Here is a 61,932-nt window from a genome sequence, read left to right on the forward strand (position 1 = left end):
ACAAGATCCTTAGCCTTTGTTGGTCTTTAAGAAATCCAAAACTTCACTTATATATCGGACATAAGCATACATATGTCATTCTTCCAGTATTTTCCTACATATCTTGCAAGGCCAATAATTATGTTCCCATCTCCTTGTCTAGCCATTAAACTTGAAACAAGAAATAGAGCTAGGTTTAATTGTCTAAATGGGAAAAAGTTAAATACTAACGCTTCAAAGATATCTAAATGTAAAGTTCGTCAACTAAAATAGAAAGGGTAACTAAAAACCACCGAATTGTGGTCCTTATCTACATCAGATGCATTATTTACTTTTCAAATAACCCATGTTTTTATGAATATCCACTAATAACAATTGCTCAACTTCTCTTACATAACTTCCACCCCATGGCATGAAGAAGAAAAGTATACAAACAGAGATTCCTTTTATTAAAACAAAATGACAGCAGGAAGAGTTTGAAAAAAAAAAAAAAAAACTTCCATGTCATTCAATGACCAAAAGATCAGACCAAGATCTATTGAAATTTTTTTTATGGTTTACAGCTACTACATATGAAGTTTATGATGCAGTCCTGGACAAAAGGACAAAGCTCCTAATTTCTATTCCTCTTATGCTGATTTCAATCCTAACATTCATACGATATAATTAAGCTTGTAATGTCAGTGTTCTCATGCCGCCACGAAAGTACCACGCACGCACACATACAAGAGAAATAAAAGAAAGGGATATTGTGGGTATTAATGCCATTATTTGCCCAAACAGCAAAAGATATCAGAAATGTGAACAGGGCCTCATTCATAATAAATAATATCCAAGCAGAAAACCTCCTACTATGGAAGAAAGCGGCATTGTTGGCGAAAGATCAGTCAACAATTAAAAAGTAATGAAAATGAAATTGGGACAGAAGGTAAAAAAGGAACCCATTTTCAACTGAAGGAAAAAGTACCCGGAATCACATGTATAATGAAAGAAATAGATAAATAGGAAGGGAAAGGAAAGAAATAATGAGAGACCAAGATAGAATACCGGCTGACATAGTACTGTGTAATAGCAATGGAGTCTTCAAGATTGATCACTAGAGACCACCACCCATTGCGCGACCTCTCTAGCCTTACGTACAGGCTTCTTCTCCACTGCTTGGTCTGGTCGTAGAAATCCATAAACATATTCAGTGATTGGAACGGAACATGCCACCTCAACACATTCTGTTCAAGGAGGATTGGGAGAGAAGGAGGTTCCGCAATGGCTGAACTCCATGGTTGCAGGAGGTAGCGGCGCCTTGCCAGCAAAAAACAGTTTCAAGAACCGCTTTGTGCTTTCTCCTTCCCTTCTTGCTGGGCTTGCTACTATGGATTCTGCACATTGTCCCTCTTTGCCATGGTTGGAGATACTCTCGGCTGCAGGGGTTTTAGGAGCGATGGTGGCGGCAGGTTTCCCTTCCGTTCCTTGGGGCTTTTCAATGTTGTCATACAAACGCCTCCGGCTTTTCCATGGTAAACCAATCTTAACCGTCCATCTCGACTTAAAGTTATTCCAGTCTCAACTGGGATTTAGGGCCAATCTCGACTTAAAGTTATTCCAGTCCCAACTGGGATTTAGGGCCTGTTTGGTAAGGGATAGAAAGGGAAGGGAAGGGAAAAGAATGAAATGGAATGGAAAGGAAAGAGTTGATTAAAAAGCTTGTTTGGATACAAAAGAAAGGAAAGAAAAGGAAATGTTAATACTTTACAATAATACCCCTAACAGTCAAAATGTTTAAAAAATTAAGAACGTGAAGGGAGGGGTATTGTGGGCAGTCAACACTTTTGCTCCTCTTTTCCTTTCATTTTCTTCCCAATCTGTCCGATTTGGGAGGGATTGCATTTACACTATACAATCATTTCCTTTCCCTCTCTTCCCTTTCCCTCCCCTCCCAACCAAACACACTTTACCCCTTTCCCTCTCTTTCCCTCCTTTTTAGTTAGCCAACCAAACAAATGAGGGATTGCTCAATCCCTCCCTTTTCTTCCCTTTCCCTCCAACCAAACTGGCCCGTATGGATCCATCACCTATGCGGTAACAGACTCTTCGATCGACTGGATAAGGAACCTTGAGTCTGTCTGTTCAAAGCTCACACTAGTTTGTTCTTGGTCTGCTCATTCATGTAAAATTTCCAAAACTTGAAGTTTTCTCCTATCTTTTTTTTTCTTGATTCCACAATGAATGTGATCAAATTATGGTGGTAAAGATCATGAGATGATCTAGTTTAGGGACGGTTAAAGATAATGCACAAACTAAGAGATTATTGTGCTGTTAATGTGGATAACAGAGGTCATATATATAACTAGGTTGTCCACCACCAATTTCAACGTCGATGGTGGCCTTCCATGGAGTAGGATCAGTAGGACTGATTCCAGCCATGTTAAATTGTTTGTTCTTCTTGCTGTAGTTTATTGTTACTTTTGAACAGAATGTATCGTAAAGAAAAAAAAATTGTAACGGCAGAGATAATTCCTCTGTTTCTCACCCTTTATTGCTGTGTGCTCATGTATCTTATATACATACAGATTACATTTGCTTAAGGTTAATAACTACCCACGACCATAACTGCGCTTGGTAGTTCTGGAAACTCCGGCGTCCACACGTTCACTTAAGGTTAATAACTGCCCACGACCATAACTGCGCTTGGTAGTTCTGAAAACTCCCGCGTCCACACGTTCAGCATGATCAACATTATGCGCTTGATAGTTTTGGAAACTGATCATCTTCCAGCAGCACTTGCACTTCACGTTTGGTGGTTTCTAGAACTAACCATGATGTCATGCTTGGTGGTTCCAGCCTCACACGATCAACACATGTCATGCTTGGTAGTCTAGAAATGTCTATCTTAATATCCCCCTTCAAATTGGACTGGTGTTGTGGTCCAAACAGAGTTTGTTTCTTAATAAAAGGAACTGTGCTCTTTCCAATGGCTTCGTGAAGATATCAGCGATCTGATCGGTGGAAAGAATATATCTGGTTTCAAGGAGCTTGGCAGCCACTCTTTCTCGAACATAATGATAGTCTAATTCAATATGCTTGAATCGACTATGTTCCATCGGATTGATGGTCATGTGTAAGGTTGATAGATTATTGCAAAACACAATAGGTGTTTTGTGTGTGGGCTAGCAGACTAAGAAATGCAATTAGGCCCAAGGTATATGCTATAGTTTGTTGTTGAATGCCAAGTGATTGGGCATCTTGCCCAGCCAGCATTTGAGTATTTCTTACCTAAGGATTTTCTTCACCGGTTGGAAATGAAATTGTGATGGTAACTGCATATACTCAAACACAAAATTCACGCTATAGACCAAATCTGAACGTGTAAAAGTTAAGTATTGTAAGCTAACAACCAAGCTCCTGAAAAGGGTAGCATCTTAGAAATTTGATGTGGACTGATTACAATAGGGAGATTCTCCCATGGGTGTGCTACTAGGCTTACAATGTAGCATGTTAGACTGCTTGAGGATCTCCTTGGCATATCTAGTCTGCTTTAGAAACATACCTACTTCATTTTGTTGGACCTATACACCAAAGAAACAATGAATGCTTCCTAGATCTTTCATAGCAAAGGTATGGTTGATGTCTGAAATGAATGCTTTTAATGTGTTAGGCTTGTCACCAGTTATGAGTATATCATCAACATACAGGAGTAACCATATGACTGAATCCATAGTTTAATAGGAAATCACTGAATTTATTAAACCACATCCTAGCATATTGGTGCAGCCCATATATGGTTTTGTTCAACCTACAGGCACGATTGGGCTTATATGGTTCCTTGAATCCTGGTGGTTGATCCATATACACAGGTTTTTCCAACTCGTCACAGAGGAATGCATTCTTTATATAAATTTGACGTATCATCCATCCTCTAGAGAAAGCAATAGTGAAGATAATTCTGATTGTTGTAGGTTTAATAACTAGCGAAAAATTTTCCACAAAATCTATACCTGGAAGTTGGTTGTATCCCTTAGCCACAACTCTAGCCTTCAATCGTCCTAAGCGGCCATCTGCCTTTACTTTGGTTTTAAACACCCACTTGCAGCCGATAATGTGAATAAATTGTTTTTTGGGAACCAAATCTCATGTTTTTATTCATTTGAGTGCATCTATTTCCTCCTTTAGTGAAATTGTCCAACTTGTATCTCACAAAAATTCTTTAATGGAGCTTGGTTCCTTAGGTAATTTTTCGCAAGTGAACGAATACCGAGGATTCGGTTTCATTATTCCATGCAATGAGCGAGTTATCATTTGCCTTACCGAAACAAGTGCTGCCTCTGTACAGTTAGTTCCAAGCTATTCATCAGAGGAAGTATGATTTTCCTCCATGTCACCATGCTCTTCTCGTTGTTCGTCGTTGTCATCTTGTGAATAAGTGCGTTGCTCTTGACTTACTTTATTGATTTCATGCATTTTTGTGAGATCACTAGCAGTTTTGTCTTCGCAAACGTTTTGTTTTTGCTCTCCACTAAGTTGGCCTTTGTTCCCCTCTTCATCAGCAGGAGACCATGCTTCATATCCGACACCAGAAATTTGAGTTCTTGCATCGCCTATACTTTTAAATGGAAACACATTCTCATCAAAAATACAATCATAAAAAATACAGTGCCTTGAAATATATACATGCCCTATTTTAACATGTAGGAACCTATAGCCTTTATGCATTGCACTAGGGCAATGATCTTGGATCGAGTTTATGTTTGACATAATCTCTTAGGTATGGGAAGCATAAATATCCAAAAATTCTATATAACTGTAGTCAAGCTTAGTTTTGAATAAACTTTCATATCGAGAGCCTAGGTGAAGGAACTCTATTATGAACCCAAACTGCAGTATTGAATGCCTCAACCCAATGTTTGGGAGGCAAACCAGCATGAAACATCATAGCTAACCCAAGTTCTATAACAACCCTGTGTTTTATCTCTGCCTGTCCACTTTGTTGTGGTGTATACGGGCCGGACATCATACGTTGAATTCCGTTTTCTTGAAAAAAAAATTTCATCCTGAAATTATCAAATTTCGTTCCACCATATAAGTGAAATGCTTTGATCATTTTATTAAACTGGTTCTTCACATATATAATGAATCTTTCAAAACAATGCACAAATTCTGAATTTTCTTTTAAAGGAAAAAGTCAGCTGAATTTGGTTGAATCATCGACAAATAATGCATAATACCTCATGCCTTAAACTGAATTGACTGGTGGTTGACCCCACAAGTCACAATGTAATATGTCAAAAGGTTGTGAATCTCTATTAAAGAAAAGAAAGGGAGACAAGAAGATTTTGTCATAAAACAACCTGCACATAGATTTCATTCTATAATGTTCGAACTACAAATCTGGTTTTGTTTATTCAGGAACTTCAAAACTCCAAAAATAACATGAGCTGATCTTTTATGCCATGTTTCTAAACTGGCCACCTTTTGACGATTGGAGAAGCATGCTGCCTTTGTCTTGCTGCAAAAACGTAAAGATCACCCTACTGGTGGCCTTCAGCAATCACTCGTCCTGATTCTCTGTTCTTGATTTCGAAGCGATCATGTGAAAAACAAAAATCGACATGTAAATCCTTTGTCAGCTGACTTACTAAAATCAAATTCCTCTTAATTTCAGGAACAACTAACACATTTCTCAACTTTAGTTCATCATTCTTTGGACTAATTTTAGCATCACCAATATGAGTGATCTTAAGAGCATTTCCATTACCAATGATTACTCTATCTTTTCCTTTATATATAGACCGGTTGTCAAGCATACTTGTGTTTGAGGTAACGTGCGATGTTGCTCCAGAGTTTGAAAACCAAGCTTGATCTTGGTTGTCAGCCATAGTTACTACTGTCAATGCCTCAGTAGCATTTTCTGCCTTTGTTGTCTGATGATTTTTGTTGTACACCTATTTGGTTTGATGATACATGGTTTGGGTGTCCTAGTTTCTCTTGTTGTCCTCGGTTGTATGGATAGAACCTCCTTCCACAAGAAGAGAATGTCGGTTTTCCTCTTCCTCGACGATTGCTATTGAAGTTAGATCGTTGAGTATAGAAAACATATTGGTGTTGGACATTTTCTTCATGTTCATTGAGCAGCTTCATTGTTTCATGACTTTGGAGCAGCGGAACAACTCCTTATAGTAATTTATCTACGCAAGAGTCGATCCGACTTCTTCCATTGCAGGTAGAGTGGATTGATTTCTTGCTTGTTACCATTGATGATAAATTGGTCTGGTGCAGTGACATCTTCGTTGATGAATCCTTGCAAGTCTTGACTTTCAATGAGGCCAAGCACTTACGTTTTTAATAAAGAAAGTTTGTTTGAAAAAGTTTTATGGAAAAGAAATTGGCCACATTCAATGTGGATGGGTAAGGAAACTTTTGATTTGATGTGATGGAAGCAAGGAGAGAAGTCATGGTTGAGACTTTCCTTTACGTGGCTGTGATACCATAAAGGAAAAAAAATTGTAACGGCAGAGATAATTCCTCTATTTCTCACCCTTTATTGTTGTGTGCTCATGTATCTTATATACATACGGATTACATTTGCGGTTTACAACCATAACTGCCCTTGGTAGTTCTGGAAACTCCGGCCTCCACACGTTCAGCATAATCAACATTATGCGCTTGATAGTTTTGGAAACTGATCATCTTAGGACGATTAGCACATTCAGCACTTACAGTTCACGTACGTTTGGTGGTTTCTAAAATTGACCATGATGTCATGCTTGGTGGTTCCAACCTCACACGATCAGCACATGTCATGCTTGGTAGTTTAAAAACGTCTATTTTAATAACCCAGTGAAACTAAAAAAAATTAAAGCATAAAGTTGCCGAAGGCTGCCTGCCGGTAAAATGGTGGTGATCAAAATATATATATTGTGGATTGTCGTGGCCGACACAACCGGCGTCATTACTGGAAACTTCGTTCAGCAACGTCAGCTGTTGAGGCCACGCCACGGTCTATCACTTTATCAACGTTTGTCAGAGTGTGGCTGAAAGCCAACCGCGTTTCGTTCCGTAACAGGCTACAACGTTGTTTACGTGTGATTTAATAAAGAGAAATTAAGTAAGTGACTGCAGGCACACAAGCATGCACATGGATAGAAGTCTCAACAAGATCGTCTAGAAGCTAGCAAACAGTTGGGCGGTGTACAGTCTAGAAGAGGAAGGGAATAAGTGCCTTCACTCCGGTAGGGAAATCTTCAAATTTGGTGGCATACCACCTTCTGGTAGCATAGCTTCTTCCCGTCAGATACATGGCGGTACACAGGGCATTAGAGAAGCCGTAGATCGTCTGCGAGATGAATGCAATCCCCACAAACCCCAGGATTTCGAAAAGATAGTGTGGACATACCACCAAAGGGAAGAGGCCTCCGGTTGGAATTTTGTAGCCACCGCCCTCTTTCCTTAACCTTGCAAGAAGGTCATGGTGGTAAAAGTTGCCGGCCACACCCAAAAGGAAAAGAAAGACGCCGTAAAATTTCAAGTCGATCGCCGGATCTGAATGTCCTTGTGCGAAGCTTTGGCAGTAGACCAATGAAAAAGTGGAGGTAGCGTAGCTGAAACTGATACTACTGGCTGCCTTGAGTGCTATTCCTCCACTGTATTTATGGACGAACAACACCTTGGGGGAAAAAGAAAAGCAAAGCAGTTAGCCTAAAAGGGAACACATCAAGATTTTGTTGCTTCATATTGAGAAGAAACTATTATCTCAACCTTCCTTGACGAGGGAAAATACAACAGGCGCCTGTGACTATATGCCTAGCTTACAATTAAGAGCTAGCAGAGGAGGAATTAAAGGTCGGAAGGGGAGATTAATTACCTCAAGAATCCTTTTGAGGAAATGAAGAAGGAGTGCGGAGCTCAGCAGCAGCGACCGCGGATGGTTGCCGGTGAGCGTAAAAGAGGCTGCGGCTATGAGGAAGGCCGGCGTGTAGCAGAGAAGCATCGCTCGTCTGCTGGAGATGTTTACGCCACCAGAGGAGGAGGAGCCGGTGAGACTGTCTTTGACGTTCCAGAACTTGGAGTATTTCATGGGATTGCCTCTCGCCTCCAAGAGGCCGGCGGCGGACGTAGAAACCAGGTGGAAGATGGGCAGCGCCGTCAGAAAGACCGACGGTGGGTTTGGAAACATGAACTCCCGGAAGACGGACATCTCTCTTTCTCTCTCTCAGATCTCGGCGTTTTGGTCTCTAAGTAGTGGAAGTGCTGTTTGGTGGAACGGGTGAACACAGTTTATGGTTCGTGTATTACAAAAATGCCCAAAGTTTTCTTATAATAAGTCTCGCTCTTTTTAATCCAAAACTAAACAAGAACGTGAGCATTAGAGAAAATTTTCCTTACAAACTCACTTTTCGAAAGGGTATCTAGACGGAGCTAGGGCCCAGGTTCATTGGCTTTTTACTAGGGGTGAGGGGTCGTTTGGGAGGAGTAATATAATATTTGGTTACTGTCTCATGCCCGCCCCTAGCCCAAAAGCATATAAAAGATAAAAGAACAGACAAAATGGAAAACTCAAAGTCATCTTCCCACGTTGTCCTGAGGAGGGGGCTACGTGGTGCGTGGTCCAAGGCACGAGCACAAATATAAGTATTTAACCTTGAAGCAGAACAATCTAAAGCAACCTGCCGAGGCAGCGTTCGGATTCTTCATTATTCATAACAGGCACATCAACAGTTCACGGAAAAAAAAAAAAAGTTGATAGAAAGTTATACTAGTTACAATTATCAGCAACGCCTCAAAGTCATCCACGGCAAGTATCACACGTGACTTACAATTCCCGGCCTGGAGAGAGAAGAAAAAAAGACTGAAACATGAATGGGAGCAGCAGTCAATATATAAAGTAATACTTCCCACCAGGTCCTAAGGAGGCAACCTACTTGAACCCACCCCACCCTAGAGGCAAAAGAAAAAGAAAGAAGCAAAAGAAAAAGAAAGAAGGAGCCGAAATGATAAAAACGTTTGGTTGAAAATGGTACGGGAAAGGAAAACTTAACGCGCCGTAAGGACGGACTTTTTACCGGGGAGAATTTACCCTCAACGCTGCCTCTCCTCGCTGCCTTTCCACTCTGCTCTCTCCTTCCTCTCCTCTGTCGCTCTCTCCTTCCTCTTCTACCGCACGCCTGATCATCGCTCGCCGTGCACCGCCACCGCTCTGCCTCCAGCCATCGTCGTGGTTCTTCAAATTAGGGCTTCAAGGACTCATCCTTCGATTCTCTGCCTTCCTCTTCCACCGCTCGCCCCATCCCATCGCTCGCCGTGCACCACCGCCGCCGCTCTGCTTTGGATGATAGTCACAGCTTGCAGGTTCCCTGAGTTCCTCGATGTGAGAGGCTGTTGGGATGTGAAATTGGACGGGGAGGAGTGGCTGGCCAAGAGACAACTGGAGAAGGGCTTGAAGGTTTTGGGTCCAAAGGTGGTCGATCGCTATGATCTCCATTATCTGGGAAGCTGCAGTGATGATGAAGACGATGAGTGGGACTCGATAGGGGATGAAGATTATCATCTGGATTGGGACCTTTATGATGATGCGGATATAATGCTGGAGAACTTTGATTGGGGACCTGGTTCGCCATGAACAGTCTAAGTAAATTGGTTGGGGACCTGGTTCGCCGATCCATCTGCTGTGCTCTCTCCTCTTCATGAGATATCCATCTAAGTAAATTGCTGAATCAATTATGGTAATCACAATACCAGGGGTTTTTATTGCATCAGGATATTGGTTAATATTCCAAAGACACCAAAAACTGCTGGTTCTTTTTCCTTTCTGTCTTTTCTTTCTACTTCTGTTTAGTTTTCTTTTTAATTGGGGAGGGAGGGGGGTATTGGATTATCGTACACATGTATACATTTTTTTTTTGTCAATGGTGCTCAGTGGCTGTTGTCCCTTTCTTGATTTTAGCTGAAGAGGATTGGAAGATTAAACGTGAGTTTTTATTGAAGAAAAATGTTCGTCTTCCCATATCCATCTAATTCCCCTGCCAAATTGGTCTGGGTTGCGGTTTTGTATAATTGGCATACTGATCTTCTATATCATGTGAACAATAAAGTTTCAGATACTGTAGTTATTTTGCCTTTACTTTTTTCCTTTTATTTGACGTGAACTGGGGGTGAATTGTGAAACAATGGTGTCTAGTATAGCAATTGCAGCATAACATGAGATTTTTATCAAGCATTAATCATGCTTCATAATGATGATGGAAAATCTGTATCTACTAGTCCTCTTTAGAATGGATATAGAGAAGATTATCTGTTGTCCGTATACATTCGGTTTTCCAATGTTGGACTGTTGCTAGGAACTCCTACAAATGAGATACCATGTCGAGAAGATGATACAGCTGTCACTAAACAGTTATGTCGTAAGGTTCATGTATAGGCTAACAGAAACGTCTTGTCTGATTATACCCTTCCACAGAATTATCCCAAGACATCAATTTCTAGTGTTCTATCCGAAAAACAGAATAATTGGAACTTGTTGGACTTCCATTTGCTTCAATTTTACAAAGAGAACTGTGTTATGGTTTTATAATTTTAGACTTCCATTTACAATGTAATGGGTATTTCCTGTGTGTGTCGCTATCTGTGTTTTTATGGTGTATGTGCCCAAAAATCAGTTAATTATGATTCATGCTTGACGTTGTATATGTTGACGGATTGCATTTTCAACCACCACAAATGGATATGTTGATCATGAATGCTAAGAAAACTAACACCCTGACATGAAAAAATTGGACTCAAAAGGATCAGATGCAGCTGGTGTGCCAGTTCGTGATTTGTTGTAGTTGGTTCATATCATATTGAGGTTATCAGGATAGGGAACTCAACTGGGTTTTCATGCTTGATTAAAACCACCGTAATCCGTTGGTAAATAAATAGGCCATTCCATTGGTTGTGTGTCTAGAATTTGGTTTTAGATGACCAAAAAAATAGACCATGCTTGTCTGCACGGGTTATATAAACAAAGAGGAAATTGAGAAGGAAAAAGAAAAAAAAAACTACTAGGGTTAATTTTATCACGTTAAATTCTACCCTGTCATTAAACAAAACCTCAGATTGAAAAAGAAAGAAATTTCATCGTATAAATTTTTTTTAAAAAATTTATCATGATAAATTTACCACGTTAAATTCTTAACGTGCATCAAACGGACCCTTAATATCGAGGGTGAAGAGTGCCCAGTTCCCACAGCAAGAGGAGACTTGCAAGGGAGCCCATACCAATCTCATGGCATTCTTTCCTCTAGCAGAGCAAAGCAGAACAAGAAATAATGCGACGTGACCCACTGAGAGACAAAAACTGGCCTTAGCATAAAAGGGTGTTTGACTTTACGAGGATGTTTGACTCTACGAGATGTCTTCCACAAACGGTCGGCCCTGCATTGTGAAGCAAAGAAGAGATGTGTGCTGTAACAGGTGTACTGCTCCGCACATTCAAAACGTTCCCAAAGAGATCGCAATCACATCATGCCACCGAGCAGAGCAGCGCAAAATTTGGCAAGCTTCGACCATGAACAGATAAACAACTTCAATAAAGAGAGAACTAAACAACCAACCTGACAAGAAAAAACACAAACCTTTAACCTTACACTCTGCCATTTCAAGTCAAGGTCAGGGGAAGAAACCAAAGCATGTACCTCCTGAATAAGTTTATTGTTATATATTCATTATATTCGAAATTGTCATCTACTTTTATGATCACGGGGCATTGACGCACCTTACCTTAGCCAATGCATCGACATCAATATGGATACTGCTGCAGACGTTAAGAATAATTTGAGATGCTTCTAAGTGAGTGATATGCAGGGAATAAAGAACCAAAGTCAAGATGGAGAATACTTAGCAACGCATTACCTGCCTCCTTCGAGAGTATAAAAATTTGGATCCAGCGCTGTTTCCTGAAGATGAATACAAAGAAGCAGAGGAAAAAGAATTTTGATGGAATTAGTACCATAACTGCGACAAACCTATTAGAAAAGGCATAAAATGAGCCATGGTTTCTGAGACATAGATCACCGGAAGTCACTCCGTCCACATACGAAGTACAGGTCAAATATGAGACGAGAACATTCATTTTCAGAAATTCCCCATATACATTTCCACCGTAAATCGTTTGACCGAAACATATGAAAATTATATTTTACATGAAGCAGGCACATATTTGTATTCTTGATACACCTATCGAGGTGGTAAAGGAAGGCAAGTGCACATGTGGCACTACCAAATATACACAGACTTGCCGTCAGAGGACATGGAAAAATTCAATGAAAGCGGAAAAATCAATTAAATCAGAATGTAGAAAAAACCAACCACAAGCTTTTGAACTAATGATCAACCACTAACTACAATAAATAGTCACAATGTACAATCTTTTATGTTTTTGTTCTTGTGACGCATCTCCACTGCCTGATCTGCGGGGATTTGTCCAAAAGTAGTAAGAGGCCCACATTGTTTCCTGAATGACCAAAAGGGTACCTGAAAAACACAGAAGCGAAACCCTGTAATGACAAGGGACACATGCATTCGCCAAAATGCAAATAAACACTAATGAATCACTACTTACTTCACCCGCTGAGATTTCTTCCTGTGGAAGATGAAGGACACGATCCACTGTAAGACAAAAAGAATAAGCAAGATACAGAGTTTCAGGAAATATTTTAGACGACAAACACAAAGCCAATACTTAAGCATGGAAAATTTGGAAATGAAAATGAAAGTTTTCAGGTTTCAACTTTGTGAACTGCTCTAAACATAAATAAATGTTAGTATAACAAAGGAAAAAACTGCAAACTTCGGAGAACTATTGACAGAAAAAAAAAAATTAACCAAAACCACAAGTACCTTCAACGTTGATAGAAAGGAAAACCCTCTTTTCAAGGATGGCTTCTTCACAATCCTTTTATCTGGTGTTAACTCTTTGCACAACTGTTGTGCTATCTCTCGTAGCAATATCAACTGAGCTTTATCTGTCTGCATGGAAATAATTGTTTGCTTCAAGGATTCCCTGTCCGCCTCAAGTGCCTGGAGCCTAAAATTAAGCTTTTCGACAACATCCCCATCTGCCACATCAATTCTGTTTGATGAGCCTCTGGGAGTAGTCAAGCACTCATGAGGTTTATCACACTGAGATTTAGAATCAAAAGTACCATCATCAGGTTGGAGAGTTTGAACACTCCCATCAGCAGTGTAACATGTCATACTCTCTACTTTGCTTCTTTGCCGAAGAGGTTCCCCAAGACTACCTCCATTTTCATCCACAAACATCCGTTTAGAGCCATGGGACCCAAGGATAGAATCAATAGTGTATATTCTATCACCGGTACCGTCAGCAAGGCCAAATTCATTGTCCTCTTTTCCGCAGTAATGCCGATCCTCTATTATAGAGAACTGCACTTTTTTGAGTTTGCATTTGGACCAGGAGTAGACACGCTTTCCACTGTACACTCGTGGCCAGCTTCTCTGACCAAACCAGGATAAGCGCTGTCCGTTGAGAGAGCCTTAGGATATTTTGATGTTTGAGAACTGTTCGTTTTGTCAGGAACATTAGTTCCACTAGTGAATTTCCCATCCAAATAATGGCTACGTGTTCTCTCCAATTCACAAATTCTGTACTCTAAATTTTGAAGCTCTCTGCCTTCACGAGGAGTCTCACCTGAAGCATATTTTTCTATATGCAAAGAATCCTCATATTCTGGAGACTCTTGAACCTCCTTCGAACTGCATCTTAGAGGTGGGTATTCAAAAGCATTCGGTTTCTCTGCACGACCTGAAGGAGTATCCCCTGAATACATATACCTATTGAATTCTTCAGACTCCTGCCATTCTGCATTTTCTGATTTCCCCCCGATACTTCTACTGCGGTTGTGCTGGCTTGTAAAAGAGCCTTCGTTTGACAAAGCGTCATCAAAATCAACTTGATGTAACCCCAAACTCATTAGTCTATGCTTGTAAGCCTGTATCTCGCAACTTAGAGATTCTATAACCTGTTCTTTCTTGTATATTAATTCCTCGATTGCGAGCAACTCCTGCTGATCATGAGCCATTTTCTCCTCTGCAAAACGTTTGAACTGCCGAGCTTCCATCTGAATCTCAGCCTTTTCCCTCTGCAGGCGCAAGATCATGGACATGGCCTCATTTGCAGCAGAACAAGATGCATTTCTTTCTTCCTCCAACTCAACGTAGAGTTCCTGAATCGACTGCTGCTGGCTGGTAATTTTCTCCCTCAAAGCCATACACTCATTTTCCATCTCAACTCGAGCTACAGAGAAAAAATTTTGATCATCTCCCCCATAACTTGGTGGCTCCTCAATCTCTTCAAGTTTCCTCTTCGTGAAACGCTGCCATTTACCAATGGAACAACTACAGCTACAACTACAACATTTCTTCAATGTGTTCGTTGAAGGAGAATCCAACTCCATGCTGCAGAATTACCTTTTACAGCTCCTGGTTCTTGAACACCTAATCCCCATACGTGCTATTCAAATATAATGTGCTGAAACAGCAAAAGGAATAACATCACCAGACTTGCAAAAAAGCTTTTCTGCATTCATCAAATACTAACAAAAAAAAAATTTGACAACTCAAGGTCCAGCAGAAGAAATTCAAAAAAATCCGTCATGTATATCATTGATACTGCTAATAAGATTTGTTTATGCAGCTATGCTCCTTCACGAGGTTCCCCAAATCCTAAAAAAAAAAAAGACAAACTCCACAAAGAACCAGCAGAAGCTACAAACTCAGAACCAAAACCCTGAGGTTCTCTTACACTTTTAGTTATAAAGAGCGAAACAAGAATTGATGCGTCGATTTTGTTACCAATAAAAGTCATCCAAAAACCCAGCTCAATATCTGTCCAGAGTGTTCTCAAAAAGCGTCAAAAAGACGAGAATTCACACTATTACCCATATCTACGGCAAATGCTTACCCCAAAAAGGGTTTCAAAATCGAACAAACGAAAAAAAGATGAACTGCAAGCCTCCATGAAGTCTCAGCATCTCCTCGAAATTTCACGAAAGGGAACGTCAAAAAGCATCAAAATCGAATCCTAGAAGCCAAATTTCGAAAATTCTAACTCCAAATTTTTAAATTCGATTGAAAATTAGAGTGAATCTCCAGAACCTCGAATCGTGAAACAGCGAGATCAACGAGAAGACCGAGAATTCCATCTCATTCAAAAGTAGAAGGGTGCAGTCCCCAGAAACGCGTACCTGACAGGGCCAATAAAGACCGTGGTTTCTCAACGCCGTCACCTCCAAGACCGACGACGACAACACGTGCGGGAGACGAGCGTCTCCGCCACATCCACCTTATAGAGCAAGCGAAAAACGGAGAAAGAGCAGAGAATAATGATTCCGGCCTCCGGTTGCATCCCGAAAGAGGGCGCCGGCGGAAATGGAGCCGGACAACTTTGTCTCGCAGCAAAAGTTCAACGCACCGGGAACCCTAAGCCAGGGAAAATGAGGGAGAAATAAAACGGAGGGGAGACACAAGCAAGAGAGAATGTCTCCCGGATTTCGCAGGTCAATTCTGCAAGTACATATTTTTCTATCTTCGTTTTTAACCAAAACTTCAGTCCAGGCCCACCAGGTTGAGAGAAATTTCAGAGGTCCCACTATTTATTCGAAAATTACATATACCCCACCAACATCTTCATTCGTTTTTAGAGGTCAAATATATCTCTAGAACATATTTCCATCACCGATCATCCCACAATTTACAGTTTTTCCGTTTAGGTTCTTCTTGAAATGTTTTAAAAGGAAAAGAAACCTTTCAATAGAGTCATGGATGCTGTGGCGGGAATCGTGACTTTAATGTTTCTAGGCGCACTCATATATACGTATAAACGATCAAACATTTAAAAATTAATAAATTTTGTAAAAATTAATAAATTTTGTGAGGCTGGCATGGGACAAGTTGCCCACACCATCCGGCTCCCTCACGGATTAACTAGCAAATATTGGGCAGTTTGTTTTGACGGGGAATAATTAAATTGAACGGTTCATAATAAAATAAGCTGTTGGATTGTCGAATAAAAGATTCGTTAGAACAAAAGGCGAAAGTTTAACTAAGCTTCAGCTAGGTGGAGATGACCTTGGCTAATCACAAAGAAGAAATTACTAAAGGGGTGCGGGAAAAATTTCTTTAAAGATAGGAGGCGATGAGCGAAATTTGTTATTTTTCTTTTTAAGTAATTTTTATGGAATGGAAAGAAAGAGAAGAGATATGTGTATGCCTTCTCGTGCCGGGAAATTCGAAAAAGGTGGGGTACATCCATGCTGGCTGGCGGTGCGGCGGCGAAAGCATCGCCATGCGCCTGGCTATCCTCTTCTTTTTTGGGCTTTGCTTTGCTTATCATATTCGCCGGTGGGGTGGATGTTAAAAACAGAGAAAAAGGTCGAGAGGTCGTTCGGCCCGGGTTGGCGGTTAATTTGCCGCTGGCTCCAGTGCGCGACCCTTTTCTGGCTGTCACTGGCTTAATTAAATCCGACTCCGGTACTCTACTTCTTCACGTCTTATTTGTCCGACATTGCATTAAATTAATATGAGAGACTGACTGGCCAGCCACCTATCCCGATGGAACGAGTTGTTCTTCAATAATAAGCAGTCGGCTTCCCATTCATTTCTGCAGTCCCAATTCTTGTGAAACCTACTCTCAGGAGAAAAGAGCAAAAGAATTGACGTGATTCTGTAACTGTTGTATTGTCTTTTACATCAAAGCTAAAAGTACTAAAAGTAAAAACGAAAACAAAAGAGAGAGAGAGTACGTATAAATGTAGAACGGCGGCACAGTCAGCAGAATCAGCACAACGCCACTAGAATTTGGAACGTTACGCTTTGGAAAACAGAAAGAAAATGGCCCAACGCATCATCTTCGGTCGGCTGCAGTTCCCGGCCGCTCCCCTATTAGTATGGCCGTTCCTTGATTTTCATCGGCTGCTAATTAAGAGCGACTTTTTTAATATTTATTGGTGTTACAGCTGATGAACTCTCCCATGTCGGGCTAGCTAACTGTGCAGGTTACTCTTTTGGTACAAGTATTTATTATATCTCTCTCGATGTTACATGTTATCTTTATCTGTGGTGCGCATGAGTCGTAACATTTAAGTTTCGGCTTCAACGTACAGTAGTAGTACTAACTACCAACTTCTCATTCTTGAAACAGATTCTTGCATTCTTCCTTGTGAGGAAAGGTAAATCAGGAAAGTGGATCCCCGTATAATGCAAAAGAACTTATTTCCTTTTCTGCGCTTGCTCCAAGTTGCCAAACTATAAAGAAGGAAGGCTTGACTGGCTGCTAATTAAAGAAGGAAGTCAGAAGACGAAGCTGGAGGTAAAGGGAAGAAGGGTGGAGGTCGGATTTCCTAGCTCCCGCATGAAAGGCCCAGCCTTACAAAGCTATATACATACGTTTTCTTTCCTTTTCTTAACATTTACTACGACCTATTCAACTCAAACGTTGCATTCGCTGTTCAAGCACACAAGAATGGTGCACCAACCTTGAACTCTTCAAGCGTGAGTCACCTTGCGGCGTCCTTGAGATAGTTCTATATTTGCTACTGAAATCGATTTAGAAAGCCAAATGCTTTAACCAGTTAGTGGATCAAATTGGAAATGGGATCCTTTGTGAATCAGACTTAATTACTAAGAAAAATGTATTTCAAATTACATAAATATAACTTGCGGAAATCACGAAATTGGGAAAAGTATATAAAAAAAAAATCTAGCATTTAAATCATGTAAGATGAAATAGCAACCCAAATGATACCAAAAAGAAGAAGAAAACGATTGAAACTGAAGCCAATCATATAAGCAACCATCAGTTTGACCCATATGAAGAACAGCAAAATAAACTCAAACGCTCAATTAACTTAGTCCCACCATCCACACCAACTTTATCATATATTTAGTGAGTCAAAAATTTTTTGGAAGTGGTGCTCCTGGCCTGGGCAATGAACTTCCTAGCCTTGCTACTGCTACAGGAGTGCACCCAACTCGACACAGAATCAAGAAAGGAACTGATAAACAGGGGAACAGAGGAGAGTCGAGAAAGGAAAGAAAATAAAGGCCATGGCCATGAGAAAGGTGACTGACTAAAGATGCAGCGGCTGATAGCACCTTACATTCATTCAGTTTCGGCCCCAAACTCTTGGACAAGTCAGCAGAAATATGTTGGGAACGGACGGGACAGTGGCGTTTCAGAAGCACTTAAAAACAACGGACTGCGTGGAATCCTGCTTGAAAAGTTTGCCTGCTTGACGTCGCTTCAATCGCGTCCAGTTCAGTTCTTCGGCCTTTGGTGATTTGTTTGCTGGGAAAGATCCAACGCACGAGACGTTGACGTCCCCACGTAGACTGCGAGGTCGGCCAAAAGTTGCGCATCGATGATCAGCAGTAACGTTCTCGCAGCTGAGCGACATAATGGAACCAGTACGTTACGTACAGCAAGCGAACATGTGCTGCTGGAAATGGAAGGTGATTAAGTACCCGCAGCCCCTGCAACGACAAGTGAAAATTCAAAGTTCTCAACAGTGGTGACGTAGAATCAATCGTGTAGATCAGATTGCCTCTGTGCTCCGCCCGGTCTTTTATATATTGACGAGGTCAGATCAGGTCAGGCCAGGCCCACCCACCCTGTCCAACTGCACATTGAACCCTGCCTCCATCCATTTACTTCCTTCTTCCATCTTCCTCAACCGACTGGAAGTCATCCATCTACGGTGCTGTCATTTTTCCTTGTAAAATTCTGAGCCCACAGCCACAGCCATGCTCTCCCTTTCCCTGCTAAATGCGTCAGCTTCCTCAAATCTTTCAGTAGCAACTCTTTCGTATTGATACTGGTAACAAGCAATCACCCTTTATTGGAATTCCTTTCCGTCTCACCTACCTACCCTCTCATATAATAAATTATTATTCATATTAATAAATATGGCAAATTCAGGCAATCAGCGTCATCCTACCTGTGCCTATGGCTATGGATACATTTACTTGCAATAAGACCTTTTAATTAGTTTCTAATGAGGATTAGATCAACTTTGAATGAACTTGAATTTATATATCTATCAGATCCATATGTGGCGAAATTTTCTCGATTTCCTGCTGATTATTAATCATTCGAAGAATCTTTCTGAAGATCGACGACGGAAACAAGCAATAGTGAGATTCTTAATTAAGTTTTACACAAAATAGTTAGCTTTCAACTACAATCCCTTTGTTTCCGGCAACTCAGTTGCCCTCTTACTCTGCACTTGTGCTATATTCTGAGTACTGATATCGCTGTTCCATCTTTCTTATTTAACATAACGTGCAAGGAACCAAACCGGACGTCATTGATTCACCCGAAACAAAGCGTATTGGGATTTCGTGATGCTTAGATTCGCAAAGGACTTGATCTGCCGCTCAAAAAAATAAAATTTTAAGGAAGAAGTAAGTTCTACACCAAGGGCTGATTAAAACACGTAACCACTATAAAGAACTAAAGACGACTCAACTAATTAAGAATCTGGGTTGGTATAAGTAGATCAGCTGTGTGAGGATCAGTTGTAAGAGAGAAGGGCATGGCTGCGAGAGGGGGGAAAACATTTGTGGAGGAGATGAGGAGCATAGCAATGAAGTTTCATGTTGGGGAGTTCATGGATGGCAAATGGGAGCCAACGCTTGAAGGGTATCTCCAATCTCTGGTGGACAGCCAAATCGTCTTCGCCACTCTTGAAAACATTGTCTTGGAGGCTAAACACCTCGCATGTAAGTTTTTCTCTCTCTCTTGAGGCCATCCATTCCTGCTTTGATCTCCATTTGCCAGGTGCTACATACGTGAAAGCACAAGGCGCTATAATATATTGATCCTTTTATATTTACTCATAAAGTTCTTAATATTAAAATATAACTAAGAAGTTTAGTAAATCGTGGAAACTAACTTGAAGATATGTGTGTCTTTGTCGAACATTTCAATGTCACATAAGATGATTCGCAGGAAATACCTCTATATATATATATATATATATATATATGAAGTGAAGTGTCTTATCAACCCACATAGGCCGATGGGCTTCTTATAAGAGGAGGGCCTTCTGTTTTGGGCCGTCTATTATATCAGGCAGTCTAATCTAATGTTTAACTTTGGTTCTTTGTTAGTCTTGGATAAAAAAAAAAAAAAAAAAAAATCTTTCTTTTTTTTTCGATACGCAATAGTACCATGCTAGATCGTTTTATGAAATTTTCGGGACAAGATGGATAAAAATTAATATTTTCAACATCGCTCGTAATTTAGTTGTCGTGTCCTACTCTTCTTAAAATGATGGGACACTTGTGGAGAGTGCCGCTTGCGCCATCCGGGTCGCATATGTCTGATTGCCTTTTCTCTTATTTTTCTCAGATGTGGAGCTCCGGAACACGGGGCTGGAAAGGAAGGAGAAGATAGAGAAGGACGTGATCTGGTTCCAGGAGCAAGGCTACCCCATCCCTACACCGTCGCCCTCTGGAATCGCCTACTCTTCGTATCTGGAAGGAATTTCGATGGGAGATCCCGCTGCTTTCGTTTGTCACTTCTACAACATATATTTTGCGCACACTGCAGGCGGCCGCATAATTGGAAAGAAGGTTCTGCCGTCAATGAAAGCTCCTTTTTATCAATTTTCGTTGTCGAAAGTACCTTTTCATATGAACGTCTTTTTCCTCAACTGATCGGTTTCTTCTCTCCAATTTTCCTATACAATTTTTTTAATAATGTTCTTTATAACTTCCTTTGATATTCTTTTCTTTTACACAATTCTTTTCCAAATAGTTAACCCTTTCAAGATAAGAATTGATCCAAAAAGTTGCTAAGGGAGCAGTTATTACCGTCTCTCTCCATGATGCAATAGGAATTCCTTTCTGAGGTGACTTTGTCTTCCCAACCCTAATTGGGTCCACAATATAACACGACAACTTTTGCACCTGTCACCCTTCTATTTTTCAATTGGAGAAGGTCCCACCGGAGATGCGAAATTTCCAGCGTCGTGCTTCTAAAACAAGTCTCAGTAACCTGATAGCATTTTGCAGGTTTCTAATAAATTATTGAAGAATCATGAACTGAATTTCTACAAGTGGGACGGGGAACTCGGCCAACTGATGCAGAACGCCAGGGAGAGGCTCAACCAAATTGCTCAAGTAAGCACTGCTCATTAGTCGTTTAGTCCTTGGCTGGCAAATTCCACCTCCCTTCGTTTCCCTTGTGTTCCTGATGGGATGGTACGCATGAAATACGGGTTCAAGTGAGTTCATGGGAGGCCATTGTTTTCTGATGGCGGATTCAACTCTGCCGGATGCCAGATGTGTCGTGTCGTGTCGGGTCGGGTCACTCAAAGTTGAAAACCGATTGGTAGAAAACATGTTACGGGGGCACTATTGCGTGACAGCTGTTACACAGTAAAAGGCATTTTTTCAAAAAAAAAAGAAATAGTTGTTTAAAACTTTTAAAAAAAACATTTTTGAAAAAAAAATGTTAAAAATGAAAAAAATGCGTTTTTAACCCAGTTTTTTTGTATTTTTTCATTTTGAAATTTTTTTTTATTTTCTATTTTTTATTTGTTGCAAATTTAAATTCTTTCACTTATTTTATTTTTTATTTTTTAAAAGTTTTTAAAATGTATTGTATTTTTTTTGTTTTTTTAATTTTTTTCAAACTCGTAGTATTTATTTTATTTTTTTAATTTTTTAAAAGTTTTAAAAATGTATTTTTTTTTTCAAATTCGTAGTATTATATTTGAAAAAAAAAAATTCATTTAAAAGTCAAAGACGTTATTTGTAACTACAACTTTTAGTGACAGATTTTAAATTTTTTATTGATGCTGCAGCATCTGGCAAATTAGAATCCTCCCATTACTGATTTTGATATTTGGACTTAAAAAGGCCTTCGTGTTAAAGGACGCCAATTAAGGGAGGAGGGAGGAGACCAACCGTCACGAGACTATCACCATGCAGCTCTCCCTGAGTCAGGAAGCACACTTAGCTTTGGCTTATGCAAACACCGCCCATGAGATTTCTTGGTTGCCTGTCTAACAGCCGAGGTCCAGCCTATAAACAAACAGTGGATTACGTCAGGCTTACGGATTCAAGGATCTGAGTTCTGAATCTGATGTTTGGGTCCCTTATCGTGCATCTTAAATCTATGCCCGCACATCGTGTTTAAACAGTGAATCCCAAGTAGAATTTACATTTTTATTCTGGCATTTAACAGCAAGAACTTATTGCGTGCACCTCCGTTTTCTCTCTTTTTCTGCAGAACTGGTCCACAGAAGAAAGAAGACATTGTTTGGAAGAGACCAAGACATCATTCCACTACTCACTTCAGATATTAAATTCAATATGGCGCTAAGTATCACGCAATACCGGAGGCAGAAGCTTTTTACTGAAGGGCATAATACGTAATAACTCAAATTTAAACCTTCCAAAAAGTTTTGACCCTTCGAATACATATTAAAATGCTATGAAGCACCAATATGTAATAAACCAATTTATGTTGGTCCGTGTGGGTAACTGCCCTCAGTAGCCCACATGTGGCGTGCCCACTGGTATTGTGTGCTCGTACTGGTGTTAAATACAAGGTTTCCTCCAAGCATCTGGAACTGATGGTGTTGATGGTATAGTGTGAACTCATAAATAAAGTACATTTTTGTTGTTATCTTTCACCAACTCGCACACACCCACACATGAATAATATACTTCACTGTCGGAAAGAATGGGCCGAATGAACATTATCATTCAAGGCCAAAGTAGTACATTAATGTCTTACATTGTTAACTAAAAAAGCTTTAGCTTCAGCTACATATCTCTGCGTATCTCCTAGTGCGTCTAACTTCACGTTGTCCCCCAATAATTGGTTTGTCTTTTTTACGGCAGCTAGTTTTGCTGCTTCTAGTTCCTTTAATCGTCTCACCCCTGCCTCCAGTTCCTCTTCCAGGATCTTTTTCACTTCGACCTTACTGTCTATTTCAAAGGTGATGGTTTGGTAGTTCAGTATTAACAAGTGGAGCTCTTCCAGCGCCTCCTCCCTTAACTGCAGTAGAGATCCTCTTTCTGAAGTAAGATTTTGCAGCTCACAGTTGGCATCCTCTACAGCCCTGTTTGCTGCAGTTACTTCAGCTTCAACGCTTTGACACTCAATATCCAGTGCCTTGTATTGCACCTTCAGTTGTTCTGCCTCTCTTTTAATGAACTTGATCTTCCCTTCTGCTTGCCTTAGCTCAACTGGAAGCTTTGTCCTCTCTTCTTCAGCCTTCAACAATTCAGCAGCTTTACCCAGCTGCAACTGTCTGACGTTCTGTGTCAAAAAGGCTGGCTTGTTAGTGCTATCAACGAATAATGCCTTCTCTGTTTCTTTCCTCCGATTGTCAGCAGCTTCCAGCCTTGATTTTAGGTTGCTAATGATGTTTTGCGTGGTAATTTCTTGTTCTTGAGACTTTAAATGTGCACACTTAACATTCTCCATCCGAGCTTGCAGGTCAGCTAAGCACTTCTTCTTTTGATCCAGAAGACATGAAAACTCGCTCAACTTAGCTCTTGCTTGAGCTTCTTGCTGCTCCAAACGGTGATTTGTTTCATGTAGATTTGACACGTGTGATTTGAAACCGTAGAATCTACTATTGACTCTGGATCTGCTCTCCTCGAATTCAGCATACACGAGTTCAATGAATGCAATCTCCCTTTCCTTCATCCAATTATTATCCTCAGCTATTTCAATTTCTTCATGGAGCTTTTCAATCTCACAGGATGTTTTCTTGATTGTGTCAAAGATACCCACGGCCATCACTACTTCATTGAATTTGTCTTCTGCCAGATGCAACTTCTTCAAAGCCATGTTTAGTTCCTCCTTCGACACTTGAGCTTCAGCCTGTAGTTTACCTGTTTCTTCACATTCATATCCTACTCTTTTTACTTCATCGATGTTGTTCTCCATGGACTGGAGCTTCCTCTTCAGTGCATCTCTTTCCTGCATAGCGTTCTCATATAATCCCATCAGTTTATCATTCTCTTCATGCATTTCGTGCAGCTGCTCTTCCAGCACTTTGACATCCTTCATGTGAAGGAGATTATCGTGATCTTCATCTACCGTTTCTTCATTAAGTATCCCCTTCATATTTGTATCATCAGCTGAAATTTTACCTTCATGCAGCTCAATCAGTCCAGCCTTGTTTTCAATCAGAGATTTCAACTTTTTCCGCAATTCATTATTTTCTTTTTCTAGAAAAATGGCAGTTTCATGAGCTTCAGCTTCCCTCTGGCTAGCAACCGCAATTGCGTCAACCATGGCTTTAAGTTCCATCTGATCAGAGACACTGCTTGCTCCTGGATCGCATGTCCTTGACAAGTTGTGATCATCTGTTTTCTGCTTTATTGATTCTTTTATGTTCTCCGTAATCTTCTTCTCTTCCTCAAGCTGCAATACTAAACCATCAACCCTCCTGTAACATCAGGAGAAAAAATATATATAAACCAGAAGGTATTGAATGAGAAAAAGGAAGATACATGAAGCCAGGATAGAATGAAAATAAGACGGGTTAGTCAAGGTCATTAATCATCAAAGAATAGAAAGTAAATCGTCCAATTTCACACAAAAAAAAAAGAAAATAAAGTTTGATATTTTGGTTACTCAGCCTTACACCACTCTCCAGATTGTGCAATTTTATTCTTTGCTACACCCCGTTAAGGCTTAGATGGAATGTTTTTACTTCAAAAAGCTGTTTGATCTGGTGATGGGAATGTAACTTACTAACTTCACTAGTATTCCAATTTAGTTGGAACACCTTGTTCCTGCTAAGGACCATGTCAATGTTTGGGTTTCATGATAATGGAGTCAATTCAATTAACGAAATAATAAAAATAAGAGCATAAAAGAGTAACCTATAGATACTGTAGCAATTATGTTCAGTGCCAAACCTCTCCAGTTTCTCTTTGGCATCAAGACAAGTCTTCAGATTTTTGCGTAGCGCCTCAACTTCTCTCTGACACTGAATAACCTACAAAGGATAAATTAATTGGTCAGCGATATCTTTGGGCAAGAAAAAAAGTGTTTTTGGTGTTCATTTGCACCATCAGTTTCCACATTATAAAATGCCAAAAAGGTAAAGATTTCCAATGCAAAATTTAGAGAACGATGATGTATGATGGTTGATAAGTATCAGGAAGTGGAAAGGAACTACAGAATCCATTAGAAGGGCTAGATTTTTCCGAGAAAATAAAGTATGCATGTTTTAGCTCCCCTAACATGATGTTACTTCACAGGATGCTTTTATGATGAAGATAAAGCTTTCCAATAAGCAAACCTGCACTTGAAGGACTTCATTCTCTTCACGGATGGAAGAATAGTCCAGATGCGATGATATATCCTGCCAACAAAATTCACAATAGATAAATGAAAAATGTAAGCACATGCAACAAAAGCAGGAAGACGCATCCCAAGCGAACTACATCAAACTTATATATGATCTTAATGATCAAACTTCTATACAATCGTAATGAGATGCATTAGCAGTCTAGCATGTGTATGGATGGGAAAGAAGAATTTAGGACAATATCTAGTCAAAATTATTGATTAATAAATCAAGTGAAGGATTATGAAATCAAATTGAGAATAGCTTTCACAAATTAAATCCAAAGTAAAGCTTTATGAGTAGCCCTAGGACCTATAGTTCCTTAGTTTGCTAAACTTTCTTTTATAACCTAAACACTTCTTGAGAGTAGAAGCCGCTGCAATCTAATTGAGCGCAGATATTTTCAAGATCCCATTTCAATGTCAAAACCCAGATTAATGCTTCTATGAAGAGTTGATGAGATGATGAAGAAAAGTCACAAGACTCTAGTTGTTGACTTATTTCATTATCTCCACAAACTAAACTATTTTCCTGAATAATATCGATCAGCCCAGAGAAGTGTTTCTTTCTTAAGGGAACTAAAGTTGATATAGAACTTGTCGCTTGCCTGGGTAGATGTCAACAAGTTATCATCATTCCCCATCAGGATGCTTGTTGCGATGCTTCCTTTCTGAAGAGAAAAAAAGCCAAGAGAAGTTTACCAAAAGAGGTAATATTTTAAAATAGGAGAATAGAAGGAAAAGGATGTGAACTGTTATTTCTTATTCATTAGTAAATTATGAACCTGAACTCTGTCCATGTCCCTCTCATGCATCAACTTCCAATCCAGTGCTTCAAGCAGCTAAAACAAAATGAGAGACTGCGTCAGCCTTCAAGTAAGTCATAATCCAGTAGAAAGTATCAAGTAAGTTTCCAAGACCTTGTCTTGTAGTATGTCAACTTGCTCAATCAACATCTCTCTTTCGCCATCCTCATAAAATGACTGGAACCTGTCATATGCAGACACCAAAGTTACAAAATATTGCCCAACAATTGCTTATCCAAAGCCAAAACATTTTGTATTTCCATACAATGCTGTAGAAGGCATATATTAGCATTTGATTATGTCTGCCCTAAAAGCAATGTTTACCTTCTAAGTTCTTCCTTCAATTTCAAGTTTTCCATGGCAAACCTAGTTACATCTAGGTTCCTATCCACTTGGCCTCGGAGAATATCTATCTCCTTAATAAGTTCCTTTTTCTCTTGTAGAAGGTGTTCTTCAACAGATATCTTTGAAGAAGTAAGTGCCTCCAATCTCTTTATTCCTGCTTCACGAAACCTAAGTCTCATCTTTAAGCCTTGGATTTCAGCTTCTCGTTGCTTTGCCTGAAATTATATATTCCCCAGGTAAATATAACATTGACATTTTCTGAAGAATACCCAAAAAAAAAAAACCAGAGATCTATGAAATTTCGGTGTATACAATATTGCTCAATTTGGAGTTCCTGTATCTTGAAGAAAAATCAAACCAGCTAGTATGAAATCTTTTGAAGTGCAAGAAAAAGATGCCTAGTGTTTTGCAAGATTCCTGTATTGGATGTCAAAAGGGATTATTGATCATACTTATGTGAAATGTGTGTTCCACTTCTTTGGAAACCCTTTTATCAGAAAAGGATATAAAGGATTTTGTACTTCGACAGAGTAAGAGGGTCAGAAAAGGAATAAACAACAATAATCTGCAACTCAAAAACACAAATTATTTTCACTTTCCCATTAGCTTCTCAATAGATATGCAAATGAGAATACAGAGCAAGGGAACAAACCAGTTGCAGGGTAGCCTGATTTTCGGCAGCTAATGCTTTCAACGATGCTTCTTTATCCTGTTCTCTTCTTATAGCAGCTACAAGAGCAGCCTCAAGATCCCTCTTCTGCAAGTATGCAGGAAAAAAGAAAAAGTATAGATAGTAACATCTAGATGCTTTGCTAAAAATAATTTGTCCAATGTGTCCTGCTAAACTAATCTGGTAAAACTACTTAACCAAGTAACATTACCTTAAAGACCTTTTTGTCAGATGTAAGTGGACTGAGTGATCCTTGCAATGCATCCCATTTGAAAGACCCAGGTGAACCAGGGAAGCTTATGCTCAAACTCTCGTTTTCTGGGTTATCTGGTCCCCCATTGGCTATAGCCCTCAAGCGGTTAACTTCTTTCTGCAAACAAAAGTAGCTGATATGATAAGTGAAGTAAAGAAGACAATTCAATAGTCTCAGAGAAAGGCCTTGTGTCAGTTAACTTGGATGTAAATTAGTATATTCAAATAATTCTGAAGATTCTCATGCGTAGAATGTATAAAAGCAGGGACACATCATACTGTGTTCAATGTTGCCTACTTAATTTACTAACAAGTTTCTCCATGTCTGATAATGCATGACTCAATTCCTGACATGAAGAAGACACATAAGCAAATTGTACACACTAATGGAACTGTTATGAGTAGAGAAAATCCAAGGACAATTCCATTACAAGATCTGATCCAAGAAAGGGCAGTTGTGCACATGGGCCACTTGTAACTGGAAAATGATAATCTGCTTGACACGAATGGCAAGAGACATGCATGCATCCAAAAGACTAAAAATATCTAGTTGATTTGGGCCAAATGTTAGTGATTTGTAGCACAAACATTACCTTGAGCTGTTGAATCTGCATGCGCAAAGCAAGGACATCTCCTGAAGTATCCTCATTTACAATCGCCTGTCAAGTGGTTGATAAGCACTTCTTATATGGCTTAAAGCAAGGCACTGGAAAAGATAACTGAATGTTTGAACAAAAATCAAATTGATAAATTTCAGACCATCATATACATACATTGTTCCTAATAAATTTTGCTCGTTGAGCAAATTTCAAGGTGCTCAGTGTCTCCAGTGAACAGCTGCAGCAAAAGCGTGACATTAAATAGACTAGGCCTAGAACGGAAAAAGCAACAACACAATAAAGATCTAATTATGCATCGGACATTGAAATCACTCACCAACTGGAGGGGCTAATGTTTGCTATAATAGTTGTCTTGGAGTTCCCACCTAATGAATCCTATATACCAAAGAAGTTAATTCAATATATTTCTTGAAAAATAATACGCAGAATTTAGCAGACATGCAGAATAAGTATCCAATAGAACAATTTTAAGAAAAAAACCTGAAGAAGAAAGGTCAATTTTGAATCACGATAAGGAACATGTTGTGCTTTTCCATTAGAGATGTTCACCAGGTTCATGATTACAAGCCTGCAGAAAGAACGTTTTAGCAACATTTAAAGCATCTCTTGGTGTAAACAAAAACAACAAGAGGAAGCAATTCATGATTTTTCAAAAGTGTGAGAAATCTGATATGAGCCACACCTTGGTATCACCACAGTTTAGTTTTTGCAGAAAGTAGAGAATAAGAGAAGAGTGCACGATGAGTTTAGGGCAAAAACGTTAGAGCACGCCTGGCAACCCAGATCCCAAACACGTCCATTTTAACAAGGACATTAAGGAAAATATTGCTTAACAGAAATTTCAAGTACCCCAATGTAGAAAGTGACTTGTTGATGTTTGTAGCTTCCTTCAGCCGGTCACCTTCAGCTCCTGAACTCTTTTGCCTGCAGTGCAGTAATGAGTATTCCCTTTTCACTATGATGATTGGTTAATAGTGTGTTAATAACCACATAGGTTAAAAGGCTATAGCAAGTGGAAAATAGAATAAGCAAGTAACCTAATAAATAATCTATGATCAGCATACAAAGAAAAGTATCTTACCTTTCTGAACCAGCAAGGTCCACAAGATTCAAACGAGCAAACCGGTGGTGACTTACACCTTGTCTCTCCCACTACAGATGAATAATATGCAATATTAATGCAAAAATAATTAGAATCAACTTCGGTATCAAATATGACGAATAACTAAGGAAATCATATTTGAAAAAAGCCTTTGTTAGAAACAAGGATGCCACAGGTCAAATGCATGACTGATGGTTCTTTTAACAATAAATCTGCCATCACTGTAGGTATTGTGTCTTTTACTACTGTAGGAGGTTGATCAAGCATCAAAAAGGAAAATGGATCTGACCTTGCTTTCAATAACACATGTGAAAACACTATGAGACCGACTACTTGCACGGTTCATATTGGTGGCAGCTACTTTTCTATTTGCTGCACCCTGAACAAAAAGGAAAAACGAATAAGAGTTACACGCATTCATGACCAAGTATCAACCCATATGCTTGTGTTTATGCACATGGTAGCCTAATAGACGTGGCATTGAACATATTTGTTCCATGTGATATTTAACTTAACCACACCAAAATATTAATTTTAGTGATTTCACTTGTGTATCACCAACCTGAAGAAGCTGCTCCATTACATCGCGCACACTTGAAACCTCAAATTCTCTCAAATTCTCCACATAAACACCTTTCTTTGCATCTTCTCTTATCTGAAAACAGTAAGATATCACAAAAAATTAGAACAAGCATTTAGCAGTCTCATGCTTATTGTCAACATTTATACACAATATTGTCAAGAAACCAAAACTTCATTCTAATGCTAATTGTGAAGACCCTCCGCATGGTCTAGAAGCAAGAACGACACCCACTTTATTGGCACATAAAATGAAAGCATCTATTAAAAGTATAGAAAAGGCCTATCCTTCTGCAGTATATTTCTAAGTTATGAAAAAATTTGATAAAAAAAGAAACAAAGAGAACAGATTTATTTGAAAAACAGCTTGGTAAAGTCATAGAGCCTTATTCGACATTACTTTTACTAATCCTTTCTAAGGAGCAATGTTATATAAACATGTGTAGAATGCAAATTTGGCATAAATGCATACAACTTAGATAAAGTTTTAGAACAAAAGAATCTAACCCATTGAAAAGATGTTTTCAGCATGACCAGAAACCTACAGAACAACTATCTATTCTCATTATTTGGGCCAAAAACTGGGTTTCTGAGCCTATGTATTTTGATGCATTCTCAGCTATTCATTTTAAGATGAGTATTAAAAACATTGATACACATTTAATTGCAGCAATGCCAAACCTGGTTGACCTCAAATGGAAACCTATAGATCACATCTATAAATTCAATCTGCAGAAAAATGAAAAAGAAAAAATGCAGATCTTAACTAGATTAAATATCAGTGCATATGTATGATGTGCATGCACACTTGTGTGAATCTATGTATGTATGTGTGAATTGTGTGTGCATTCATACAAACAGTGTTTGCCCACACACACACACACAGAGAGAGAGAGAGAGACGTTTTGAGATGTACCTGTAAATTTGAAGAGGAAGGATCTAAAAGATCTAAAATGTGCTCATTATATATTTCAAGGAACGAGCATTTGCAAATGAACTTTAGCTTCTCATCCCTTCGTGCCTCCTTTTCCTGAAGCAAAACCCAAACTACTAGCCTGAGACCAAGTTCACTTGAGAACAAAGAATACAAAACAAACGTTGATAGATTGCTGGCACCCAGGAAATTGGCAAAAAGTCCACTAGATTTAGATGAAGTTCACTCGAGAACAATGGAATATAATTCAGAGTAACATAGAGAATATGAAGCAATTGGCAAAATGATACCTTTGCATTTTGCAAAGTATACACTTTTGTCTCAAACACAAGTCATGTGGACCCACCAAAGTGACTGTGGCACCCAAGTCCATACTCATCTTGGGTGCAGGTCTGCCTTACATGCACCAAAAACAGAAGTGCAAGAAGTCATGTGTAGTCAGCACATCCAGACTATTTTTTTCCAGTTTTGCCCTGGGTGCACACCCAGACTCGAGTCAAAGAAGAATCTAGTATGGTCAACAGTTCACCAGGGTTTCTTCATCTTGGAATAAGTCAACTATGATCATGTTTATTACCAATTCATTAAGAAATAAACTTAAAAAAGAAAGTGAAAACAGAAATGAAGTAGAGATTAACTTCAATGCAAAATGAAGAAATGAACAATTTCGAGCAAAGAACAAAAACTTAACAGGCCTTGATTTTCCCATAAATGCAAATCATAGAGCAAGTGCTGTCTAGTCATTCATCAAAAAGATGGAAACTAGCAAAAAATGCAGCACATAACAAATTCAATTAAACTACAACCTATCACCTGGAAAAAAAAACAAAGAATTTATCACTTCCCAACACATAGTTTTTTTTATAAATAAACAAATGCGTGTTTACCTTTTGAATCCTTGAGAACAAGTAGTCAAATACCCTAGGTGTCATTCCACAGTTCACGCTATGTCTGCCACTTCCTCCCTCAATGTCCCCAAGCATTGTATGAGTCTTTCCGCTTCCAGTCTATGGATAAGAATAAAAAAAACACAAGATGTCATCAGCATGGCAAACAGGGTGGTGGATCATACTGAAAAACATGATATAAGCTCTGCTTTGACAAAAGAAATGTTCTTGGTGCCCAAAAGCATAGACGTGAATATTTTGTGGCTCCAGAACATGGAAACCTAGATCATAGTCCTCTAATTTCTACATACTTGACCATATGCAAACATGCAACTGTTGTATCCTCCCATGCAATTCTCTACCATCGGCAATCCAGCCACTTTGAAAAGCTTCTCCTGTTAATTGACATAAATTAACACCATCGAAAATGTTTACTAACATGGATAGCTTGCAACATTAAGAAACAAAAAAATCAATGAACTTTACCTGGCTAACATTTTCATCTGCGACTATGTCAAATGTGAAACGAGACTGTGGTTGACAAGTCCAAGTGATACTCTGAGGCCCATCTTGCCTAACACATCTTCGATGACCATGAAGAGAAATTTCAGAGCTGTTAAGGGGTCGAATTCTGATGATGACCTGGAAATTGAGGAATGCAAATGAATGTGAAAGTGGAGTCAATTGGAGCCACCATTTTCTTTTTTTATAATGGCAAGTGACTTGAAATGATATAATGCCGCAAATTACTTCAAAATAGAAAAAGTTGTAAACTCAATCTCATTGTGTAGACTTGACCTCAGTATGTGCACCTCCAATAACACTCGACAAACAGTTCTTTTTAAGTGGAAGTCCTTCTTCAGTAGTAGTAGAACCAAACTAAAGCAAAAGATTCAACAGAAAGAAACAAATTTCCAGTCGGTTAACGTTGCCATTCGGACCACACAGACAATTTAGTCTTTAGATACTCATTTTCTTTTCAAAGGATCTCAATTTCCATTAGTATGTGGATTTTAATTCAGCTTTGCGACAATGAAAAAGAACAAAGCTTCCCTCTCTTCCAGAGGGGGCATCCCTAAGCTTCTTGGTAAGGGGAGAAACCCAGAGACTCCTAGAAGGTAGTATCAGTGAAATGGACAAGAATTTTTTCGGATGCACGATAGAAGTCATGATAGAAACCAAGATTTTTAAAATGGTACAGTCAATTTGTGCACAAGACCCTCAAGAATGCGCTACATAAAGCTAAAATACTAAAAGGTCATAATTTCCTTGGTGAAAGACAGCTAACAGCATGCAATCCTGCATCCATGTTTCAAAGAAGACTTTCAACCCAAAAAAAGTAACGGATTTTGAAAGCTAAAAATAGTTTTGTACACGTAAACAATTAAACTAGATCAATAATGTCCTCTAGCAGAAACAACAAAAGCATGAAGCCAGAAGAACAAAGAGGAGAAGCACCTGAACATTGTTGTCTTTCCAGAAGTGAGGGTCTTCATGCAGTTCGAAGGTCCGTGTGAGCGCTGATGCCGTGTCAAACTGTTCGTTGTCTCGTTCCTTATCTTCACCGAGCATGGAAATGCCTTCCTTCGAAGCGGATCTTGATATAGCTGGGGAGAACCTACATGGATCGGTTTCTGGCAGGAAAAACAGTGGTTCTTGAGCAGGACATCGGTTGCGGACGGCACTCCCGGCCTCTGAAACCGGCGGCATTTCTGATTTTCCTTCTTACCTAGACCTAATTTCGGACTTCAAAAGAATGTGACGAAGAGGAAAATGATCAACTAAGATCTCGATGAAGGAAGAAAACCTTCGTCTGAAAAGATCAAGCAGAATAGGGCCGACCGGCTGAGAGAGAGAGAGAGAAAGAGAGGGACGTTAGTGCGACAGTGTGATTTTCAAATTCTGCGCTCCCACGCAGGGCTCGGGTTTCGTATGGAACAAAAAAGGACGGATTCGAAGAATCCGACAGTGTAGAGGGCGTTGAATCGACGGTCAGGATCGCGGCATTCGAAATTTTTGACCGTTTCCGAGATTTGAAACGTTGCTGCCCTTGTAACAAATGACCTCGTCCTTAGTTAGAAATTACAACGAAAGTCGTCAAGTTTGGGTATATCAGTACACCTTATTTCAATCGAAAGTCTGATCGAATCATTCTGACATAAGAAATTAAGAAATAATATCTAATCAAATTCGGATACCATATTTGAAAATCAGCTGGATTTTCCAAATTGGGATTTGAATATAACTTTTCTTTATTTATATTCAAATCTGAATTTGAATCCAAGTATATAAATACTCAAAAAATACAATTAAGAAATCTGGTCCCTACTCAAGGATCGTATGGATTGGTAAATTGTGCGATGCAACATAGTTAGGAGGTTAGGCATAGAGATTAGATTTTATGGAGTATACTCATAGTACGAACAACTGCATCTCGTAGCAGTGGGTAGGGGTGAGCACGAGCCGAGTCGGTCCCGACAGTCAGCTCGAGCTCGGCTCGACTAATGAAACCTCGAGCTCGAGAATAGCTCAACGAAAGCAGCTCAAGCTCGACTCAGCAATTACATGTTAAGCTTGAATTCAACTCAATTAAGGCTTGACAAACTCGTTTGAATAGAATTGATATTCATAGTTACGTATTGAGCTTGAGCTCAACTCGATTAAGGCTCGACAAACTCGTTTGAATAGAATTGATATTCATCGTTACATGTTGAGCTCGAGCTCGACTCGATTAAAGCTCAATAAACTTGTAAACTCGTTTGAATATATCGACTTGATTAAGAGTCGAGCTCGACTCGACAGTTACGTGTTGAGCTCAAACTCAACTCAATTATTTGAACGAGTCAACTCATGAACTCAAGCTGGAAGCGTTAAGCAAATGAGCCGGCTCGAACTCATTCACGAGCTGAGCTTTGTTCACCCTTAGCAGGAGAGCTTATCATAAACCGAGCACCAAGGTGATTTATATCCATCTCTTAGATCCATTTATCCTTATACACTATAGTGTGAGACACCCTCCCATGCCGTCCTCAGTCTTCCTTCTCTCTGATTCAGACCAGATTTTCTACAATGTAAATGAAAAATATGTGGACGTCAATGATTCTTAGTTTGTTAGACCAGCTCTTGGTGAATAGCCCAATTTTATAGGTATGAGATTTCATCTCGTTGCAAAATCCTTTAAAAGGATACATCAGCCTGTTTCAGCCACAGAATTCTAAATTTAAATTTTAAATATTGTTATATTAACATACCAACCAAAGTGGAGCTGCATGGGCTGACACAGGAGATATTTAGACCCCTTCTCGTATCATCTTTCCGTCAACACGACGTTGCCTTGTCTGGAAGGAAATGATACTATTCCAGTTCCATGGGTTAGGACTCAAGGGTCGCTTGAGAGCTATTGAATGTTGCATGTAACTTAAAGCCCTTCAATGATGACTTATTTTGTAAGTCTTAGCCAGCCCAGATGTTTCCATTGTCTACTATGGTTCTTCCTTAGGCCATGTTTGAAAGGGGGGACTTATGCATTTCAGATGAAGTTGGCAGTTTCAGGGTGTACAAGCAGTACGTATCACATGAATACATGATATCTCAGACACTTGCGCCTTGCAATCTCAAAAAGTGGGTTAAAAAACCGCAAACCTGTGCGGCACTGTTCATCGAGTAAGAAGGATCACGGTCCCATGGGGTCAAATATATGCAAACATGATTTCTGAGGAATTTGCGTTATTTTCTGAAATACAAACTTGAGTAAAAATGAAACTGACAACAATCACATGTTCCATGCAAAAGCATGTTGTCTCGGTGGTGCTTTACAGTGGCAAAATACAACACTAGGTGACTCAATAGGAACCTCACACACTGCAGCGAGGAAGCAGCGGAAAAGAGAAGCGGCGGTCGATTAGTCATTAAGAGCAACGAAATGGAATCTCACTTGTGGAGTGTACGCTGAGATAGTTGTACGGGTGCGGCAATCAAACACTTGGCAAGTGATCTATGCCGAACGACGTCTTTGGAGTTCTACTTAGAAAGCCAAAGGCCAATACAATCTCGTGCACATTTTGTTCGCATATTTTGGCAACCTTACAAGAGTAAACCATGACATTCAGCCCATTCAAGTCATAATTCATGAACGATCAGTAACACAGAGCAAACAAGCATGAGCCACGAGAAAAGTTAACGTTGTGCACATTTTTGTTGTTTACATATTTTAGCAATCTTGCAGGAGTAACTCAACTATGACATTCAGCCCATTCAAGAACAGAAGTCAATGATGAGTAATGCCGAGCGGACAAGCATGAGCAACAAAAATTTCACTTCCCTAATTAGGAATATTTAAAAATACATGGGAAGCAAGAGAAAATAGCATTAGATACAATTGACAAAGAAATTAATGGATAAAGAGATTCCCTATTTGAAAGGACTCATAACCTTCTCGAGTACCCAGAACCCCCACACTTCTTGCAAAGTATCAGACCTAAGGAAACCAACCAAATAAGCTTCCTTCCATCAGTAGAAGTTCTAAGAGAAACACTAGTTTAAAAGAAAGAAAAAATAGCAAGCTTTCTTTTCTGAACAGCGTGAGAACCAAAATCTGTTGGAACTCACACATGCAGGTGCTATTCATACAATAGGAACATCTGTGCATAATCTATGTGGAGACTCCCAGACCAGAATCATGCCAAAGTAATTAAACAAAAAATAGATTGACAGAATGAGTTGAGCAAAGAAAAAATACAGTTTTAATGCGTTAAACATACACAGGTGTATCTGCGACAAAAAATTGCTATATTAACTAATGCGCCTTTCAGATTTTGAATGTTTACACACTTCAAGAAAGTAATAACTTTATGGTTTCAAGTTGATGAAAAAAAATGTCGCACCAGACTCCATCATGTCAAGTTGCCCCTTTTGATATTGGAAGATAGCACCATTCATATTGGAGTAGCACTCGTCCATTATACAGTAATCACTTGTATGATGTCAAAAAAGTTTCCAATTTAAGCAAAAATAGAATAGATATGCATGCCTGCATGCAGCTTTTTTAACTGATATTGACATGGATATGAAAGCATGACACATTAAGTCAGTGATGTGAACAAGAATCCATAATGCCACTTCCTTGCCCAAACAATGTCAGGTGACCCTAGCATTTAAGACGGCTTCAACATATAGAAGGTCTGCTACCTTTGAAATGCATAACAAGCCAGTGAAAATTTTCATTTTGTTGGCATTAAGCTACATGATTTCACAAGTCAATGAAGCAAAGGAGATGAAAGAGATGAAAATACCAGCTCCTTTGCAAACTCGACAGTCAACCAAGCCAGTCTCTGTCTTCATCTTACCATCATCACAAAAGACACACTTTGTGCCACCTGATCCACAATTCTACAGATTAATGAAATTCAACATTTGAAACCCTTCGGGAATAAGAAAATAGATATTAGTCTATTACATTTAAACCAATATCAATATCAGCTTTAAGAGAATACCTTAAAATTTCAAATTAATTTTGAATTAATTTTTCCTTAAGTTTCGCTTACATGGCTGTATCAGTCAATATTGGCTGACCTTTTCAAGCGAGACATATCAGCACCCATAGCATTGGCAACCTGCCAATACAATGTGTAGCAGCTGAGACAGGCCGATACCCACTGATATTAACAACAGTGATTTGAACACAATTTGGCCGATATAATCCCTAAACAACCTAAGCATATTTAATCAGACTGGATTGGCACAACGAAATACTAACATGGATTCTTATTTAGCTTAAGGCATACTTTTCGAACATGATGCAAATGTGGATCCATTTCTCCACAACGCCAATAGACATGCCCACATAAAAATTTCTACTGTTAATCAAAAGCCAAAATGAGCTCTACGCAGGCACACAGACCCACAAAAGTTGAATTGCACATAGTGCTTGTCTTTTTTTTTTCCTTTTTCTTTTTTGCTTCTTAAAATCTTATTTTCATGGTGCTTTCCACTACCTGTAGCTTAATACTATCCTTGAGAACAATTAATTTAAGACCAGTCATATTAGGGAGATAGATGAGCCTAAACACAAATCCAAACTTCTAGCTAGGTATGCATTTTAACGGACTAATAGCAACATTTCTGCCTACCAATGAATGCACAAGTTTCTTTAAACCTTTTAGGCAAATTGGTATACATCTTTGCTATTAAAAAACCAACTATCCTTTTCTAGTTAAAGAAGGTCCTGAAGAAAAAGTTGTGAATCTATCTTATGTTCAATGTGAGTAGTTGAGCATTGTGGTAGTTATCATGCAAGAAGAGTATATTCTTTTTGTCGTAGTACTTCCTACTCTGCATTAATGCCTCTTTGAACCTGCATATGAGTTGCAGGATTGTAGCCAGTAATTGTCAACAGGATTTCAATCATACGTTAAACTCGATTATATTTGTAAAGCACAGTGTTTTCAATGGCACCCAATGTCTTCTCCAGAGGGCAGATTTCTGTGTGAACTAAGACTGGTTTGTGAACTCTGAATACTAAGGTCTATATTGAGCACCATGCTTCTCAGCCAAGTAGAAAATGTTTAGAATTAAGATGAGGATAGAGTACTAACAGTAGTAATTAAGTGAACAGGCTGCTGGAAATTAGAGGCTTAGAGCAGGAAAGTAGAAGTTCATCTGGTTAAGTTTGCAAAGAAAGCCCCACTATTACCGTTGGTTTGAAACTGTCACAGTCCAAGGCTAATGGAGCCCTCAAAAATATGGTTACTATGCGTTATTTCATAAGCACAAAATGAGGAATATTCTTCGGAGCTATCGTCATGCCTTGGCATGAACAGCCTCACATTGCAACTCGTTTAAGAGAGGATTGAAGGTTGCTCGACAAGACCATCAGCCCAGGGAAATAGACGTTATTTTGGTAAAGAAAGAAAACTAACATGAAGAAATAAAAGATAACTGTCAAAATTATACTCTCACTGCATGCACATGGTCCGAAGAAACAAACTCAAAATGGAAGTGGTTTTAGACCTCAAATGATTAAAAGAAAATTATCTGCCTTTCGAACAAAGAATGCTTCCAATGCCCCACCAAAGAACTATGCTATAAAGAGGGAACAGAAAGGGGCAAACGTATCTAAGAGGAAAACAATTAGTGATGCCATTCCAATAGCTGACAGCGTGAACTCATGACAACTTCTGCAAGTGGATCAAAAAATCCTCCTGAAATAGCAGAGTTTTACAATCTTGCGCATGAACGCTTTACATTATGCACAAAAAAAGAACATAACAAGATCCAAAGCAATTCAAATGCTGACGAAAAATGCTCAATAGCTTATTGATTGATTTTATAAGGCTATGGTTAAACACACACATACAAATTCCCACAAGAGCTAAGGCAAAATTCAATGGACTTACCGTTGCCAGCACAGCGTTCGCACGGGACAGGATCTCCCTGTAGGATACAGAATTCACGCCACAGCCGTAGAAAGTTACAAACAGTAGACAAGAGTGTGATCAGAATTTGTGGCAACCATAGTTTCAAAAGGAAACGGAAACGAATGATCAATTAGATTTACGGACCCGTTTCCTAAAACAAAAGAGAATCAATCATGATTCCTGCGGTTCTAATCCCCAAGGGATCATCTTGTCAAGACGTGCATGCAGTCAATTACCTTGAAGCCCAGAAACAGGGAGAGAGCAATGGCCACGACGACACTAACGGTGACAATAAAACTCTGCGTGTCAACAGGTCCACCGAGAAGGCCTTTGAGGAAAAGAATCGGGTGGACCAACGTCGTTGGTTGTGATAATCCGCGTCGCCCCCTGTAAAGCTTCAATGCTTTGATCTTCAAATATTGTGGTTGAGGAATTAAGGTCGGCTGGACGGAACAAGAGGAGATCAGAGAAGGAAGTGGAACAACAGAGCCAGGATGAGAAGAGGAAGGAGAAGAGGAAGAAGGAATGGCGTGCAATGGAGATCGAAGCGTTCCCATTGGAATCCTTTTTAGGACTTTAGAGTTCGCGGGAAGAGGAGATGGCTCCCATCGCTATGACTGAGAGAGTGTGTTTTTGAGGTCGGGAAATCGCAGCCTATCTGAAGACCGAAGAGGGGAAGCCCGCCACGCGCGGGCATTCCATTTCACTAATTTTGCAGATGAAGGTTTCGTTTTGCTTATTAATACCTTTTACCGGTTCACGTTTTTATTTTTCTCAGTTGGATGCAAGGTAAGACCAGAACACGTTAGGCCAATTGAGGCTGGAAATGATCAAAATGTTCCGTCTCCCATACAAAGGCAAAAATGAAGTTCGACTTTGTTACTTAAAATAGGTGGAAACACGGGTTCCCATGTTAACAGCCTAACCCGGAAAAGGACGTCAGGCAAAAAAAAAGTCCAATTTTTAACAAATATTACTAAGAGGAAAAAAATTTTAAAAAGAAAAAAATCAGCATAATTGAATTTGAAGATAGAACAGAATTTCCCTGCCAACAAATGAGATTGAAAATGAAATGAATTCAAGAGCAATTTTTGTCACAAGGAAAAGCAGGTTAGGCCAGACTCTTTGCGTGCAAAAGTCATTTTTGCCATAAAAAATAACATTTTGTCAAATAAATATTTCTTACTCACTCCCATATTAATGCGAGGCTTGGGCTATTGATTTGATAGATCCCCACTCACTCTCTCTAGCAGGTTTTGTTCTTGTTCCCTCTTCGAAAAGGATAACAATTATAATCACTTACAATGTTTTTTATAAGTCCTTAAAAATCTCTCGTAATCTTTGATACATAACTAAACTTTTTATAGTAAAATGTCACAATTGACAACCCTTTTTTAATGTTTGGGACCACAACAAGTACTAGTGTTGAACCAGTTTTGATACCATTACAATGACTCGGCCCACTTTCACACTAGGCTCAAGCTCCCATTTCAGTGGATCCCAACATATGATTGTTATACACCTTGTTTGAATGCATTTTAAAATTTTGCCCCTATTTCAATGACAAAATCTGCATTTAAGCCAAAAGGTAAATTGGAATTTGGTTGAGTGTTGCTACGGAGAGAGGGTGTATTGGCTGTCGTAGAGCTAGCTCCACTCCATTTTACACCCTTAAACCAAACCCGGTGGAATGTTTAACCCATTTCAAAGTTACATTGTCTTTACAAGAAGGAAAAGTGAGAGCTAATTTCTGACTTTTTTCTTGAAAGTTTTCACTCTCTTTACATGGAAATGGAAAGGTTTAATCCCCATAATTTTTAAGCCCATCAGATCAGATGCCCCCAGAAAAAACCGTGATGCAGACGACTTGGCTGGGAAATTCTCTATCTACCCAAATTTTTATGTATAATAATAATGCGTAACCGGGAAACTCTAGTTAACAATGGCCTTGCCTTTTGAAAGGGGTGGCTCCCATGAGTTTTGAACTCCCAATGAATAATGAACCCCAGTTTGCAGTCTATAGATACAAACCATTTTGTACTAAAGACGAGTAGACCACTTGCGTTTCATACTTCAAGCTTGAGTTTGGTCAGCTGAGCCACCCACTCCAGTTCAAAAGCTTTATATGGTGGTCAAACAGGCATAGGTGCCACGCAAAATTAGCTACATGGAGTGCCGGGCCTTTTTAAAACTTGGAACCCTCGACCCATATTAATCATTTGCACCCCCCAAGTCAAGCCAACTTATTTTGGAAGGAGAGCGAGTGGGCTGTCGGTCGTCTGTCACAATCACATTCTTAAACGTAAAATCCAGGTATCCTCACCACCAATGAGTCTCCTTCAACGATTTTTGTACAGGTAGTAAGGTCCAACCAAAAGGAAGAAATGGCTGATATGACGAGCAACTATGTCGAGAAGATAGTTCAAGTTGCTTGAAGGACGTGCATTGACGCATGCAAGCCATCCATCCAGGAGACGGCGAGGGAATGCCAAGCATAGCTGCCGCTAAAACTTTATCTCAAAGACGATTACACAACTTCCACATTGATTTTCAGAATAATAAAAGCTAACACATAATCGCAGAATGTCGAAAGCAGGAAAACGTGAATCGTGACTTATTCATTTCAATTCAATGTTTTAGGTCGAGCAGAGGGGGAAAGAGTAATGGCTGCGTATACACTGCAAACATTTGCGGATAAAAACTGATACTACATCGTGAACTTGCTTACACAGCACCACAGATACCGCAAGACTCAATAAAATCCAAGAGCGTGCTTTGTCTGCAGGTCCCAAAATTCCTTCGACTGCTTCACCGCCTGAGCTCGTTCTATGTTTAGCCTCTCCTTCCAGTACTCTTTACATCTGAAATCATAACGAGCTTATTAGTGACCCAGCTACGAATTCTGTAGTTGGTTAAATAGCAAAGTTCCAATGCTGGCACGCTAGAACACCTCAAGTCATCGGATTTTCATTAGGAAACGTGTATTGGTTTGTGAAACAACTGAACAGAGCCATTTATATGAGACGATGAAGATGATGACCATCACCTGTTTTTGAGAAGCAGATCCAGCTCTACCATGTGTACTGAATCCTCGTACACTCCAACCTACAGAAAAGGAAATATAAGCCTCAAATGACAACATGAAGATTCTCAATGAACTTCAGAAGCGCTCCTTAGACTATTAAGATCACAGAGCTCCTTAGGTCCGCTTTAAGCCCACAAGACCCAAGTATAGCTCTTCAACATATTCTCGCTGACAGTCAACACACTTAAACTTGTAAGACAACAAAAGATTTTTCCGGTCAGAAATAACTAACAGTAGTAAACAATGTCCCTAGAGCAAAAATATTCCCAGATTATATGATACTCTGGGGAAAAATCAAGCCGAAAATGGAAAATACAAAGGGAGGAAGAGCGATTATAGGCATCTTGTTTCATATGCGTCTGAGGGAATTCCATCCCTCGCCTTGTCAAACCTTCTTGGCAGAAAGGTTGTAACAGGGATATGTCTCAATCGACTTTGGCTATCGCAGTTATGCACTAACAGACAGATACCAACCGAACTTTCTGAGGGGCAGTAGAACTGATTAAAAGAGGTGAAAATACCGTGAGCCTCTTAAATAGTCTGTTGCTCTTGAATGTTCAACCTGCCGGTAACACCAAGACACCAAAAGCTTGGATCTATCCGATGTCTCAAATAGACAGAAATGATCAACACCTATCCTACTAAAACAACAAATTATCATGATAAATCGTATCCAAGCACTGAATATTTATATGAATCCTATGATCTTTTAGGTTGTTCAGTTTCCTCTAAACATCTTTTACGTGTACTAAGATGAAAGATCAATGTCAATACTGCAAAAACTCACCGTTTCTTTGTCCTAACAACCCTGATTGAAAGATGAGCAAGTTTTTCTTGATCAACCTGCCATCACTATTTACTGCCATGTACACTTTCAAGCATCAGAAATTAGATCATGTGTAACAAGTCAGGATCTAAACATAATATAACGGTCCAGTTCAAAAAATCACGCAAGTACCTAGTTTGGCAGATCTATACCTGTCTCATATCCACTGTTATTTTGTACTGAAAAAAAAACTGCAAAGGACGAACCAATACTATGATGAAAGGGCATATGAGCCTCCAAAGATGTATAAAAATCTTCATATAGAGTATCCTCAAGCCCTTCCTCACATATCTAGGTGACAATCCACCCTCTTTTAAGCCCACATATTCCCATGTGGGATCCCAAAGTCTAGAGTATGAAACTTAGCTCTGATATCCATTACAGCAGCCCAATTCAAATTAACCTGCATGCTTGGACAAGAAGATCTTAATCATCTCCTTTAAGGCACAATAGTTCTGTGTGTGGGATCCAGAATTAGACGTCCAAAACTGACCCAAGTGCCTGATTGGAGGATATTAAACCATTCTATAGCTGACTGTTGTTCTGTATTAAAAAAAAAGACCACAAAATAGGGCAACTTGTACGATGGAGGACGCGTATACAAGCCGTTAATTTTTTTTTTTTTTAAAAGAAAACTTTGTTGTAAGACTATTCTTAAGTTTTCCCTTCCATACTTGAAAATTAAGGCACATCAATTTTGTATCATATGCTTCCCTTGTATTCCTGTTTCAAAGTTTACAACCTGCTCTTAAAGGGGGAAAAAAGTGAAACGCATATGATCATAAGGCACAGCTAAATCCCATGTCTACTAACCTCTGTTAATGATAGTTATGAGTTCAATTGGTTTCCTCTTTCAGGGAAATAAACTAAAAGAGTGACTTGCGTGAGAAAGACGCATCAAGCTAATATAGTGATTAACGTGAATCCTAGCTTTTGGTCAACTTCAGTCTGAAAAGCTTCTAACATCCATTTGGAAATTAGGACTCACGAGCAAACTCTTCCCTTTCTTAACAGAAAAAGGTTCTTTAAAGATTTTAATGGAAACTTCTTAATCTCAGTCTTGTAAAAGATCACTTTACAAGTTATATTTTTAATTGTAGCTTGATCCTGCACTGAAAAGATGTCTTTAACGTCAATTTGGTAGCAGAATGGAAAAGCACAATTATGCAAACTAAACCCAGATGGATGAGACAAGATGAGCAATTAAGAAAACAACGGCAGTAGATGTTGACCACTGTTGTCCGGTAAACCCGCCCTCTACGTGAAAAGTCGATAGCTAATACCATCAAACAGAACAAGCAATAGATAAATTTAGCATTTACTTACAGATCTGCAAACTGGACACTTTGATTCAGGAGGAGCAAACTTGGGCCCTTCGAAGATTAAAACGGAAGCTGCAGAACAGATACATCCCTTACAGAATAGGTGCCCGCATCCCAAAGCATAAGGATGGAAGATAATATCCTGCAAAATTCAAGAACAACAAGAAAGTACGTGAGAAAAATAAAAGTAATAAATATGCGCACCTCCCCAGTCCCAGTGTACAGAAGCACACCCTTTAAAAGCAGGACCTGCTGGGTCCCAGGAGCGAATGCCCCTTCTCTTTTCAAAGCAACATCAGTCTCCCACAAATAGTTAACAAAGCGTCCCAGAAATGCTCTCCACCCACCGAAGAGAAAAAAGAGGCTATGTAGGTCTTCATGAAATTAGTGTCAGTCATGGAACAGAAATTGGACATTGCGGTGCCTATATTTTTCCACAATCAACAGAGGATTAAAGAGAGATTTTCGATGTAAATGTTTATTTATATAATGTTCTCCATGCAAAATAAAAAGCCCAGCAACCACAATGCTTACCAAGCATATGGGGCATGTCAGGTTATATTCAAGCTTCATTGAATCGGACAGTGCCAATATCATTGCAGGACGATCACTACCCAGGTCGCAGGAGAACTGTCGAACTAAATCATCTCCACCGTCCAGACTTTCGCAATTTAAATAAAAAGCCCCTAACTCTATCATCCAGGGCGATTGCAAAAGCTCAATGCGCTTCGATTGCATCTTTGACTTGAAGTTTCTCCCATTGACAGAGCAGTGAACCTAAAACCAATAAAAGTTATACCAACAACTAAGACTCGACTCAGAGAAAGAGAGAGAGAGAGAGAGAGAGAGAGAGAGAGAGAGCTGTAAAAACATACTTTATCATATTTCTTCAGGATCTTACGGATGGCAATTGCATTCATAAGGACATAATCGACTAATAAACGTCCCTCTTGCATCATTTCTCCCGGATCACTGAAGCAATGCCAGAGGCGCCATACATAGCCCTGAAGTCCGTTTGCATAATGAAGATGGAGAAGGCGCCTCACTCTGGATCGAAGACATCCAAGTATATCGGAAGCCTCTTTTGTAAGTTCGGAAAAGAAACGCTGGTCGCATTCTGCAAGCAAGCATCCGACGTTACCAACATTTTCCTAACACGAAGTTGCTTGCGGTACAATATGTCCACTAAGATTTGAACAGGTTGCACAATATCCTGGACCTCACAAACCTTGTCTAGCCTAAATGGAGAACAAGGTTTCTCGCCCAAAAAAATAAAACAGTAATCGGAGTCGATGCGCATAAGATAGTTTTATTATGAGAAAAAACCCTTTCATAAATTAACTAATAGAGGTGAGCAAGCAAATTTTCTAACATAATTATATTGATCGAAGAAGATGAGGTCCAATTGTTGAAGAAACAGAGTTACCGCAACAACCCAGGTAAAAAGGTTAAGTCTGACAAGACACCGTAATGTCCTGAAAGGAGACGAAAAGAAAACCGTTTCTCCCTAAACGCCTCTCTCAAGAAACTACCACTAAGTCATTCCATAACTCAATCCGCCATAAACAATCGTTAGAAAATCAAAAGGAACATACCCGGGCACGAATTCGACCGACAGAATTTCGAGATGTTCTCGTTTTCCTCCTCCGAGTTAGCATTGGTCGATCGACACCTCGAGCAGTTCTTCAGGACTTTCTTCAACCTCTTGTACTCAACGTGAGACACCTTATCGAGAAACCATCCCTGGTCGCCGTGAAGATACTCAGAGAAAGTTTCTCCGAACTTCATGGCGTTAAAGTTACGTATTCCCTTCCTCGAAGACCAAGTTTTCCCTACTAAGAACAGCACGTGGGGCTATATGTCTCTCTCTATGTGCCTGTGTCGAAAGCCCTAGTCCTATTAGCGACAATCGTGAAGGAAGGATGTAACTTCAGGGATTCCTTTCGGACTCCTTCCAGAAAGACCACCTAGCTAGGGTTTATACAGAGGGAAGCGATAAGTCTGGCAGCTATTTGTTTTTTTGTTTTTTTTGTTTTTTTTTTTTACTTTCTTTCTTTGTTCAGGGTAAGGTATTCAATTTCCTACGCACTGCGAGCACGAAATTTCTGCAGAAAAGGCAGGAAAAAGCTTAAGCGAAAAGCGAAACGGATTTGGGGGCCCTCTGTACCACTGTGTCCGCCAAAGGGAAGAGACTAACTCCTAGTTTCCTCCGTTAGAGTTGAGATCCAAGAAAGGGTTGCGGAAAAGAAGCCAGAGGCACCCCTGTTGAAGCAAAACCGCAGAGCCTCCGGGGGCGCAGAAGGGAAGAGAAGAGATGGCTCCTTACAGGACGAGGAGGAGGGGACTCGACACCGTGGCCTCTAAAGTTAATAGCCCGGAGACGATCGGGGAAAAGAGCGAGATATGGGAGCTGGGCTTTGCGGAGAAGAGAAGGGGGGCGAGGTAGGTGCGGGGGGAGGAGGAGGACGACGATGAAGGCGACTGAGGGGATTTTTGAAAAAGGTTGGCGCTACCGCCAGGGAGGGGCCGCCACGTATGATGGCCGTTATGAAGGGGGAGGAGGAATCGCCTCCGCGTGGATCTGCGACGCGCTTTTCTTTATCATACCACGTATGTGGAGCCCGCGCTTGTCACTTGCCATGGCCGGCGATTCGAGGCAGCAGCCCCTCGAGACAGTCATTATCCGCAAGATTATCTACTGGTGTTGCACCGGAAATCTTTAGAAAATCTCCGTCTCATCGATCATCACAGTGAGTTTCATCCTACAGTCCAATGTAATTTCTTAAGAAAAGAAGAAATCGGATTTGGACATGCTTATTTTATACTTTTCAAAATTTCACATGAAAACTAACGTTATTACTCTGTTAGTGTTTTTTCCGGTTCGTCGCCGTCGACATATTAATAATCTTGTAGTGTTTTAAAAAAATTAATGGCCATGGAACTACCAATAAGAACCAACTTTCATGCCAAAACATTTGTTGGCCATTCCTCCGAGTCGATCACAAGCACAAGCACGGTCCAATTCAACCTATGTTTGGCTTCCGTTGGCACACATTTCATGAGTTGAGGTATTCATTATTTACAGACCGATCGAGTGACTAGTTTAATTTGTTTCACCTCTGCCCCCTCTATGTACAACAGCGCCGCAGTGGTCTCCCTGATCCAGTAAAAACTCACCTACAATTCAGTTTCTACACAAGTATATATTATACGCCTTTAGAATCTCAACGCTTGAAGAGACCATCGGCAGGTTTGCTTTGCATTTGCAGCTGTTGAAGATGTTGCCTTCCTAAAGAAGCTGTAACAAATTTAAGTGCAACTAATATTAGAACAAATGCATTTAACTGTAAGCGCATAAATACATATGCATGACGGATCGGCTGGAGGAGCTGCTAAATTAATACGTGAAGACGTCTGCAGGAACATCCCAGCAGCCGCCGATCATGGCCCTACCCACTTTCATTTTCCCAATATGCAACTATATCAGATGATGAAAGTTGACGTTCATATGTTGATAAGGCAGCGGTTGGCAGGGGATAGCAAAAGCTAGCATGAAGATTCCAGACAAATGATCATGCAAGAACAACTTGAATCGTGCAAAACCGAAGTTGATTGGCTGCCCTACAATTATATGCGTCCCCGAAAATGAATATTCAACACTGTCCACTATGTATAGTGACGGTGGCCCAGAGGAAGGTGACGGCATGCTAAAAAATTCCTTAATATAGCTCCGAGGTGCACTAGCTTTCCTAGAGAGATCTCTTTTCTTCTTGCTTCTCGACGAAAGAAAGTTGCCGACATTTTTGAATCACATATGCGCCTTATGACCGCATATAACAACTTTACGGCGAGTTGGACTTGAGCAAAACGTCATTTATAAGCTTTTATAGGTATGTATCTTGCTCAAATGTTACCATGTAGAAGAGACCTCCACGGTGAGTCCGAGAAAAAACCACCACCCTTCGAATCGCCAGAGTCCAACATTAACTGGTCTATGATCACTAAGATAATAGCTCATGTAAAGGAAATATCTTGTGGTTTCTGATGCATGCATGTTTCTATGAAACATCATTATTCGACGTATACAAGTCCACACTACGAGCTTCGGTCCAATTTGAAGAATGCAGTTAAAATTAGCATTGCGATTTCAAAGGTATACGTATCTGCACATGATTCCACTGTATCCCAACTACCAGTTCATTGGCAAAAGATACCCACTGCCGAGTCAATTTCTATCTATATATTTGTGTGGAGAAGGATAAAAGGAACATTTCTTTGACTTCGGCAATCCCCATCACTGATGAATGTAATGGTGCTGAAATCAGATCATGATCATTTTTCCACCAAACACTTATTCTCTATACAAATTGACTGGGCTACTATGAGAGTCTCACACTCTCGACTTGCGAAATTAGACTGTCAAATTGCCAATCTTATTGAATATTTTCTTCAAGAACTAGGATGGTGCAATCATGCGGCGACATTCTATCATGTCCGAATCTGTAAGAATATCTCTCACTTTGCGAGCCGTGATTGTGGCCGCACATTTTTCAAATTTTTCTTTTTAACGCTGTTCTTTACAAAAAAAAAATGAATGTTTTTTGTGAGTGGAAGAAATATTTTGACGGAAACAATACGAAACTTGAGAGAGCTAGCTTGTTCTCTCCCTTTAGCGTTAACTTGTGATCCAGGCGCCCAAGGACGTAATCCAGCTCGCGGGCCACCTCCAGTAGCCTGTGTCTTAGGTCGTTCCAACAGCAGGCAGTTCATCAATGGCTGAGGTGCACCGCCTTCTTTCAGTCTTTGATTGATGACCATATGACCGACTGAGAGAGAGAGATATCGAACCACTGGTTACCGGTAGTGCCCATCGTAGTCAATTGCTATGCATTGCCCGGCCGACAGATCTTAGGCTAGAATTATTAAATTTGGAACTTAACGGGTCTCATCTCATCTGATGGGCATGTGTCGGCTTGAAGGCACAGCCTATATATATATATATTTTTAAAAGATTAATGTTAAATACTTAAGCCATTTTTAGGCGAAAAATGAAATTAAATTGTGATAGACTCCAGTCCGTATGTTATTTTGGTGGGAGGCATAAGCATTTTATCCTACTTCCGCTAGTCGAGAGTTAAGCTCTCACCCATCCCGTGGCTAGTCCAGAGTTGAAGCTCTCACTCATCCCCTCATCCTCTTTGGGCATGCTTTCTCTGCTACTCTTCAACTTGCATATATTGATGTTTGTCCTTTGATTCAAGAAGTCAATGCAATGTAGAGTAGAGAACTACAATGTGATCGTCAGGTATCCACATGGTGCGGCACAACTAAGTGTCATCTATGAAATGCTATTGTGTAAAATGCCTTTGAAATCTTAATATCTTATAAAATCTGAATGTGGAAATGTGAACGATGTGGATGCTTATAAAAATCAACTTGTTAGGATGCGAAAAATATGAAAAACCTCGATTTTCTTATGTTCATGTTGTCAATTGTCAATGACTATCCGGCGCTGTGAATATTAAATGCCATTATTTTTGTGCCGACTCTCACGAAGCATTTTTGACGACCAGAACTGTACGACAAATTCTGATAAAGAACTTGGAGTGAATTATGCCTAAGCAGTTACCTCTATATAAGCTTCCAGATGACGTTACTATGGTTCAACCAGCGGGCGATTGGTATATGAAACTAGTTATAATAAAACAAATCTGATATCAGAAATGGCTTAAAAGTAGAAGATATAAAAGAAGGAAGAAATGAAGTTTCATCTAACTACTGTTGCCAAGCCAGGCTTCTCCTGGAGCAAGTCTCTACCGATGAGCAGCAGCTAATGAATCTCGGGTTTGGCTGTTTCAACAAGCATTTTTTACGTCTTTTTTCAACACTGACGTTGAAGATGATGATGGGTAAGCTTCAACCGCTAAGCCTTAGGATGAAAACACCTTTAATGGGGAAGCTGGAAAGTTTAGGCAACAGCTTGGAAGTCACAACATGATCGAGGATCCTCAAGTTGAAACCTTTCACGTTCCCATCTTCGGGGAAGCAGAATGCACCCGTTGTTGAGCTTTCCCTTCATAGGGTAACAGAAAACCTACGTTGGTGCCCCTCTCGCCTCCCAAGAACAAAAGCTGCGTTGGTGAATGTGTTGGTGCCCCTCTCGCCTCCCAAGAACAAAAGCCCCACAATGCAAGCGATGAGCGATACTGGAGGGCAGGATATTCAGTCCTCGAAGAGTCGGAATTCACATCATTGCCCTCATCCAAAAGGCGTTTCAGATCCTAAGAAGGTTATTTCATTCCAATTTCGAATCCAGGAAGCATGCATAAATGCAGGCTTCGATAAACGTCCCGTCGTGCATTAAAACACAAAATAAACTGCCAGCAGTAAAAGTAAATAAATGGCAGCAAGAACCACGTCAACAGAAAGCAATTCTATTATGCACACTCATGAAGACCTGCTCATACTTATCTCTAAGCTTGTAAGAAATAAATGTGAAGTATTACAAACGCCCCACTCCACTTTCTCATTGAAAACAAGTGAGATTAAAGCAGGCATTGGACACGCAGTACCGTTTATGATAACCCCAACGCATAAAGATACATCCTCAAAAATATGCAGAACCAAAACCTAGTCACAATGTACGGGGACACATTTTATTTTTTTCTCTCAATATGTAGTATAACATAACCTTTACAGAAAGAGCTAGCATATTTACATAACGCTCGTTCACAAAAACTGCCAATCCAGGCAAGAGCATGCACAAGCTCACGTGCATGCATGTATCAAGCTCTTTAGGGTGAGACCTAATTGATCCTATGTGAGATCTCCTCTCAGGACATGAGCAGCTCTCAGAATGGCTCTACTTACCCTCCACACTTCATGCTGCACCAATTTTTGTCCTCCTTCCTTAGACATCATTCGAGATTCAGCAACTGCATCCACTATTCCCGGAAAGAAATCAAGCTTGCTTTCTCCATCCCTTGAAGGACCATATATCTGTTGCATACAACAGATACGATCAGCAAGACAGCAACACACACATATACATTTACATGCAGAAAAGAAAAAACAAAAAACAAAGAGTTGACTGCTACCAGATGTTTGAACCATTTTCTTCCTCTGAGTCCTTCGTCATCCAAGAAACCTCTCTCTGTAAGCATGAGGCGATCATTGATCGAGCGCCTCTGCAGATCGCATGCAACATTAACAGGCAACATGAGCAGTTCCTACAAAAGGAAGTTAAGAACTTATTTAGTTGTAAGAAAATAAAAAAAACACAAAAACTGCATGGCTTATAGACTTCTTTATTTGGATTCATCACACACTTTCGCTTCCACTGAAGCTATGCTTGCAGCCGCAGAAAGTTCCTTGACTGCACCCGTTATCGGCTCAAGAGACACATTCCTAGCCACAATTTCCTCCAACGCCTTTGTGTGTTTCTACAGAAAAATATAAATCATCCATCAGGTGAACATATGGACACAGAAAACTCTCTCGCATCAATATGCTGTAGGTGAAGTCCTCCCACAACTCTAAATAAAATAAAGATAGAAAGACCAAAAGCACCAACTATAAAAGTAAGCCCGCACAGTACCTCTAGCTGAGATGCATAGGAGAGATAATCGAAAGGAAGGACAGGATCATCTGCAAGACGAAGGGCTAAAAGCCCCCAAATTCCAGACACTGGGCAACAGGAACAACAAACGAGGCAACAAAAAAAGCCAGAGATTAGCATTTGACCCCTTCACCATTAAAGACAATATAGAACAGCCAAAATGTCTAAAATTCTTGACAGGGTCAGGTGATCATATGCAATGTTTTTTCCCAATAATGGAAGGGACAGCAATGACAATTGTTCTACATGCCAAGGCCTTGGATGGATTTCTACATGCAAAATTTTAAACGACAATAAGCATAATAGTATTTAGTGTTTGAATCTCAAAATTCCAGCTCCCAGAGAGGACAGACCATAAAGCATGCTTTAACTTTTCCCCTTTCTATCCTTAAATTGATTGGTGATTGTATTAGAAGCTATGAAACCAACAAAAAGTAATGCGAAGGTTACCTGCTACATGCCGAAGGAATACTGGGTCACCAAACTTTTTGATCCATTCATATGAATCATATGCAGTATGATATACAGGATAATCTGCACAAACAAGAGTAAAAATCTTAAAATAACATCTACCAGCTGCACTAATGTATGTAATTTCAGACTTAGATACTTCAATACAAGAGGTGATAGAAGAGGTGCAACCTTTCCCGAAATATAGATCTACAGAAGGAATGCCGCCATGCTGCAGAAATGCAGCAAAATCTGAAGCAACTCCACTTAGCCGTCTAATCTGCAATAATTTAGCAGTCATAGGCGTTATTGTCTAGTATACATGAAAACTTATGCACTAAAATTGTAGAAACGGCAAATAATTATACACAAATTTAAGATTTTCATAAATAATAGACATTTAACAAGTAAAAGTAATCCATAGTATTGAATATTTAGTTTGAAAATGACAATTTCTATCAAGACTTTACCTTGAAACCACCATCCGATGCATTCCACGATTGATAAACGGTCTCATAGTCTGAATCTGGGTCACTAACCTGACAACCACATCCAATTGATTATAAATTTGAACTTTGAACCGTTCAATCAAATTCATCCTAACATGTAGACCAAATCTGCCAGTTAAGAGTTAAAAAAGAAGTTTCTATCACAAAGCACTTTAAGTTGCCAGTAATAAGTAAATGTAATAGTGCTACCATATCTTCTAATGGTTCTCTTAGTTAATATCAGCAAACCTCCTTAATTTGTATATCCAGGTCTCAGAATTAGCTAGATTGGCATTCTCTGAATAAAATCTAAGAATTAAGTCAATGCATGGTAACGCCAACTAGAAGTTGAAAGTTTGCCAAATGCCAACCTTGATAATTAGCACTTTAGCTCATGAACAAGCCTAGATGCCAACGACTGACCAGTCTGGCTCCAGTGATAATGGGAACACGTTTATAGTTTTAAAGGCAAATTTACACTTAAGTCTATGTAATATTAGAAAAGAATAAATGAGAAAAATATTGGTTATTCGCATGATCAGCTCCTTGGGACAAAATAACTATGACATTTCTGATCCTTTAGTCCACCTGCTTTGTGATTTCAACAATGAGATTGTCCAACTGGGGAGTTGCACCAGCAAAGAAATCAGGTCCTTGAACAGCACAGTCTACATTAAGATATGCCACAGCCTTTGACTCAAGGATATGAAGGTTTTGTTCCACCCACTCTGTTGATCCAATCTGAAATGCACAATGGAAGCAAACATAAAAAATGCAGTGCGAGAATCAAAGTACTCATCAGATTGTTTTCCAAAATCAGCATGGAAACAGAAATAGATATAGCAGCATCAAGTATTTCCCAGATTGAACTGCTGACCATTCTGATACTGCAAAATCTGCAGCACGAGAATTTATTTAGAACATAAAAAATTAGCAGTCACCATTCCAAATTCTTCTGCATCCCAGCTACAGAGGATAATTGTCCTTCTAGGTTTCCAGCCATGGTTCAGGAGAATTTTGAACCTACGGGCAATGTCCAGGAGGGCCGCAGTTCCACTATTAGGATCAACAGCACCATATGTCCATGCATCCCTATGATTGCCAAGGAGAACATAGCGATCCGGTTCCATAGACCCCTGTATGACTGCAAAAACATTTCCAATCTCTGCAATTGTCCGATTCTCCTGAAACATGAAGCTCTATTATCAACAAACAAGTGACGATTACCGCAGAAATTAAGCCAAAAAGGCCACTTTGAATTATATGGGCTTAAAATGAAATGCAAACCAATTTTCATGATTTTAGGTTGCTCTATAGGCAAAAATACAAAGAGTTTCAGGTGGCAAATCAATGATGGAAGACTCTTAATTTTTTATATCTTACATCTAAAACATAAAGTATTAATTGAATACATCTATATACTGTTTACAATTATGCCAGCAAATGACACATACAAGTTAATGTACAAGCTGTTTTTTATTCCAGCAGCCTGACAATAGGGGCTGAGCCAGCTCGAGCTCGACTCAAACTCGCTTGTCAAAACTCGACTCGTTTATAAATGAGTCAAGCTTGAGTTCAAATGTATGCTTGAAATGTTAAATGAGTTGAGTTCGAGTTGTAAAAACTTGACTCGGCTCAACCATATAATAAATGCTGAAATATAATGAGAGAATGGTTAAACGAATAGCAACTAAATGAATTAAATGAGTTAATGAGTTAAAAGAAACAAGACAGGCGTAACATAAACGAGTTAAACGAGTACAGCTCAAACTTGATGCTATATCATCCAGTCGAGCTCAAGCCTAATCTACGGAACTCTACTCGAGTTTGAACCAAGCCGACCTCGAGTTTTCTAAGTCAAGTCAGAGCTCGAGATACACTCGGCTCGCGTGCACTCCTATTGATAACAGGTGGAGGGTTCTGTTTGAAAGTACAAATTCCATCAAATGCTATTCGCTGCCTAAAATAGTCAGCAAGAAACCAGCTAAAAATACTTGACAAAGAACCAAAGGATTGCTCTCCCAGTCAAAACTCAGCTAAACATAAGTATGATCAAGCAAGTAGGGGGCATACAAGTTCAGCTTGTTCACATGGCAAATCAGGCAACACCTCCAGTTCACAAGGTAAATATGTTCACCTCAAGCTGGCATATCTACATATTAAATTTCCTAAGCACTAGTAAGGAACAATAGAATTCAGACAGGCAACTCAAATAGAGGACATCTAAGTTCGGCTCATCCAAAATCATGTCTTAAGATCAACCTGGCTCACGTGGAGTCCAAGATAAATAAGTGAACCACAAGAGATTGGTTGTCCTGATTCCTATTGCTTTTAAGGTTAGAACTGAAGCTACCAGGGAGAGAGTTGGGATCCCCAAACTGAGTTGTAACAAAAGTACATTTTTTCAATGTTGTAATGAGAAGATACAATTATATTACATACATATATGTGGGTGTGTATGTGTGTTTGTGTGTGTGTGTGTGCTTTGTAAGATTGAACAACCTCTATATACAGCACAAGCTGCGAAGAAAAGTACCATTCCCCCAACCGCACAAAAACAAAACAATGAATTGTGCTCAAATATCAAACAAGATTTTGATCCTCTCCAGATATAATATGAATAGACATCACAAACCTCGAAAGGCAATCTTATTTGGATATGAACTTGAATTAATTATGTGGCCCATGACAATACCATTTTGTAAATTTGCAAGGTAACAAGTTATAGCATAGCTTGTCCTAGTGACCATAAAAGGACTAGTCAGTTTGAGTTGGTTCAAGTTGCTTGACTAAAAATGAATACCTATGTATATTTATCATACCACCAAAATGCAAAAACACATTGTGATCAGGAAAATCACAAAGTTTTCAATTTATCGTCAAAATAAATTTATCATGTGTCATCTCTTAGAGAAAAAAAAAAGGCTTTTGTTAAAGCATGTGCTTTTTTATTTTTTTAAAATTGGAAAGCTGTGCAAAAAATAAACATGACATCTTGTGCATTTAGAAAAAAACAGGGTTTAGAAAACCCAAATAGACAAGGTGGATGATGAAATTCACCCATAATAAGCAATAAGCTTTGAATATCACAAGGACTTGCACAAAGGAAAACCAGTTAAGGAGACCAAGCATGACAAAGGTTTGGTTCACATTTCATTTGCATGGACTCCATTTTTAAAACAAGAAAGTATTAGGTTTACATTTGCTTCAAATAGAAGGATACTTGTAGAAGATGATGAACAGATGAAAAGTCTTTTCTAAAATTATGATTTTTGAAGGATAGGAAGAAAGATAATCATGTTCACTGGACTATTAGTGAGGTATTAACTATCAAGAAAGGCAGATGGAGGAATAAATATTAGCTATTTGTATGAAGCATTGGGTAGAGCCAAAGAAGCTACATGAGTTGCCCTGGCAAAGATATGCCATACTGTAACCAGCATAGTCCAATACATGTTGCAGCTGCTTTAATGGCAAACAAATGTTTCTCGCTACCCTATATCCTTCCTTATTTTGGGATAATATGGTGAAAATGGATGAAGAAGTTCATGAATGCTTGGACATGGCACGATGAAAACAAAAGCTTATAATTTATGAGGATGAAAAGGCAATGGCCAAGGAGCAATATTTAGTGATGGGTTAGCCATGAATCTTATTCACTAGGGACATCCATGCAATACATCAAATTGTATTTGTGTTTTTTAATTATAAATATTACTTATAAATTGTAATTCTCTTATTTGTTCTTTTATTCATTAAATAGGTGTATGCTGGGAGATGTGTGGCACTTCTCTTCCCATACTTTAAAAGATGGCAATCGAAATTTTAGGCCAACCATGTTTCAGCTTGCTAAAAAAATTGAAGTGCATACGAAGCTGCTAACAGAAATAAGAGAAATAACATTCTTCCAACAAGATCAAACAATTTGGTGTTTACTAGGATGAAGATTTATATGAAGACAAATGGCTCCAGATGCAAATCCCAAACGAATAGACCATGAGGAACCATTTTCCACTAAAGAAAATTCTGATACTAAGGTAGTGAAAAATCTAAGTTCCAAATATGATGAAGAAACCAATAATGATAGACAAGCAAAAAAAAAAGTGTCAGACATATCCACGGAACAGATGAAGAATCTGATTCTACTTATTGGATGAAGATTGATCCGTTTTTCTTTTCCTGAAGGGAGAAGTGATGATTTCATGAATTTATGTTGTCAAAGGCTTAAAGCACTAAAAGATTGAAACTCTTGTAGGTTTGGAAGGTGAAACTTTGAACTTTGATCATATCAATGCAATTTTACATTTTTCCTGAAGTGGTTTACTGCAACTTGTTATGACACTACAACCTATGAGTTGTGAGGCTAACTTACGGTGCTTATGGTTAGTTGGTTTTTATTAGCAACACAACTAGCACATTGCTTAATTAGCAAGTTTTGACTCATTTAGTCTGTTATGATTTATCCGTACATTTTTCATGTCTTTATTTTAGCTTTCCATGCATTTTATTTTTATCTATATTTTAGATTCTTTTAATTATTAATGTTATCATGAGGAAGAAACAACCTCGCCCAAATACACCCTCGGAGAACCTTGCCAACAGAAATCCGATTACTGTATTTGTGCCTGAGGTATTTATACAGAAATAAGCACACGAATATCTATGCAATTATACAAAGAATGGTTCAGGAACTCGTTGGCTATCCAGACTCTCTAGTTGACTAGTCTAATGGACTAGCTAGTCACTGGTTTCACAACACAAGTCAGTTGATAGCCGACTAGTCAGGATTTTAACTAACTAAGATAACATATCCAAGTTATCAATCCAAGACACATGTTAAATATGATTTATCATTTAACTTGCTACTAAATTCAAATGACTAGAGGCAAAACTGTAATAGGACCTACCAACACCATAAAAATGAGAGAACACAAAAGAGAAACATGCACAATAATAGAAGCAACCTTCGATGCCACAAGTAATAATAGCTTGTCAACACAAACATAATGAGAGAAGTTTCCTGTTAGTTAACTTGAGGAGCCAGAATACCCCATCGAGCAGGCATGATCAAAGTAAGCTCATAAACAACAGAAGTACTTGGCCAAGAGAACAGTAACACAGGGGCTATAGTAGCCACTGACCATTTAATCACATCCAGCGTACAGATTTTCAGCCAATTTTTCACTTCCAGAGAACTGATATCTTTTCAAGTCATTCCACCAGTAAATGTCGACATCAAGTTCCAGAATATAATACAGTAAGACGGAGGGCACTTCACATATGATCGTAGTGTCAATACTCAATACTCATATTTGTGACCGCCGGCAACTTGTGGCTGTTGCGTACTATGGATTCTGACTAAAATTTCTCCACTACAACGAAGACATCAACATCATTGTGGCTTGTAAAAACGAAAAAAAATGGATAAATATAAAAGGAATTATGTAAAAGTACAGACAAAGACTAAAAGAAGAACAAACCTAAAGGTGCTCAAATTGCTAGGCTGTGAAATTTAAAACGTCTACAATTCAAAAAGACCAAGCAGAAATTCCTTTTAACAACAAAAGTTCGTGATTGTATTATAACAGAGGCAGAATAATGCAGTCTCCTCTCTCTCTCTCTCTCTCTCTCTCTCTCTCTCTCTCTCTCTCTCTCTCTCTCTCCACGTATACATATATATATATATACACACACGCACACGCACACAGTCTCTTCAAGTTGATGCGACTTAACACTGTTACCCTAGTAGAACCTCACACAGAGTCAAACATTCTTGAAATAAGAACGTAATAAGGAGGGCGAAGAAGAAAGAGGAAATGCAAAGGAAAACCATTTGTCTTTTAAATGGAAAAGGAAAACATACCAGAAAATGTCATATTTTTATTTAACATATTTTTTTTCTACGCAACCTTCGAGAAAAAGGTCAGACGAGACGACACCGAAAGAAGTCAAAAAAACAGGGGCAAGCAGCCTAAAAAATCATTTACCATATCTTACAAAAACATTTTTGCTACCCATAAAAGAGAACAAACTATGCTCTGCCCGCAAAGTATCCGACCAGCTGCTTGACTTCCACAACAGTTCGGAGAGCGAGAGAACCTAAACAGTACAACCCACTAGGCCGGCGCCTGCATAGATGAGATTAAAATTGACAAAAGTGAGAAAGATTAACCAATTTCACATCCAGATGGTGGTCCCCTGGGAAAGACCAGCAAAGTGGAAGCGGCTGTATCACGCTACAATCCAACCGATCATGTGGGCTTGACTAGAAAAAAAATGACCTCCTTTGTCGATCAGAACTGGCTCGAGGGCAAAGTACCAATAAAGGCTATATACAAATTCTCACCTAGAATCAGTGGCAGGTTGAGGGCAGTTACAGACACACTCTCACAGTACCTAAAGTTTTGAGGGGCACAAATTCAGCTATATTGGTCATTTTCCTACCATCGAATCCCCCAAATGATCACCCAAACGACAGGGAAACGCCGAACTACGCATAGAGACGAGAAGAGTAAATCTACAGTCTAGAACAAGATATTTTTGAGTCTTTTGTCGGTATTTCCTTCGACATCCGACATGTGGCACCAAAAGGAAAAAAGACTAAGAGCAAGAATTACTGAAAACCGTGAATTTGTCGATGAACACACACACACACACACACACACAGAGAGAGAGAGAGAGAGACAGAGAGAAACTCACCGAGTAAGTTAGGTTCACAGCAACTGGCCCACTCCCAACCTTGAGAACACCCATTTCCAGGGCACCATCCCTCCACTCGAACGGCACCTCTGGCCCCTCTAGAGCCTTCAGGATGGTCCTGGCGTTGTCAAAGGAGATAGGCAAGGAGGGTATCTTGGGAAACCTCTCCATCACCTCTTTGTCCCTCAACCCCAGCCTCTCGCCGCCCTCAACCCCACCCCAACCAGGCGTCAGGGGGTCCCCCAACCCTCTCATCACTGTTCCCCTCTCAATACCATCCATGGGAAAGAACCTTCCAACACTCCCATCGTCCTCCATGCTCTTGTTTTTCATGCCATACCGTTCCCTCCCCGTGTACAGAAGCACCCCTGCGGCACCCTCCCCGGCTGCTATCTCCACCACCTTCCCTCTGAAGAGGCCCCCATTTCTAGCAATAACCACGCAGCCGCTAACGTTCACGCCCATTTCCCTCAACTTCGAGTAGTCCTCCCTCCTTCCGTAATTGACATAGACCACCTTCCCCGCTGCATTCCCGGAAGGAGAGTAAGCATGGTATGGTTCTATCACCTCTCCTGATCGAAATTCATCTAGAGGGAGAGATTGGCAGGTCCCATCGGGGAACTGGACGCTGAGAGATCTATAAGAAGGGTAAGATAGCAAAGGTTGATACTTCACCACATGGGTGTCGAAACCTAACTGAGTGAGTTGCTCTAGGACGTACTGTCGAGTTCTGAGGGCGTTTGGGGTGCCCGCGACGTGTGGGTGTAGGGTGAGAGACCGTAGGTAAGAAGAGATGGTGTCGTTGTTCGAGGCCTCGATGAAGGTCCTGTGGAAGTGGTGAGCAGCCATTGTTGTCTGTGTCTTGTGAAGGGTGTAGTAGCCAAGGAGAGAAAGGAAGAGGATCAGCACTAAGGTTAGAGACAACGCAGGAGGGCTGATCTTGGTTGTCGATTTATGTGAAGGTAGTTGGACGTTCAGAGCCATTTCTTATCTAAATGGCGAAGATGAGGCTCCTGCAGTAGGTTCTAGCAAAAGAATGCGCAGATAGAGATGAAGAACGAGAGAGAAAGGGAGAGTGAGAGAGAGGGTGAAGTACAATCCGAGTAGTGCAAGGTTGAAAGAGAGAGAGTGCGAATGTGCCAAAACGAAGAGGTAGAGGAGATTAAGGGATGGAGCGAAAGAGAGATTAAAACAATGACGTTAAATCCGCGAGAAGCTGCCTCTGAAAGCTGAAGAGGGAGAGGGAGAGAGAGAAGGAAACACAGGGAGCAGAGAACACGGTTCTCAAGTTTTAACTGATAAAAGGAAAAATAGCGGCAGGTGGAGAGAGAGAAAGAGGGAGGAGAGAAACGTAATTGTGAAAAATAAGAAAGAACAGGCTTCCAACTTTTCCAATGTTATTATATTTTTCTTCCAAAAGGGGGACAAGACCAAAGCTGTAAAGAATCAACAAAATATGATGAGGCGCCCATCTTATTGTTTTCAAGTAAGGAAAAGCTACGGCGAAGGCAACTCAGAAAGGCTTTCTGGTAAACTTCATGGAAAACCAAAAATTTCTTGCTTAAAAGCCTGTCGAGAAAGAGAAAAATTTAGCAATTAGCATTCAGTTCCGTCGAGTAAATGCAGCAAATCATCGTACTGGTGGCTGGCTCTTTACTGCCAAGAACGTTATACGGTATAAAATTTTCTATTGTGTTTTATTTCATTTCTGTTTCCTCTTTTCCTTCTCCTCCGTTTTATATTGGCATAGTTTTTCAGGCGTGGTGGTGTAACACTTTCTCATGTAAATTTGAAACGACGACTTAATCTTGAGACCTCGAATAGCTTGAAGGTACGAGAACTTGTCCGATATAACTTTATATTTTTACGAGGGAAAGCTGTCAAGAGCCACGTTCCCCAGAAAATCTATCCGGGTGAGAGAGAACCTGTTTGGCTTTTTCCCATCATGACCATTGAAAAAACTTTGTCAACTTGTCAATCGTAAACAGATATGAAGCATATAAGAATATTAACTCAAAGATAATCATGATTAAACACTAAATAGATATATACGAAATAAATGATTATTTGAAAATATTGTTGTGCTTCCAGGTCACCCAATAAAGTCTCAAGATTTCTTTCTTAGGAAATACCGATTCTCAAAGAAAGTTACTTTCTCTCTCACATCCAGAGCAAGCTGAGGGCCATGATGGGTGTCCTTCCAATGAAGAAAGCAGCCCACGACTCATTTTAAATTCAGGTGTTTATTATTAGTTTAGGGTTCTACAAGTGCATGATTCCAAGAGCATTCATTATTAAAGATAAATTACCGCGGGTCATGCATGTCCACCAGCCGATTGGGATCCAAGAAATATTGACCAAAGGGTGTTACTAGAATCCACTGAATCGGCTAATTTGTATAGACAATCAATTTAATTCGGTGGCTAATTCAGAAAGTGTCGCGTGTTATTAACATTTCAATTTTTTAAAATATTTTAAGAATT

The 61,932-nt window shown here is 39.6% G+C and overlaps 6 protein-coding genes and 1 pseudogene across 9 annotated transcripts; 1 reads left to right on the top strand and 6 right to left on the bottom strand.

Moving 5' to 3' along the window:
- Positions 1–7,059: 7,059 nt before the first annotated feature.
- Positions 7,060–10,037, bottom strand: LOC116246829 (steroid 5-alpha-reductase DET2). Its single transcript, XM_031618713.2, has 3 exons — positions 9,033–10,037; positions 7,835–8,796; positions 7,060–7,636 (listed from the first exon to the last, which is right to left on the bottom strand). The coding sequence occupies exons 2-3, from the start codon at positions 8,165–8,167 to the stop codon at positions 7,169–7,171; spliced, it is 801 nt and encodes a 266-aa protein (XP_031474573.1). The 5' UTR covers positions 8,168–8,796; positions 9,033–10,037; the 3' UTR covers positions 7,060–7,168.
- A 2,264-nt stretch (positions 10,038–12,301) lies between these two features.
- On the bottom strand, positions 12,302–15,518 carry LOC116249131 (myosin-binding protein 7-like; annotated as a pseudogene).
- Positions 15,519–19,523: 4,005 nt separating this feature from the next.
- LOC116249037 (heme oxygenase 1, chloroplastic-like) lies at positions 19,524–22,661 on the top strand. Its single transcript, XM_031622138.1, has 4 exons — positions 19,524–19,746; positions 20,378–20,601; positions 21,043–21,150; positions 22,265–22,661. Exons 1-4 carry the CDS (start codon positions 19,560–19,562, stop codon positions 22,355–22,357), a joined length of 612 nt encoding a protein of 203 aa, XP_031477998.1. The 5' UTR covers positions 19,524–19,559; the 3' UTR covers positions 22,358–22,661.
- On the bottom strand, positions 22,639–33,447 carry LOC116249036 (kinesin-like protein KIN-12E). Its single transcript, XM_031622137.2, has 22 exons — positions 33,005–33,447; positions 32,033–32,188; positions 31,858–31,941; positions 31,547–31,666; positions 30,642–30,755; positions 29,709–29,801; positions 29,436–29,525; positions 29,126–29,196; positions 28,894–28,968; positions 28,525–28,612; positions 28,361–28,419; positions 28,198–28,261; positions 28,018–28,083; positions 27,384–27,542; positions 27,155–27,259; positions 26,482–26,717; positions 26,272–26,341; positions 26,137–26,193; positions 25,960–26,022; positions 25,305–25,367; positions 24,919–24,998; positions 22,639–24,443 (listed from the first exon to the last, which is right to left on the bottom strand). Exons 1-22 carry the CDS (start codon positions 33,254–33,256, stop codon positions 22,763–22,765), a joined length of 3,846 nt encoding a protein of 1,281 aa, XP_031477997.1. The 5' UTR covers positions 33,257–33,447; the 3' UTR covers positions 22,639–22,762.
- Positions 33,448–35,844: 2,397 nt separating this feature from the next.
- Positions 35,845–39,608, bottom strand: LOC116248798 (uncharacterized). 2 transcript variants are annotated; one of them, XM_031621771.2, is made up of 4 exons: positions 39,198–39,607; positions 38,941–38,977; positions 36,838–36,921; positions 35,845–36,023 (listed from the first exon to the last, which is right to left on the bottom strand). In XM_031621771.2, exons 1-4 carry the CDS (start codon positions 39,516–39,518, stop codon positions 35,971–35,973), a joined length of 495 nt encoding a protein of 164 aa, XP_031477631.1. In that variant the 5' UTR covers positions 39,519–39,607; the 3' UTR covers positions 35,845–35,970. The 2 variants fall into 2 exon arrangements, with proteins under 2 accessions (XP_031477631.1, XP_049932262.1); XM_050076305.1 differs by lacking the exon at positions 35,845–36,023 and adding an exon at positions 36,053–36,733 and having other exon boundaries at positions 39,198–39,608.
- Positions 39,609–41,554: 1,946 nt separating this feature from the next.
- On the bottom strand, positions 41,555–46,747 carry LOC116248796 (probable E3 ubiquitin-protein ligase BAH1-like). Of its 3 annotated transcripts, XM_031621768.2 has the most exons (6): positions 45,790–46,744; positions 45,070–45,311; positions 44,729–44,971; positions 44,199–44,336; positions 42,008–42,066; positions 41,555–41,822 (listed from the first exon to the last, which is right to left on the bottom strand). In XM_031621768.2, exons 1-6 carry the CDS (start codon positions 45,980–45,982, stop codon positions 41,714–41,716), a joined length of 984 nt encoding a protein of 327 aa, XP_031477628.1. In that variant the 5' UTR covers positions 45,983–46,744; the 3' UTR covers positions 41,555–41,713. The 3 variants fall into 3 exon arrangements, 2 of the variants coding, with proteins under 2 accessions (XP_031477628.1, XP_031477629.1); XM_031621769.2 differs by lacking the exon at positions 44,729–44,971 and having other exon boundaries at positions 45,790–46,747; XR_007572616.1 differs by lacking the exons at positions 41,555–41,822; positions 42,008–42,066 and adding an exon at positions 44,428–44,618 and having other exon boundaries at positions 45,790–46,746.
- Positions 46,748–50,836: 4,089 nt separating this feature from the next.
- On the bottom strand, positions 50,837–60,711 carry LOC116246689 (probable glutamate carboxypeptidase AMP1). The gene is made up of 10 exons (XM_031618508.2): positions 59,450–60,711; positions 53,692–53,934; positions 53,339–53,491; positions 52,733–52,801; positions 52,455–52,542; positions 52,263–52,346; positions 51,792–51,880; positions 51,523–51,636; positions 51,292–51,423; positions 50,837–51,193 (listed from the first exon to the last, which is right to left on the bottom strand). Exons 1-10 carry the CDS (start codon positions 60,431–60,433, stop codon positions 51,011–51,013), a joined length of 2,139 nt encoding a protein of 712 aa, XP_031474368.1. The 5' UTR covers positions 60,434–60,711; the 3' UTR covers positions 50,837–51,010.
- Positions 60,712–61,932: the final 1,221 nt, after the last annotated feature.

Source organism: Nymphaea colorata, chromosome 2, assembly GCF_008831285.2.
Source record: "Nymphaea colorata isolate Beijing-Zhang1983 chromosome 2, ASM883128v2, whole genome shotgun sequence".
NCBI lineage: Eukaryota > Viridiplantae > Streptophyta > Magnoliopsida > Nymphaeales > Nymphaeaceae > Nymphaea > Nymphaea colorata.

Bases quoted from the DNA above. Each gene is read 5' to 3' on its own strand.
- LOC116246829 (XM_031618713.2), bottom strand. From the start codon at position 8,167: ATGTCCGTCTTCCGGGAGTTCATGTTTCCAAACCCACCGTCGGTCTTT. The intron at 7,637-7,834 runs GTAATTAATCTC...TTTTCCCCCAAG, and splicing joins TCCTCAAAAGGATTCTTGAG to GTGTTGTTCGTCCATAAATA.
- LOC116249037 (XM_031622138.1), top strand. From the start codon at position 19,560: ATGGCTGCGAGAGGGGGGAAAACATTTGTGGAGGAGATGAGGAGCATA. The intron at 19,747-20,377 runs GTAAGTTTTTCT...TATTTTTCTCAG, and splicing joins GGAGGCTAAACACCTCGCAT to ATGTGGAGCTCCGGAACACG. The intron at 21,151-22,264 runs GTAAGCACTGCT...CTTTTTCTGCAG, and splicing joins GGCTCAACCAAATTGCTCAA to AACTGGTCCACAGAAGAAAG.
- LOC116249036 (XM_031622137.2), bottom strand. From the start codon at position 33,256: ATGCCGCCGGTTTCAGAGGCCGGGAGTGCCGTCCGCAACCGATGTCCT. The intron at 31,667-31,857 runs GTATGTAGAAAT...TCTTATCCATAG, and splicing joins GCATGTTTGCATATGGTCAA to ACTGGAAGCGGAAAGACTCA. The intron at 24,444-24,918 runs GTTTGGCACTGA...CTGATGTTACAG, and splicing joins GCCAAAGAGAAACTGGAGAG to GAGGGTTGATGGTTTAGTAT.
- LOC116248798 (XM_031621771.2), bottom strand. From the start codon at position 39,518: ATGGGAACGCTTCGATCTCCATTGCACGCCATTCCTTCTTCCTCTTCT. The intron at 38,978-39,197 runs GTAATTGACTGC...TGTATCCTACAG, and splicing joins CCCTGTTTCTGGGCTTCAAG to GGAGATCCTGTCCCGTGCGA. The intron at 36,024-36,837 runs GTATTTTCATCT...TGGTTTCCTTAG, and splicing joins TCGAGTTTGCAAAGGAGCTG to GTCTGATACTTTGCAAGAAG.
- LOC116248796 (XM_031621768.2), bottom strand. From the start codon at position 45,982: ATGAAGTTCGGAGAAACTTTCTCTGAGTATCTTCACGGCGACCAGGGA. The intron at 44,337-44,728 runs GTAAGCATTGTG...TGAATTTTGCAG, and splicing joins TGACATGCCCCATATGCTTG to GATATTATCTTCCATCCTTA. The intron at 42,067-44,198 runs GTAAGTAAATGC...CCTTTTCTGTAG, and splicing joins AGTGTCCAGTTTGCAGATCT to GTTGGAGTGTACGAGGATTC.
- LOC116246689 (XM_031618508.2), bottom strand. From the start codon at position 60,433: ATGGCTCTGAACGTCCAACTACCTTCACATAAATCGACAACCAAGATC. The intron at 53,935-59,449 runs GTGAGTTTCTCT...TTCATGTTTCAG, and splicing joins CTGTGAACCTAACTTACTCG to GAGAATCGGACAATTGCAGA. The intron at 52,802-53,338 runs GTGGACTAAAGG...TGTGGTTGTCAG, and splicing joins TTGTTGAAATCACAAAGCAG to GTTAGTGACCCAGATTCAGA.